General features: G+C 36.3%; 4 protein-coding genes across 6 annotated transcripts; 1 reads left to right on the plus strand and 3 right to left on the minus strand.

Moving 5' to 3' along the window:
- Positions 1-27,129: 27,129 nt before the first annotated feature.
- LOC113362129 lies at positions 27,130-28,856 on the minus strand. The gene is made up of 2 exons (XM_026605106.1): positions 28,320-28,856; positions 27,130-28,009 (listed from the first exon to the last, which is right to left on the minus strand). The coding sequence occupies exons 1-2, from the start codon at positions 28,368-28,370 to the stop codon at positions 27,350-27,352; spliced, it is 711 nt and encodes a 236-aa protein (XP_026460891.1). The 5' UTR covers positions 28,371-28,856; the 3' UTR covers positions 27,130-27,349.
- Positions 27,130-30,388, minus strand: LOC113360671 (F-box/LRR-repeat protein At3g58900-like). The gene is made up of 4 exons (XM_026604156.1): positions 30,269-30,388; positions 29,678-30,157; positions 29,002-29,338; positions 27,130-28,695 (listed from the first exon to the last, which is right to left on the minus strand). The coding sequence occupies exons 1-3, from the start codon at positions 30,386-30,388 to the stop codon at positions 29,018-29,020; spliced, it is 921 nt and encodes a 306-aa protein (XP_026459941.1). The 3' UTR covers positions 27,130-28,695; positions 29,002-29,017.
- A 397-nt stretch (positions 30,389-30,785) lies between these two features.
- LOC113358690 lies at positions 30,786-34,384 on the plus strand. Of its 2 annotated transcripts, XM_026602326.1 has the most exons (6): positions 30,815-30,881; positions 31,126-31,190; positions 32,143-32,263; positions 32,432-32,575; positions 32,968-33,155; positions 33,591-34,384. In XM_026602326.1, exons 3-6 carry the CDS (start codon positions 32,199-32,201, stop codon positions 33,803-33,805), a joined length of 612 nt encoding a protein of 203 aa, XP_026458111.1. In that variant the 5' UTR covers positions 30,815-30,881; positions 31,126-31,190; positions 32,143-32,198; the 3' UTR covers positions 33,806-34,384. The 2 variants fall into 2 exon arrangements, with proteins under 2 accessions (XP_026458110.1, XP_026458111.1); XM_026602325.1 differs by lacking the exon at positions 31,126-31,190 and having other exon boundaries at positions 30,786-30,881.
- Positions 34,385-34,586: 202 nt separating this feature from the next.
- LOC113358691 (mediator of RNA polymerase II transcription subunit 8-like) lies at positions 34,587-40,646 on the minus strand. Of its 2 annotated transcripts, XM_026602327.1 has the most exons (12): positions 40,377-40,646; positions 40,130-40,254; positions 39,422-39,546; positions 39,154-39,331; positions 38,692-38,799; positions 38,515-38,576; positions 37,780-38,109; positions 36,584-36,640; positions 36,304-36,492; positions 35,836-35,889; positions 35,442-35,499; positions 34,587-35,135 (listed from the first exon to the last, which is right to left on the minus strand). In XM_026602327.1, exons 1-12 carry the CDS (start codon positions 40,616-40,618, stop codon positions 34,894-34,896), a joined length of 1,770 nt encoding a protein of 589 aa, XP_026458112.1. In that variant the 5' UTR covers positions 40,619-40,646; the 3' UTR covers positions 34,587-34,893. The 2 variants fall into 2 exon arrangements, with proteins under 2 accessions (XP_026458112.1, XP_026458113.1); XM_026602328.1 differs by lacking the exon at positions 36,304-36,492.
- Between the last annotated feature and the right edge of the window lie 31,443 nt (positions 40,647-72,089).

Here is a 72,089-nt window from a genome sequence, read left to right on the forward strand (position 1 = left end):
TAAACCTTGAACGTCTTCAACTTAACTTCGAATTTGTGATGCTCCTCTTGTTGATGATGATGGTGTTTCTATGGACCTGTTGGTGTAGAGAGAGATAAAGTGGATGGTGCTAACCGCGAACAAGATTACAAGTGGTATGTAAGTTAGCAATTCGACGTCACCATCATGATTGATAAAATAGCACTCAAGAGATCAAAATAGTGCTTCTATTGGTGGGAGGTTGGGTAGCTCACCATTCTACCCGGAGTTTACGTACGGTGACACACACTCTAAAAGCACAAATTTAGACACGTACAAAGAAGTGAAGGTCAGTGCCTCTCATGATGTAACATGGGTAGTCTCCACTGTAGGGGATCACAAATCTAATACCGAATTCAGTCTGCACCTTATTTGCCACTGGCATGGTTAAATCCAACTTTAACTCTCATACAAGTAAGAAACCCGATCATGTTCTCTGTCATCTCTAAGTTCAGTCACTCCTGTGAGAATCTCGATGTAATCTTAGCGACATGTATACTATGTGACTCTAAACTAACCACAAGTTGGAGTTTTTTATTCACTATTTTACACAAAAGTTGAAAATTTCATGAAAAATTTATAATGCAAATGCTTAACCACTCCCCCACACTTAAACTTTACATTGTCCTCAATGTAAATTGAGTCATCCAAAGTAAGTCAAGGTGGGAAATCCTACATGATAATGTGACAAGAAATCAGAAAAAGTAAATGCAAGACAAGAAAAAGCTAAAAACAAGACAAGAAAATATAAATAAGACAAGAAATACTCATCCTTTGGGTTGCCTCCCATTTAGCGCTTGGTTTAAAGTCGTCAGCTCGACTATCTCCTTGCTTGCTAAGCCTCTTCCAGAGGGAGTACTTCCACAAAGTTAACTCCTTCCACCACTTTGGAAGTGAAATTCTCATAATATGGTTTCAACCGGTGCCCATTAACTTTAAGTTCCTTGCCTGTAGCTATGTTACGAATTTCTACTGCACCATGAGAAAACACGTTAGTAACAATAAAATGTCCAATCCTTCGTGACCTTAATTTACCCGGAAATAAATGCAAGCGAGAATTAAACAAAAGCACTTTCTGCCCAATGCAAAATTGTTTTCTAGAAATCATAGTATCATGAAATTCCTTCGTTTTCTCCTTGTAAATGCGCGAGCTTTCAAATGCATTATTGCGAAGCTCTTCTAGCTCTTGGAGTTGTAACTTCCTTTGCTTTCCAGCACCATCCATCTCCATACTGCATGGCTTAATAGCCCAAAACGCCTTATGCTCAATTTCAACGGGTAAATGACAAGGTTTACCATACACAAGTCTAAAGGAAGACATCCCGATAGGTGTCTTGTATGCGGTTCTATAAGCCCACAAAGCATCATTAAGTCGCATGCTCCAATCTTTCCTTGTTGGATTCACCGTCTTCTCTAGAATGGTTTTCACCTCTCGGTTAGAAACCTCGGCTTGTCCATTTGTTTGTGGATGATAAGGCGTTGCAATCTTGTGCGAAACATTGTACTTCTTCAACAAGCTTTGTAAGATCCTGTTTTTGAAGTGAGAACCCACATCGCTAATTATGGCTCTTGAAATTCCAAACCTTGCAAAAATATTAGCTTGCACAAAATCTGAAACCACTTTAGAATCATTAGTCGGGGTGGCCTTAGCTTCCACCCATTTGGAGACATAATCAACAACAAGTAGTATATAATAATTCCCATGGGAGTTGACAAAAGGACCCATAAAATCAATACCCCATACATCAAAAACTTCAATAAATTGAATAAAGGTTTGTGGCATTTGATTTCGAGCACCTAGATTGCCTGTTTTCTGGCACATATCACATGTTGTACAAAATGTATATGCATCTTTAAACAAGGTTGGCCAAAAGAAACCACTTTCAAGTACCTTGTAAGCGGTTCTCTTACTCCCAAAGTGCCCTCCGCAAGCATATGAGTGACAAAAAGACAAGATAGAATTAAATTCAGATTCGGGAACGCACCTTCGCAATACTTGGTCACTACCTTGTTTCCATAAGTATGGATCATCCCATATGTATTGGTTCCCTAACCTCTTAAGTTTGTCCCTCTCAGCACGAGACAAGTTCTTTGGGATTTGTTTAGACACCCAATAATTGACAATATCGGCATACCATGGTTCTCCAAAGGAAATTGAGAATAGTTGCTCATCCGGGAAACTTTCACGCAATGGGATAGCTTCCTTGTCCACGGAAATATGGCTCAAGTGATCCGCAACGGTGTTCTCAATTCCTTTCTTGTCATTGATTTCAATATCGAACTCTTGCAAGAGTAAAATCCATCGTATGAGCCTCTGTTTCGCCTCTTTTTTCATTAGCAAGTACCTAAGTGCTGCATGATCAGAAAAGAAAACAACTTTTGTACCAATTAGATAAGAGCGAAACTTTTCCAAAGCAAAAACAATAGCTAACAACTCCTTTTCAGTGGTTGTGTAGTTTTGTTGGGCCTCATTTAACGTTTTAGAAGCATAATAAATAGCATGAGGTATCTTCCCCACACATTGCCCAAGCACCGCACCAACCGCGTAGTCACTTGCATCACACATGAGATCAAAAGGCTTTCTCCAATCCGGTGGTTTAATAATATGGTCTGAGATCAAAAGTTCTTTCAAACGATTGAATGCCGCCATACACTTTCATCAAAGTTAAAAACCACATCTTTTTGCAATAAGTTGCAAACTGATGATGCTATCTTGGAAAAATCCTTGATAAATCTACGATAAAAACCTGCATGACCAAGAAAAGAGCGTATCTCCCTCACCGTAGTGGGAGGGGTTAAAGCACGAATAAGGTCTATTTTAGATTTATTGACTTCCAAGCCATTAGAAGATATTATATGGCCTAAAACTATGCCATGAGTTACCATAAAATGACACTTCTCCCAATTCAGCACAAGGTTTTTTTCAACATATCGTTCAAGGATTAATGATAAATTGTTCAAGCAAAGGTCAAATGAATCACCAAAGACACTAAAGTCGTCCATGAACACTTCAATTATGTTTTCAACATATTCTAAAAAGATACTTGCCATACACCTTTGAAAGGTAGCTGGAGCATTGCACAAGCCAAAAGGCATCCTTTTATAAGCAAAAGTACCGAAAGGACAAGTGAAAGTGGTTTTCTCTTGATCCTCCGGTGCTATCACAATCTGATTATACCCTGAATAACCATCAAGAAAACAAGAGTAAGAGTGTCCAGCTAAACGTTCAAGCATTTGATCAATAAAAGGCAATGGAAAATGATCCTTCCTAGTGGTGGTATTCAATTTTCTATAATCAATACAAACCCTCCAACCAGTTTGCACACGAGTTGGGACAAGTTCATGCTTATCATTCTCCACCACCGTCACACCTGATTTCTTTGGTATTACTTGTACCAGGCTCACCCGCTTGCTATCGGATATGGGATAGATAACACCCACTTCCAAAAGCTTGAGTATCTCCTTTTTCACAACTTGCATCATTGGGGGGTTCAAACGACGTTGCGCTTCCTTTATAGGCTTTGCATCATCCTCCAAATAGATCTTGTTCATACAAACGACAGGGCTTATACCCTTGATATCAGCAATTGTCCATCCTATGGCCGTCTTGTACTTCCTTAGCACCCTTAGAAGTTTTTGCTCCTGTAATTCACTAAGCTCGTTAGAAACAATCACAGGTAAATCTTCCTTGTCACCTAAGTACAAGTACTTTAAGTGATCGGGAAGAGGTTTCAATTCTAACGTTGGAGATTTAACAGTTGAAGGTACAAGCTTTTCATCACTGCATGGTAAAGAAATAAAAGAGATATTATGAATTTCCGTGCATCCTTGTAGTGAATTAAGATCACCAAGGGCTTCCTTGACTTCATTACCACACTCTACACCATTATCCATGGATGTTAACACGGTTTCCAAAGCATCGCCACCATTCAATTCAAACACTTATTGTGCCAACGTATCCATCACATCAATGGAGAAACAAGAGTGGACATCACTAGGATATCTCATCGTCTCGAAAATTTTGAAACGTATTGTTTCTCCATCAAACTCCATAGTTAGCGTTCCCTTGTCCACATCAATAATGGTTTTCGCCGTTTTCATGAAGGGATGCCCAAGTAGCAGTGGAAGAGATGAGTCTGGTGAACCTTCATTCATCTCTAACACACAAAAGTCAGCTGGAAATACAAGTTGATTAACCTGCACAAGAACATCCTCAACAATACCCATTGGGTAGACATTAGAGCGATCGGCTAATTGCAACACAATTCCAGAACTTTTAAGAGGACCAAGATCAAGTGAATTATACATTGATGCATGCATAACATTAATGGATGCACCTAAATCCAACATAGCTTTGTTAAATGTAGTGTTACCAATTGTGATGGGAATGTCAAAGCTACCCGGATCCTTGCATTTCATTGGAAGTTTGTGTTGTAAGATTGCCGAAGCATTCTCCCCCACACTTAGCACTTCATTGCCTTTGAGCCTTTGCTTATTGGTACACAAGTCCTTCAACACCTTTGCATACTTTGGCATTTGCTTAATAGCATATATGAGCGGTATGTTCACATGAATCTTCCTAAGAACGTCTAAAATCTCTTTTTCTAGTTCCTCCATCTTGGACTTTGTAAATCTGCGAGGGAAAGGTAAAGGAGGAACATAAGCAGGAATAGGAGTTTTAGAGTTAGGAATAAGTACCTCGGGTGTTTTGGGAATTTAATCCCTCTTTTCCTCCAAAACCGGCTTCATGGGGACTTCTTCTTTACCCAAATCAGTAACTTCGGGTTGCAAAAGTTGTGTACCACTTCTCAATGTAATAGCATTGACACCCTCTTTTAGGTTAATAGGTTGATAAGGGAGTTTCCCACTATTTTGTGCTTTCAATTTGTTTATCTCACTCGCCATGATACCCATTTGTGTTTGCAACTCATTGATAGCACTCTTGGTCTCTTGTTGACTTTCTTTAAACATGGTACTAATGCCTTGCATCATTGTTTGAAGCTTTGCATCGATATCGGAACCTTGATTTTGCATTGTTTGTTGTGGTTGCTGAAACTGTTGTTGTTGCGGCTGGAATTGCTATTGTTGTGGTTGAAATCCACTCGGACAGTTGAAAGTAGGTTGTTGAACCGCACCTTGCTTGTTGGCATAACTAAAGTTGGGGTGATCTCTCCATCCCGGATTGTAGGTATTAGAATAAGGATCATACCGTCTTTGCTGATTTGGAAAGACCGCACTAGCTTGCTCCAACTCTTCACCATATGAAGGTAAAATAACCGCAACCATCTTTTGCATCATTTGATCCATGTAGTCCATCCTTTAATCACGGTGTGATGATGAATCATTAACTTCATGCGCTCGCCTAACCATTGAGTCACCTCTTGTGTAGAATTGTTGCAAGTTTGCAGCTATGCTTTCAATCAACTCGGTAGCTTGAACCACCGGCTTGTTTACTAGAGCACCACCACCCGCAGCATCAAGAAGATATCGATCACTTGGTTGGAGACCTTCGTCGAAGTATTGTATTATCATCATGTCACTAAATTGATGGTGAGGGCAGCTTTCCACCAATCTCTTATATCGTTCCCAACATTCATACAATGACTCCCCGTCTGGGTTGCACCAATACGCCCATTGGGTCGCCGTATCGTGTGTCCGGCCGTATGGACACAGCCACATACGGCAATACTCCAAAAATACGGCAGGATCTATTTGTTGTAACGATCACCTACTTTCAAGGGAGGTAAAACTTGGTAAAACGTGTATGTTAGCCCATATTACAGCTATGTGGTTGTCATCGTCGGCACATATTAGCAATCGATGGTTCCAAAGATAATAAATATCTTTGACTGAGATGAAATCTGAAAAACCAGATCTATTTGTTGTGTTCCATAAAAAATCAATCTCTATTCTTCTTCTTCTTCTTCTTCTTCTTCACCATATTCCATCACTCATGAATCTGTACTAGCACCGGTAAACAAGCTAAGCTACTTAGTCTTTTGTTGTTGTAGTAAGTATAAGATCAAAACTGAAAATCTAATTGAACTTTTGTTATATATTTTGAATCGACATTGAAATTATGCCCTGTTTATATGTTTACATATCTTTAAAAATTAACGATATTTATGCCTACCGGTGTGGCGCCGTATCATGGTTTTTTAAATTTGCCGTATTGGACACACGGAAACACGGGTGTGGCGAACACCCGTGGCGGTATTGGTGCAACCCAGCTCCCCGTCCTTTTGTTGTATTCCACAAATCTCCTTGCGAATTTGAGTAGCTTTAGATGCAGGAAAATATCTCTCTAGGAAAAGTTTCTTCAACCCGTTCCATGTAGTGACACTCCCGGACGGTAAATAATACAACCATTCCTTAGCTTTGTCCGCCAAAGAGAATGGAAAAGCTTTCAACATCGCACCATCGGCATTAGTTTCCGGTGGTAGCATGGCCATGATAACGTTGTGGAAATCCATAAGATGCTTGTTTGGATCCTCATTTACCATGCCATGAAACTTCGGCAACTCTCTAATCAACCCCGGTTTGACCTCGAAGGTTGAATTTGTTTCAATACACCATCTTTGTGCATCAAGCCTATGAGAAGTCAAGTCCTTGAGTGTACGATTTGCTTCACCCATAGCTTCTTCTTCTTCAACTAGTGGTTCTTCTACGAATGGAACCCCTTGTTCTTCTTCTAGTTGTAACTCTTCTTCCACTTCTAACTCTTGTTCTTCCGTTGTGTCTTGACTTGGTTGGAGTATTGTGCCTCTTCGAGTAGCTATCCCGCACCTTGGGTAGTTCCAATCTTTAGAAGCCAGGGATTAGGTACCTGAAAACAATTCTCGCAAACAAGTGAGAAACAAGACAAGAAATAAAAAACAAATATGAAAGCAGAAATGATGATAAGAAACTAAAAACTTAATAACAAGCCGTGTGTCTCCCGGGCAGCCGCACCAAAATTTGATCGCTGTCGTATGCGTCAAAAAATAATTTCACTTACTCACTTCAACTAGATGTAAAGATAGTATGTGATAAAAAAGAGTTCGTTCCCACAGAGAGGCTTTTGTGGTTAAACAATTTCAGTTTCTTAGTAACCAAGGGGGTTTCTGATTTTATCAAAGCAATAAAAATGAATTGAAAGCAAATGAAATAAACGGAATAATCAATAAGGAGGAGATATTGATCATGGGATAGTATCATCCACAAACATGTATTTTCATCAATGACTAAAATTAATATTTTAATCTCACATTTATTAAAAGTCTTAGGATACCTTGATCGCAAGAATATCCCGCTAATTCCCTGATTTCATCACAACCAGATTAAAAGATGCATATGTGAATTCTACCTAGAAAGCAACCTAAAGTGTAAAAGCACAATTAGATTTAACTCCCTAAGAGCAATAAGTTTTATGGAATAAGACTAATCAAAGCAACCGAACGTGTAAAAACACTAATTTGATTTAACTAAGGTTATGATTCATATGTGACTAATAGGATATATCACTACAAGCACTACTCACATTTATGCTACTTGTAATCAGGAATTTATCACTTTTTCGTATAATAAAACCTAATCTAGCAATAGAAATGAAGACTAATCTAATTGATTCCGGACTCAATCAAACTAGCACTCAAATCATGCAACAATATTAACAATGAATCATAAACAATAAAGTTGTGACAAAACTAATTCATTGATTTAAATATCATGCTTGAGAAATCACTTTTATCCCATAACCAATAATTGTGTTTAGTTACTCATAATAATGGAGTTCATCATAACCATTTTCATAAAATAATGAAATGAAAAGAAAAAAGGAAAAGCAAACCCTAGTAGAATCGCCGCTCTCCTCCAAAACTCCAAGTAGAAAATTACGTCCTCCCTTTAGTTGTAGAAATCTTTCTCCTTTTTGTAGCTTTTTCTCCTTTCCAATATTAGGTCAAGTCTTCAAAAGCCCACATCCAAATAGTTCACCAAGCCCATATGTGAGGAAACGGGTCAGGTAGAGTCAGGATTCTAATCAGCTAAGTCAGATCTGAGTCAGTGCTAACTCAGCTGACTAGGTCTAATTCTGACCAAGGCCATTGCATAGACTGTTGCAAGCCATAACCTCTGTTGTGCCATTCTTCCTTCCCTTCTGTAGCTTCAATCAAACAACAAACGAACTGCATTACCAACTCATCTTGCAGCTTAACTTATCCCCTGCAAATCTGACCAGCAGAACCACCTCTTCACTTCTTCTTGTCTGTCACAGCTCAGCTCAAAGCATCACATCTTCCATTTCATTCTCTGGAATACAACCCCTGGCAGACCACCAACACCTGAATTGCATCTTCAATCACTAGTTCCAAGGTCTCCCACCAATTTCATTCACCACTGCCTTCAGATCGATCTCCTGCAGCTCACATCTTCACTGCTTCTTGTCATTCAACAGATTCAAATCATTCTGCACCTGCCAACAACCCATTCCAGCTTCCATGTAATATCAACTTCAGATGCAACCTGAACTTACTAGAAGCATCAACTGGAGTCCATAACTCAAGTCATACTACCATTTCCATTGCATCTCAGTATAGCCAACAACTCTGCACTAGCTGACCCATTGAATCTTCATCTCAGCCTACACTGCTTCAAATCATTTGCCTCACCATTCCCTGTGTCAGTCACCACCAGGATCAAGGCATCAACACTAGAACTCATTCCCAGTTCAGCCAATCAACAACACTGCGAGCAACTCCTTGCAACACTCAGCAACATAGCTAGACTGCAACTTCATAACCATCTGCTTCTGTTCAACACAGACTCCATATTTATCTCAGGCATCCAACCCTGCAGCTATATGTACCCCTTACTGAATTCAGTTCACACATCATCATTCCGCCAATGACACTGAACTCCATTTCTGAACTCCTCGGCGACAATTGAGTCTCAACTCCACCTGCAACATCTGTAGCACCAACACACTCTCCATTCCTCTATTTTGTAGCTTCAGCTACAACTCCACCAGTCCATCTCCAATTTCTGACAAACTGAAGCAATTCAGATCTTCTCAAGCAGCTAACAACTCCATGGCTTAACTAGCTACACCTGTAATGAACCTGTCCTAACATACATCTAAAGTCAGGACCATTAACCCAGGAACACACTTTAGCTCCTTGAAACTGCAACACCACATCTGTCGGGTTCAATATCAGACTCAACTGCAGCTGTTTAATTCAGTACATATCGAATCCAATCTTCTATTCCTTCATCATGAGTTCAAACTACCAGCAGCACCACCAGTCACTCACTAATGCGTTCATAGCAACAGCTTCATCTGCGTCTCAATTAAACCCTAACTGAGCTTCAAGTCTTCTTAGAAATTGAACCCAAAACTTCTCTTATTCTACTGGAACTTCAAATTCTAGTTGAACCCATTTTCTAATCGTTCTTCTTGTTACAGATTTCATCCCCAAATCAATAGCATCTCAGATACACCAACTCAAAATTCTTCTCCTTTGTAATCAAGAGCAACCCTAACTCCATACGAAATCGAACCCAAACTCAAATCTGAGCTTAACCCATCTTATGTGTTGTTCATTGCTTCAATTCCTCTCTACATTTCTTTTCAAATCACACAACTAAACCCATCTCAATCCCCTTCTCAGATCTACAAAAGCCGCTTCCATTCTCACAGCTTTACTGTGTCAGTTTCGATCATCAATTCTAGCTTAAAATCCTTCCCATCACCATATCTAGTTAACCACAACAATACTCATCGATTTCTTCTTTGACAACAGCCATTTTGCTCTCGTTTTCAGGTGGAGTAGGAAAGAGGGAAGTAATGATATTTCTTCTCTGAAATTTAGGGTTGATGTAAGAAAATAGTGGATACAACTACCCCGGTAAGCCACATAAGGGTACTTAGTGACTATAGGCACCCAATCATTAGATAAGGGTCACCAGTTACCGGTTGGCCTGTCAGTTCCAGAGAACTGAGTGCACATTCTGTTTTCCTGCTCAACTGTCAGTTGCAGGGAACTGACAGCTCATTCTTTGCCTGTGATTTTGACCTTTTTGTTCTTTACGTTCCAAATGGATGATTTCTCCTTCTTTTGCTCCAAATGACTCAAAAGTACCTAAACACTCAAAAGTGAACATAAGATACATATTTTACAAGAATAATAGCAAAGAAAGCATAAATACTAGATATGAAATTAGGTGTTTTACAACACCTATCAGTGAGTAATAGGTTTTTTTTTTTGACAAAGGAAAGGGAAAATTATATTAAGATGTGAAAGTCACCAAAAGTGACAAACACAAAGAAAAACAAGAAGAGCTAATGATTAACTTACTTCTTATCATTACCTCCCAAGTACAAATAAGTGTACTTAAAGAAATACCATCAAATATCTTTATATACAAACCCCCAATTAAAAAGAGTACAATTTATAACAATAATAAGTTGAGCGAAAGATCTTCCTCTCCTCTCGCCATATAATCTACCATACAGTAATCTTGTATTTTTCCTGCCATATTATCCACCAAACTGCAAAAGGAATATGACCCTAAAGTTTCTTTTTCATATCTTTACTTTTTTTGTTAGGCCATTCCCAAAGAGAAGCTTTAACATTCTCAGCAAAAAGCCAGTCGTAACCAAAAGAAGACAAGAAATAATTCCAGATCTTTGTTGTTTCTGCGCAATGAAGAAAAAGGTGCACGTTTGTCTCTTTTGCTACATTACAGAACAAGCAGCTATCTGAATCTGACTTACCCGCTTTAACTAAGTAATATCTAGTAGGAGCACCATTATAACAAAGGGTCCAAACCAAGAATGAGACTTTCAAAGAGATTTTAGGATTACATAGTTATTTATGTGGAAAAGAAAGATAACCCTCAACATCCAAAGAATCATAACAGTTAGACACATTGAAATCTCCTCCACCATCCCAAATTTTATTATCCTCTAAGTCAGAATCACCTACGATTGAATTAGGATCGTCAATCATTGAAAGAAAAGAGATAATTTCACCTAATTCATGCTCATTCAGATTCCGACTGAATTCTAAGTTCCAAGCAGAATCAACAGAAATGCAATCTCTAATGGAAGCACATTTTTTTCTGGACAATTTGAGTAGAGTATGGAAGGACGCTTGCAAAGTGTTGTTACCTATCCATATTTCCTTCCAAAATAAAACATTATTACCGCTGTTCAATTGAAACTTAGTATTCTGTATAATATGATCCTTGGATTTTAAGATGCCTGCCCATAAGCTATGACCCACTGATTTAGAAGTAGAATTAAGAAAAAAAGAATTAGGATTACCTCCAAACTTCTGATAGACAATCTTCCTCCATAAAGAGTTCTTCTCGGATCCATATCTCCATATCCACTTGCAATGCAGGGCATGAAGCCCAGCTTCTCTTCTTTGTTGTAGCGGACGAACCCTAAATAAAATTCTTCATAATCTCTTCAATATCTTTCCTAACAGAGACCCGAATTTGGAACAGGGAAAAATAGCAAATTTGCAGACTTGCCAAAACATTGTTAACTAACAATAATCTTTGTCCTTTTGAATGGTATCTCCTTTTCCAAGTTGACAATTTCTGATGGATTTGTTGAATGATTATGTCCCAAATAGGCTTACATTAGGACTTACTGACCAAAGGTATACCTAAATACTGTAAATGTAACTAAGCATGGTTACAACCAAAAGCTTGAGCACACAGAAAATCATTGTGATTTAAGCCAACACCCACAATTGCACTCTTACCAATATTAACTCTCAATCCAGAAAATAATTCAAAAGCAAGAAGAGTATTTTTAAGTAAGTTACTTGCTCCACGGAGTCATCTAAGAAAACCAGTAAGTCGTCGGCAAATTGGATATGATGAATGAAAGTGCCATCCGGTGCAACCTGAAAACTAGATATAAGGCCATTTGTTGCATCTTTTTTAGCATCAAAGAGAGGAATTCGGCCACTAGAATAAAAATAAATGGGGAGATAGGATCCCCTTGTCTAATTCCTTTTTGTGACTTGAACATGGTAGTAGCTTCACTGTTGATAAGAATGGAGAACCTTGTAAAAGAAATACCCCACTTAACCCAACTCCTCCACACATGGCCGAAACCACAACACTCTAGAACCTTTTCAATACAACCCCAATTGATGTTATCGAGATCTTTTTCGAAGTCCACGTTGCACAATATACCATCTTTATCTTCTCTCGTTCTCGAATCTATAAGTTCAGCGGTTATTAGGATGCCATCATTAATTTGTCTTTCATGGACAAACGCATCTTGACATTCCGAAATAATAGAACGCAGAACCATCTTCAATCTATCGTCCAACAACTTTGAAACTATTTTGTAAACTCCTCCAATCAAGCTTATTGGCCTGAAATTATGTAGACTCACTGCACCACTACATTTTGGAATCAGTTTCAGGTTAGTATAATTTATTCTCCAATCTAGAGAAAAAGTTGTCTCAAATTCCTTAATCACTTTCATAATATCAGGCTTGCTAACATCCTAAGTATGTTTAAATAACTCTATAGTAAAGCCGTCCGGACCCGGGGATTTGTTACTGCCAAATCGCCAAATGACATATTATTGACTTTTTGGGTCGTAGCAACTCTTAGTTGTGGGTGAGATCATCTAAGGGAATCAAGTGCGTAGTATCCTGCTGGGATCAGAGACATAAGGAGCGCAACTGTACCTTGAAACAGTGTGAGATTGATTAGGGTTCAAATACAGTCCAAACCGAAAATAGTTTGTAGTAGGCTAGTGTCTTTAGCGGCTTAATACAGTGTGGTGTTCAATCTGGACTAGGTCCCGGGTTTTTTTTGCATTTGTGGTTTCCTCGTTAACAAAACTTCTGGTGTCTGTATTGTTTCTATTTAGCATTATATTTTATTATATAATTGAAATATCAAAGGTTGTGGTTGTATCGATCGATTATGAAATCCAACCTTTGGTTGTTGATTGGAAATTGATTGATCCTCAGATATTGGTCTTTGGTACCATCTAAGTTTATATCTCTCGTATTTGATAAAGACTCGCAGATTTCTATTTGTTTGAGTATAGATCAAATCGAGAGATAGAGATATTAACTCCTTGATATACTTTTTATTAAGATCGTGTCTGACTGTCTAGTTGTTTCTCTTAAAAGTATATTAGAGTTAGTCCATACAGATTGCTAATCGAAATATTGGGTGAGGTTGTTGTAACCCAGCATTTTCACTAAGCAAAGGGGAACCGATCCTATGAAGAGGTGCAACTGATCATAAAAGGGGAATCGATCCTTGTAAGAGGTGCAACACAATTTTAGTAGATGGGGGAACCGATCCTATGAACATGTGCAACAAGTTTTTAGTGAAAAGGGAACCGATCCTATGGACATGTGCAACAAATACAAGTAGTTACCATAAGTATGTGGGGATCCGATCCTAGTACCTAGTCAACCGAATTTTTAGAAAGCTAGTGTGACTATGCACAGTACTCACATGGAGGTATAACCGAAACTTGTTTTTGTAGAACCGTGAAACCCATGATTTTTGATTGAGTGTTCTTAATCAATCACATAGTTCTTGAAAGTCAGATTAACCAATTCTAAACTCGTTTGGAAGTGTGGAAAATCGGGTTTCAAGATTGTAAGTATGAAAGAGGACTTACAAAGTAAAGATGTCAACATACTTTGAACATGTGCAGTAACGCTTATCTTTTATTGTTCAAATATATTCCTTAATAGCTAAAGGAAAAATCCTGGATCGAAAAATAAGTTGAGAATCTTTTGATTAAGGTTTTTAATTTTATTTTTGGAAAATGAAAAATGGTAATGTGCGTTGATTAATTGGAGATTTTCTAAGAGATTTTCGGTCAACGTTTGGACAAAGCATTTACAGGAATTATAGAAACCGAATCTGGAATATATTGCATATCTTGAGAATATTTTCGGTTTTGGAAATTCCTTGGTGTCCAAACTTTCTTGGTCTATAAATACCAAAGTTTGCATTTCAAGCAAACTAATCCACAGAGTCATCAAAACTACCTAGTTGTGTTGTTACTGGTGTATCCGCCTATTTGGAGAGGAAAGTAACCTAATTAGGAAAAATCTCTTACGACCGCTCAATTTAAAGACTTCTTTGGGATTGAGAAGCTCTATTAGTACCATTGGTGAGAAACTAGATAATTGTGGTTTATTATTAGTTTTCGATTGATTTGATTGACTAACGGTGGTTGAACTTTGATTGCACCTAGTTTTTTATGATTGAGAATCTTCTCTTCTGATATAAGATTCACTCAAGATAGATCGAAGTTTCGACGGGGATCTTTAGATTGTTTTTAGATCTAAAGACGTATTGTGATAATCCATTGTTAATAGACTCCGTTCTGTACGTGATTGATTACAAGAAACTCAAGTTGATTGTGTGCAGGTGTTTATTAAAGATACAAGAAGATTTGAAGACAAAGAAGACTTTGAAGATTTCTGATTTGGATTCATAATCTTTGGTGTGCACAATACTTGTTTCGGTTAAAGAGGATCCAACTATAATCGGTTTATCCTTGTGGTAGATTGGATTGATTAGTTGAGTAGATCGACATCAAAACGTTTCTTTGTGATTCAAAGTATTGATTACAAAATATAGATGATTACTTCGGTAATTGTTAGTAGATAGATCTAAGGACCTGACAAAGGAGTTTATTGGGATAAACGGAAGAGCCTTTTGTCGAACTCACATCACTTGGTTTAAAAGAGTTGATATCGAACATATTTGTTGTTCCTTTAATGTTTGGAATACGAACCAAAGGAATTTTTCCAAGTACGTGAATTATTTATAAGTTGGAGGCGTGGGAATACATACGGAACAAGGTGAACTATAGGTTTATTGCTTGGTCTCAACTATATGAAGTTGGTTTAATTTTTTATAGCGGATTAATCCTGAGAGTATTCAATTTTGGACAAGGTTCCGGATTTTTCTGCATTTGTTGTTTCCTCGTTAACAAAATCTTGCTGTGTCATTTACTTTTCTATTTCCGTAATTATAATTGTTTTTATTATAATTAGAAGTAAAATACACAAACGTTAATTCTTATTTACTTGATAGTAATCCTATTGTGTTTGGTTAAGTCTGAACCTCTTATCAAGTAAACATACTTTGTTGTTGTATTGTCTCAATCTCGTATCCATAGATGATCACACGAAGTGTGAACCGATTAGTTGTATTGTCTCGACTCAGTCCATAGACAATCATTTTCGGAGAAAGGACTTATAGGTGGAAATTTTTTAGATTAAGGTATATTTGGGTTCCCTCGTATTTTCACTTTTATTAGTGAAACCGATCTTAAGTAATCACCTGAGATGGTATGATCGATTTATTGTAATTGGTATGACCAACTCTAGGCAAAGGGGAAACGATCCTAGTAAGAGGGGCAACCAATCACAAAGGGGAATCGATCATTGTATGAGGTGCAACAAGTTTCTAGATATTGGGAACTGATCCTATGAACATGTGCAACACGTTTTTAGATATTTGGAATCGATCCTATGGACATGTGCAACAAATACAAGTTAGATACCATATATATGTGGGAATCGATCCTAGTACCTAGTCAACCGAATTTTTGGAAAGCTAGTGTGAATAAATCCAGTATTCACATGGTAGAACCGAAACTTGTTTTGCTAGAACCGTGAAACCCATGTTTGCTGATTGAGTGTTCTTGATCAATCACATAGTGCTTGAAAGTCAGATGAACCAATTCTAAACTTGTTTGGAAGTGTGGAAAATCGGTTTCAAGATTGTAAGTATGAAAGAGGACTTACAAAGTAAAGATGTCGACACTCTTTGAACATGTGCAGTAACGCTTATCTTTTATTGTTCAAAGATATTCCTTAATAGCTAAAGGAAAAAATCCCGGATCGAAAAATAAATTGAGAACCTTTTAATTAAGGTTTTTAATCTTATTTTTGGAAAATTAAAATTAGTAATGTGCATTTACTAGTTGGAGATTTTCTAAAAGATTTTCGTTCAATGTTTGGACAAAGCATTTCCAGGAGTTATGGAAACCGAATTTGGAATATATTTCATATCTTGAGAATATTTTCAGTTTTGGAAATTCCTTGTTGTCCAAACTTCCTTTGTCTATAAATATCAAAGTTTACATTTCGAGCAAACTAATCCTCAGAGCCAGTAAAATTACCTAGTTGTGTTGTTACTGGTAGAGCCGCCTATTCGAAGAGGAAAGTAACCTAATTAGGCGAAATCTCTTATGGCCGCTCGGTTTAAAGACTTCTTTGGGATTGAGAATCTCTATTAGTACCATTGGTGGGAAACTAGATAATTGCGGTTTATTATTATTTTTCGATTGATTTGATTGACTAACGGTTGTTGAACTTTGATTGCACCTAGTTTGTTTATGCTTGAGAATCTTCTCTTCTGATATAAGATTCACTCAAATTAGATCGAAGTTTCGACGGGGATCTTTAGACTGTTTGTAGATCTAAAGACGTCTTGTGATAATCCATTTTTAACAGAATCCGTTTTGTGCGTGATTGATCACAAGAGATTCAAGTTAATTGTGTGCAGGTGTTTATTGAAAATTTAAGAAGATTTGAAGACGAAGAAGATTTCTGATTTGGGTTCATAATCTTTGGTGTGCACAATACTTGTTTCGGTTAAAGAGGGTCCAACTATAATCAGTTTATCCTTGTGATAAATTGGATTGATTAGTTGAGTAGATCGGCATCAATACAATTCTTTGTGATTTAAAGTATTGATTGCAAAATCTTGACAATTACTTTGGTAGTTGTTATTAGATAGATCTAAGGACCTGATAAAGGAGTTTATTGGGATAAACGGAAGAGCCTTTTGTCGAACTCACATCACTTGGTTGAAAAGAGTTGTTACCAAAAAGATTCGTTAAACAGATTCGTTGTTCCTTTACTGTTTGGAATACGAATCAAAGGAATTGTTCCAAGTACGTGACTTATTACAAGTTGGAGGCGTGGGAATACAGACGGAACTAGGTGAACTATAGGTTTAGTTTCTTGGTGTCTACTATTCGAAGTTGGTTTGATTTTGTATAGCGGCTTAATCCTGAGAGTATTCAATTCTGGACAAGGTCCCGGGGTTTTTCTGCATTTGCGGTTTCCTCTTAACAAAATCTTGCCGTGTCTTTTACTTTTCTATTTTCGCAATTATAATTGTTTTTATTATAATTAGAAGTAAAATACACAAACTTTAATTCCTATTTACTTGATAGTAATCCTATTGTGTTTGGTTAAGTCCAAACCTTTTATCAAGTAAACATACTTCGTTGTTGTATTGTCTCGATCTTATATCCATAGTCAATCACACGAATTATATTGTTGTCGTATTGTCTCGATCTCGTATCCATAGAGGATCACACGAAGTGTGAACTGATTAGTTATATTGTCTCGACTCAGTCCATAGAAAATCACTTTCGGAGAAAGGACTTATAGGTGGAAAATTTTTAGATTGAGGTATATTTGGGTACCCTCATCTTTTCACTTTGATCTAGAAAAAATCATCAAAAATCTTTGTCGAGAATAACAAGGATTGATAAGGAAAATTGATGGTCTTCATTGCGAAATTTATATCAAAAACTCTGATCTTCGAGAACGTTCTGAAGAGCTAGTTAATCTCCAGAAGAAGTTGGATGAACAAATCCAGATCAAATCTGATCTTATTGCAGATATTTCAAATTATAAGGATTTGAAGTATGTCAAAGTCCTTTTGATGAATATGAAAAACTCATTTAATTCTTCATTGAAGAATTGTCGAAATTCAGGAGATAAGCGAGGTTTAGGCTTTGTGAAACCTGATGCGACTCAGAACTTCTCATATAAGTTTAAAGATGTTGGTTTATGTATGTTTTGCAGTTCTCATAATCATTTTCAACATACATGTACGTCCTTCAAGAAAAGTTTAAAGGTTTCTTTTAATCTTCACAAGAAAGCTGAACAACTATTTTCTTTTCTCAAAAGGTATACAAATCTAACAAGAAAACCCAATCGGGTTAGTAGCATTTGTATGAAAGCTTTTGCTCTGAAATCAACATCACCCTTTTAGTGGTTCCTTGATAGTGGATGTAGACGACACATAACTGGAGATCTTTCGTGGTTTGTGAATTCAAACGACTTTGAAGGAGGACCAGTAACATTCGGATATGGGAGTTGTTGTTACATAAGCAAGAAAGGGACTATCAAACTACCCGGCATTCCTGAGATCCATGATGTAGCATACGTTAAAGGTATGACTGTTAATCTGCTTTCTGTTAGTCAATAAATTTGTGACAAAGGCCATAAAGTTATATTCAATGCGAATGGATGTGACACTGTAGACAAAACCGAAAAAGTAATTTTTCAGGGAACTCGTGGTAAAAATAACTGTTATCTCTTAGATACTCAGTTTAGCAATTGTTGCAATTTGACTAAGGTGGAATCTACTCATATTCATAAACGTATTGATCACATAAATTATCGCCTTCTAACTAAGATCATCAATAAAGAACTTGTTAGAGGTGTTCCCAAAATCAATGCTAAGATTGAGGGTGTCTGCGGTGCCTGTCAAAAGGGTAAAAAAACGAAAGTTCCACATAAATCATCTCGAGATATTCTCACTAAAGCTCCACTTGATTTAATTCATATGGATCTCTTCGTACCTATTCAACAACCTACTGTTGCGGGTAAGAAGTATGCTTTAGTTATGGTAGATGATTACACCAGATTCACTTCAGTGGCATTTTTAGTTCATAAGAATGAAACCCATGGTGAATTCAAGATTATTATTAATGTAGTTGCATCTTTTCTGATGACTACACCCAAGTGGATCTAAAGGCTATAAACTACTCAAACATTCAAGATTCAAGATGAACAAGATGTAAAGAATATGAAAACTAAAGATTAACACAAGCATATAACGTGGTTCGTCCATGAAGACCTATGTCCACGGGAAAAAAGATGTGTTCTTTATTTATTATAAGGTCTTACCCTTGAAAGAACTACAAATGTCACTTAGACTTCTTATTCTCTCTATCTCTAGATCTCTCTCAATAATTCTCTGTAGAAAGACCATCTAAAATGTTACATAAATTGTCCATATCCTTCCATGGACTGGTATTTATAGGCAAATTAGACTCGTGAAGGCCTGGTCTCGCCGAGCGGGTGGAGCTATCATACATCGCCTTCGCTGCTTCATAATGGTTTTATACTATCCCTCGTGATCGCTTGCTTGGTTCTCCCTCCGAGTCGTCTCGCTCTACTCGTCATCGTATAGCTCTTGTCTGGAGAACCTCGTGCTTTATCACCTCTGGGTCATAGTATAGATCGCCCGAGCCTCCCATTGCGATGCAGATTCGTCCACGTCTGTTCTTATCCTTCATTAAATGCAGTCTTTATTTTTAGACTTGACCGTCTGAGCGGATTATACCACTCCTCACACGCGTCATTCATGTGGCGTTGTAGCAGGCGTCTCGATTCAGACGAACTCATCTTTTTAGAGTAGGACTCGGTGTTTCTATCTCATCATCTTATTATATATTCATCCCTTAGGATGTTGACACGTGACCATCGGGTAATTTACCCTCACATTTTGTTCCTTTTCTTTGAAACTTGCCAAGGGCATGATGGGAAGAAAACTTCGTAACGCCCCGTCTTTATCGCCAAGTCCGAGATTTCCGCCACGTCTGCACTTTTATTGCGCTTTTACCTGTTGAACTTGAGGCGCCGGTTGGTTATCCATTGGTTTCTTATAAAATATTTTGGGAGAAGAGAATGACGCCTTTATTATCTGTTTTCAGAGTTCAGAACTTTTTCATTCTTTCTCTTCTTTGTCTCTTGTTGTTTCTTCTTAACTTCTTGTCTCCTATAAATAAGTTCATTATGTCTGGGAGAAACTCTCCATCTCGACATCCAAGACAGTACGGTCCTCTTTCTTTGTTTTTACTTTTGTTTTCTCCGGTGGTTTACACCGTTATTTTGAACTGTGTGATTGTCATATTTGTTTGGATAAATGGTTCTTGCCATTGTTATTTTGGATTCCGTGATCATCATGATTACTTCAATCGATGATTCTCTCCATTGTTTTTCAACTGTGAAGTTTCTAAGAATCGCCATTATCGTCTCTGTCTTTTTGTTGTTTTCGCCGGTTTTTCACCGGTGTATATTCTGATTTATCTCTAATTTGTTCTTCTCAGTGCTGATAAGAGACCTGTGGATCCTTCCAATACTAATCGTGCTTCCGATCTTTCTGATGAAGCTTACCTGGAGATGGTAAAAGTTACTTATCGTCTGAGAAGATTTTAGGTTTCATTTGCCAGTCCGGCGGGTCAAACCGGCATCTTGACCAATAAGATCTTGATGGATAACCCTTGTGGTCCCAACGAGATCATCGTGACTGTAGGCCATCTAGAGGCGGGGCTTCATCTTCCTCTATATTGCCCGCTAGATCCATTCCAGTACGAGGTGCTTTCTAGGCTTACTCGCCAACGAGGTATTTTTCAACCCAATGGTAACTACTATAGGATTATGCGAGAGTGCAATCAGCAATGTAAGGGTAGAGTTACTATTCATGAGAAGAACGAGTTCGATTCTTATCAGAAGGAGTTGTACTCACCCGATACTTTTTTGGAGAACTATTGGTGTCACCAGGCGTCCGATGCATTTGAGGGATTTGGAGTTGGGATTTCTAGGTCTCGTAAACTTCCCAGGGGTCCTCGGCTCATGACCGATTTGGATCCCCCTTATCCCAGTAACATCATGCTCCGCAAGACTCATGATCCTAGATGGTTTTTGTTTCCTCTTCGCATCGTGGGGCCTTACATTTTTGGTTGGGATGAACTTGGCAATGTCCTTCCTGGGATTCCTGATATGGATAGTCATCTGCCTCCTTATAAGCCATGGGAGCTTAGATGGGTTCCACATCGTAGGCGTCCTTCACCGTCTCCCCGATCTATTGAGGATGTTAAGGTAGAAAATATTGTCTTAATGTTTTTACGAATATATACCTTGCCCTTGTTTGATGCCTTAGCATTCGATATTATTTTGTTTTGGGAAGAGGAGAAGGGATGCTGATGGTTCTGGGCCATCTAATGCTCCTGCGATTATGGAAGAGCATGCCATGGAAGTTGATATTGGTGTATTGTTCTGTGAGAATGAGATAGTGGACCTTGGTGATGCATTCTTTGATGATCTTGACCAATCCTTGTTGAATGATCCCGTCAATCCCAATAACGCTGTTATTGTATCGGATGTGAGTCTGCCCCAGGCGAGTAATCTCGCTGACAAGGGTGATGTTCCCGATACGAGTGCTCGGGTTGGAGGTGGTGTTAATGTTAATGGTATTCTTCCTGTGGTTCCGAGTGTTGGTGCTCATGGTGTACCAAGTACCTTTGCTGGTGGCTTTCCTCCTGCTCCGACGGTTCCGTCTAGTTCGTCTTCCGCTGTGTATTTGTTCAGTGGGGGGTTCGAGGCGATGAAAATACTATGCTCGGATCAGTATGCTCGGCTGAGTGAGGACGAGCAAGCTCGTATCTTAACTTCTTTCCTAAGTCCGCTCAACAACAGCTTGTGCACGCGGTATGTATTGAACACCTAACCTTGGTTTATTAGCTTTGAGTTTCTTAGTGCCTCAGTTTTGACTGCTATTGTTGTCTGATTCACTAGAGAAACAATTTGAGAACTGGCATGCTGTCTGAGACCCGTATCGCTAGGAAGCGAGCCAGGTCTGTCGAGCAAGAGGTCCAGCAACTTCGTGTTGTTGTGGAGATGGCTAAGCAGGAAGCCTTATCTTTTCGTCAGGATAAGAAAGAGTTGGAAGGTATTTATTTTGTCTATATTTTGCGCCTTCATGATAGGTTTTAGATTTCTGAATTAGTCCCTCTATTTGTAGCCACCGTCAAACAATTGGAGGATATGTTATATAATATTGGTCGTAAGCATGGAAGAGAACTTGCCAATTTGAATCTCGATGTGAGTTCTCGTCAATGCAACTTGATTGTGAACTCGATGTGAGGAGAGGCTAGATAATATTCACCACAACACAACTTGATTGTGTTGTCATGTGCATCTTGTCTCATGTGCCTGTTCAAAAGAGACAAGATCTTGCACACCAAAGGCTTTTAAAAATTTTGTTTTGACTTTTTTTTACCTTGTGTTGTTTGGTTTTTGGAATTCCTCCATATTTGATATTGGAAAGGACCGTTTTTCCAAAAGAAGAGGGTTATTATCGACAATTCTACTCTTTATAGGGTTGTGAGTTGGACGTGTACGAACCTGTTTAAAGGTTTCGAAACCCTACATTCCCTTTTCCTTCTCTGATACTCTTTACATATTAAGACTGCTTGTTGAGGTTTGATTGTGAACTCCTCCCACAAAACTGTGCTTTCGTGGATACTCCAAGCACCATGTCTTCTAAAGGAAAATATATCAATATGATTGTTAATCCATCAATCTCTAAGGAAAAACAGAAATCTCAATTGTCTCCAACTTTAAAAAGAAAAAGAAGGAATGTGAGGAAGCCAAGAGTTGTTCCTTCAAACTCTCAGAAGTTTTCTGATGTTCTTAAAGAGTTGAAGCTGGCAAGAAAGGAGATTCAGCAAATAAAGGCTTGAGTTCTAAGATCATTGGAAATTCAGAAGGCCCTGGTTCGACATCATCAGCTAAGAAGGTTCATTGGTATTGACTCCTTCCCTCATGAACCATATGTTCCAATGGCTGTTGACGACAAGGAGTTCGGGGACGACAAGGAATTTTTCAAAGATCTTAATGTCTAGGAAACTTCTTAAGATAATTTTTATTCTTGTTTTTGTTTAGAAGGATAACTAGGGTTTGGAATAGCCATTATAGTGAGTACACATAGCTATATCCAACGTTTTCATCTTCATGTTTTTAGATTTATTTATTTAAATTCTAAAGTTGTTTTGGGAAGATGATTTTTGCAGTATCAATCTTTATGGTTTTATATATTGCAATATGTAATAGGTTATGTGTGTTTGCGTCCGTGAACTATTATTGTCCCATAAAATGTCAAAATTTATCTCTTTCATATGTCGATATGCATGTATTGATACAAGATCGATGAACTTTTGACAAACAAAAGTTAAGCCTATTATGTCAATTCTTTGATGGAAGATAGGTTAAAATCTTTTGTTTACAAAGATTATGTCTATTATATGTCATTATGCAAATAGTGATGAAGATAGAATGAATCTTTGTATATTCCGCAATATTGATCTTCCCTGATCCATATTTTATGTATATATTGTGCGGCTCCATAAGTCTTCTTATGTGAGCATTTCCGACTAGACTAATCGTAGATTCGTTTGTGATTAATTTGGTTGTGTATTCCGATTAAATTAATCATGGGTTTTCTTGTGGTTAGTTTAATTGATATTTTTGGATACGAAATCATTTTGTGGTTTTTGGTGTCCAAATAAATCCTTATTTTATCCTGAAAGTAAGGTCTCTCTTGTTGTTCTTTCGGGAATGACATCAAATGGGGGAGAGTTCTTTTGAACCTGCGCTTAATTTCCATATCTTTGTGGGGAGTACGGCTGTGGAATATTTGAGGAGTTATCTTGTATCTTTATAAACTCCGTGATGAATGCTTCGGCTTTATGATTGCATCTAAACAAAGTTGATATGTACTTTTCTTTGGTCTTGAAGTGTCTCCATGAAAATTTCATTAGAATAGCGTTTTCCTACCTTTGCCAATTTTATTGACAAAAAGGGGGAGAATTAATATGTAGTTCACACTACAAATATATATGGTTTTCGGATCATTATGTAAAGGGGAGTGGTTTCGTGTTGAGACGAAGTATTTAATAAGGGGGAGTGATACATATCACCATAGTATTATTGTCAAGGTTGTGATATAAGAACTTTGATGCTGTGTGATAATACTATGACACTGTATAACAATGATCGAGAGCTTTTGTTTTCTCATTGTTATGGCTACGGAACTTCAACAACTATGATGCTGAACTGAACATCTATGGAATCATGGGAGTACTTGGAAAAGATGAAGTTTTCGAGTAATGTTGAAGCACCAAGGAGATCAAGCATGTGGACGAAAATCTACAAAGTTTTATCTATTTTGTAATCCATATGTATTGATAGTTTTGTTAGTAAAATTGACAAAGGGGGAGATTGTTAGAACATTGCTCGGTCGAACTCGCATGCGTTTCTATCTCAAGCATGTTTGTCAATATTAGTGATCACAACTATATGTCTTGATTTATATTTTACTTATGACTAAGTCTCGGTCTAGGATAGTTAAGTGTAGTTGAACTCCAGACTCCACGACGATAATCTTACGAAGACGAAGAAATACTCGAGGAACCAGTGGAACTTCATCCGACTAAAAAGGTATGTGGAGACTTGGACTTACCTATCAATCAAAGTTTACTCTATCCTCTACTCTTGAGACAATAGTCGTATACGTATGATAGTTTTCATACATACACATTTGCTATTTCAAGCCGAGTTTACTCGCCTATCTTTTTCTAGAAATATGTGTTAGTAAGCTTTTTCTTTAACCAAACTCATCTTTACCCGTGACGATAGTCATGATGATGTTTAAATCTTGAAAATAGCTTTGATGACGATAGTCGTGAATAACGATTGTTATAACATTATAGAAGAATGTTTCAATGATTGAAATGTAGAGTTGAGATTACCAACTATGGATATAAGCATATAGTGTATTCGCACATTAGTGTATAAATCCATGTGTCGAAAACCAAGTGTGTGCATATGTGTGCATACGGTATTGGTGAAGGAGACAGGTTGCGTACGCGTACCAGCGGAAGTTTTCAACCGAAAATTTCTGCTGAGTTTGTAGTTTTCAAACTAGTAAACCAGTCACCTTAGGTACGCATACCCGTACGCGTACCCACAGAATTTTTCGAACCAAAAATTTCTGCTGAGTTTGTAAACTCAAATCCGGTAGCTAAGGTACGCGTACCCAAGCTGGTTATTGCTCAATCGGTAGTTCATGAACTTAAAACAATAAATTATAAGGAATGCAATATTTGCAAACCGTGGGTATATTGTTCATGATTTGATTCAAATGGATCAAACCGATTTTGTTTCAATTGTGCCTATGAATAAAGACCTATGCAATTGAACAATTCTTCAACTAGTTCTTATGAGTCATTTGAACTAGTTATGTGAAGAAGATGAATACGGTTAATATGAAAGTGCTCATATGGATAGCCATTGGTTAACTATTTGTGAACCAACTAAGTGTACACGTTTAGGTACGGTTACTCATACCTAAATGAAATACATTTCATTTGTGTGTGACAAGCTAAGTTTCGATCTAACGGTTGAAAGATATTAGCTTGTATAAATCAGGTTTTTCATCTAACGGTGAATATTGAATGCTTTCTTACCAAGGTAACTTGGATTGCAAACCCTGATTTGAAAACTATATAAAGGAGACATCTAACAACTGGAAAAACTAGTCCCTAATTTTTCTACTAAAAACGGTCTCTTAACAAAGATTGTATCTTCAACTGAGATGGAAGGCATATTAAGATCCTGAAAAGAGAGTCCTGAAGCATGTTGTTTAGTGAAAAGGGAAGTATAAAAATCAACAACCTCATTAGCAATTTGTGCTTATCATAAGTGTCATCACCATCTATATTAAGACAATTAACACTGTTAACTTTATACTTCTAAGATGTTATTTGGTGAAGATATTTGGAATTTCTTTCACCATCCTTTAACCACCGCTCTTTAATTGTTGTCCCTATTTCCTTGCGAAGTCTAGAATTAGGGAAGCATGTTTAACCTTAGCATTTTCTCTAACCAAGGCATCATTATTATATAGTTACGAAATTTGTTCCACACTAAGCACATCAATTTCATCTTCTAAAGAGTTAATCTGAAGTTCTAGGTTGCCTAACGATTTTTTCCAAGATTTGATGAAAATTTTTAAGGCCCACAGCTTCTTCACAAAAACATAACTAGGCTTGCCAAAAAATGTCAGATTAGCCCACCATAGTTTAAAGTTTTCAATAAAAGAAGAAACCTGTTTTGAGGCATACTAAATGATGATGCCATCTAGGGTATCTTTATAAGGGGTATCTAAGCATACCAAAATTACTAGGTTACCCTTTAATTAGATTAAATTACTTAAATATCTTTCAATTTAATTAAGAACTTAAACTAAAATAAATTAAGTTACTGAAATGCGCTTAATTAAATTAAAAATCTAAACTAAAACTAATCAAAACCTAGAATTATTCAACACATTTCTTATTATTTCTTCTTTTTTCTTTTTCTTTTTCCATTTTCAGCAGCCAAACCCCCTCCATGAAACCCCCCGATAATGTATATTAGAAGGTATTTCACAAAAACCCATCTAGATTTTGACCATTATTGCTTAGTTTGATGGATAGAATAGGGTTTCTTTGATTATCAAAAGTTGGTCCCGCCCAAAAGTTTGCGACAAAAACAGACGAACTTAGGCCTTTTTGTTTTTTTTTTCTATGTGGAAGATCAGTTCGGCAGTAATTAGTAATTCAACTTTTAGCCGAACTCAGGCTACAACTTAGGGTTCAACGAAGTTCGGCTCATTTTACTTCTCAATGTTTTCAGCCGAACAGGTAAACTTGGCAGAGTTTTGTAATGCAATACAGTCCGGTTGATTTAACTCGCATAGGTTTTAAGCCGAACATCACTCTATATATTTTAATCTTTTTTAGTTATTGGCCGAATTATGTTCTTTATGACCGAACATAGTATATACTTTAGGCGAACGTTGAATTATTAGCCGAACCTTATATCGAACAAGCCGAACTGTTCTTCCCGTGAGAAGTTCGGCTCTTATATTTCGGCCTAACCAAGTATTGAACCCCGAAGAAGTTCGGAAAATTTTAATTTTTTTGGAGCTAAAAAAGAGAGATTAAATGTCGTATACGGGTATACATGTGTAATATTATCAGAAGGTTCTTCATTAATGTATCCGTCCTATGGATTTGGCTTCAAATCCCCAAATTTCAAAAACCCTAGTTTTTTTTCACTTCTTCCTCTCTCAAAAACCCCACTCTTACTTAAAACTCATATTTTTTTCGACTAACTAACAACTTAACTTAGTCAATCATTAACATTACTAATTAATCATTATTATTAAAACTAATTATAATCATTAACACTAATTGAATGAGGGTAGTTAGCCATTATCAAAACTAATTGGGAGGTGGATATCTCTTACGATGACGCCTTTGTGATGCTTACCATTGAATCTTCCAAAACTAATTGGGGGGTGGATATCGGGATCAGCAGTTGGGATGCTAGTACCTTCCAAAACCAGATGACCATTTTCAATAGTAGGAACCTGTAAGTGGTTTTTTTTCTTCTTTTTTTCCGACGTCTTTCTTTCTTTTATGAGAGACCCACTCGCCAAGGATCTTTTCTTGATCAATTAACCTCTCCCCATTCGTACACATCTCTGCACAAGGATCAACCACAGTAGACGATGCATTCGAAACAACACCCCCACCACATGCCATCCACTTTTCTGGTTGAGAAATCCCTGTCTCATCACTACTACTCCCACATCTATTAGCCTCTTTTAAAGACTGATTCACAAAATAAGCTTCCACATCAGATGTTGTGTTCTGCATTATTTCCTTAGGGTCAATGTTGTCACCTGCAACTAAAGAAGACTTCTTTGGAATCGAAACATCATTATTCTTTGGGGTTGGGTTGTAGATGCATTTTACACTTGAATGACCAAAGATCTTGCAATGAGAGCAAGCAATTGGCTTCCAAGGGTATTTTACTTTTACCGTAAGCTTTATATCATCAATTTTGACTGGAAGCTCAGTAGGGAAAGAACAATCAGCTGCAATTTCGACACAGACTCTAGCAAACGACATTCTAGTCTTCAATGTAGTTTGTGAGTCTGTCATGATCGGTTTACCCACTAAACTACCAATCCTAGCTAAACCAACATCATTCCAGAGATGAATTGGTACCCCCTGAGATTCATACACAGAGGCACAGTTTTAATGGAATCAATATGAGATTCTATGAAGGGTGACCAAGGTCTAATAAGAAATAACTTTTTTGCAATTTGTACTGAACCTAATTCCAAAATTCGAGCTCTATCTTCTTCTTGAATAAACTTGAAAAGGAAAGCATTTTCTCCATGAATGGTCATGGTAAAATCCCCTTTTGTCTTCCACTGGGAAGATAAACTATCTTTCACAAAAGGAAAAGCTAGCCTATTCCCTACAAAATAACCAACTACCAGAGATTCATAATATTCAATTTGAGATTTGAGTTCACCTGATGAAAAAATTGCCGTTGGTTGACCATCAACCGAGGTCGGTTCTTCATAACTAGGAAGCTTCATTGATGGAGCGGAAGTACTTTAGATGTTGTGACCATTCCCATTCCAGCAAGAGTTAGGGTTTGGTTTTGAAGCTCCATTAACTCCAAAGGATGAAGAAGGAACTGGTAACAGCGGAAAATCCTCTAACCCAAGGTTTAAATCATTACCAATTGCAGATTTAGATGCTGATTCACTCTGATTAGTGTTCGAAATCGGAGGAGGAGGAGGAAAATGGCTTCCAGCCATGGAGAAACGCAAGAGATTTGATGCCCTAGGAATCGCCTCTATTTCCCCTCTCTTGCTTAGTTTTTTGTGGTGTCTTTTTCCAACCTTCAAAGAAAGAAAAGAATACTCAATTCAAATGGGCTTAGCTTCAGTGTGCGATCTAAATACAGATCACTACTTAGTGACTTTGTATATTAATGTGTACATTCACAATAGTTGCTGCAATGTCAAATTGTCTCACCATAAGTTGATATGCAAACATAAAGTCCATCTAGAATGAGAATCACATTAAAAGTTGGGTTGCCAAAAAGATTAGTGCATATAAAAAGCAACTTTGAGTAGCAGGTAAACCAAAAAATTTGTTGAAACGATTGTCTAGATTAATTATGTTTGTTCTGCAATTTTGCTTACCAGCCGAAGAGGGAATTTAAACACGCAAATTGGTGAGGCTCTCGGAATATGTGGAAATAGACATTGTTTGCAAAGCTTTTGCATTCTTCAAAATTAGTTTCAACCATCTCATCTGCATTGGGTTACCAGTGAAGTCGAAAAAGTGAACCGATTTAAGGTGTAGAAATAAGCATTCAAGATCGTTCACCACATCGACTGTCCAATCATCATCTTCGCTGCAATGGTTGTCTTCTCCATCGGAAGCATCTGAGTCGCTGCCATCATCCTTGGCAGCATCAACATCAATGCCGCTGCCTGCAATGTCATATTCTTCTTCTTCGTCATCACTAGGCACCGACTAGATTGAAATTGAAAAAGATAAGACAAATATCAAAAGATAATTACCACGTACATAATTGGTTAACAAATCTTGTAAATTTTTTTTTGCAAAAAACTGAAATTTTTGTAGAACTTTCCTTGTTAAATACAAGGGACTCCAGATTGGGTGTTGCTTTCAGCAAAACAACTAGTGCTTTATCAGCGGTTAGTTTCTCATTAACTCCTTGGTATTATGAAATGTTGGAAACTTTTCTAATAGGTCGTCTGCAAAGGAGAGAGCCTATTCTTGACAGGGCAAGAACAAAAAAAAAAGTAAGTTTCATGGAGTTTGATTAAACATTGAACAGGGAAAGAATACCTGTAGGGTTTCATCAGAAACACTTAGGCGTTTTACATTCGCAAGGGCTCGAAGAAACTGACTTACAGCTGCACCATGACCAATCCTTTGCTCTCTTGTTGCATCATATGGGTTAAAGCAAAATTGGACCGCTGCTCTAACTAACGGCGGAAAGGTTGTCAGAACATACTCCTTGGCAATGCTAGCATCGTAATAAAAAAACTCCAGATTTGGTGCATCAACCTTGAGAGCACAACCCCGTAACCCTGAGTCCTCCCAAAGATCCATCTTAAAGTTTTTCAGTGCAGGGGCTGAAATACAGAAATTTGGAATATTGAACCAAGTGCAACGTTGTATCTTGAAATCTTCGAGGACCGGGCAGTTGGAAAAGAAATTCTCATTCCAGTATTCATCATCATCACTAAAGTCGACACCATCGAGTACAAGGCACTTGAGTTTTGGAAAAGAAATATGATTAGGAATGCGGACATTAGGTTCTATCTGTAGTTTCAAGGAAATCAGCGATTCACAAGTAAAAAGCGACCGTGTAATAATCATGGGATCTGATTTCTGATCTAAACATAGACTGAGTTGTTGAACGTTATGCCTTACAGCGCTAGTGATCCATGAATTGACTCGGTATTCATTCAAATGTTGCGACCAAGTGATAGCAAATCTTTGTATATTTGCCCCACTATGCCGACGATGCAATGTTCCATCCACAAAATCCATGAAGTCGTTGGTCTTGGATTCGGAAGAAGTATTGGTGTCGGAAGAAGTAGGTGTGAAGCACTCCAAGTCATCGGATTCGGAAGAAGTAGATGTGGAAGATTCCGATTCCGAGTCTTGAAAATCAAGGATGGGGTGAGTGATCCAAATGTAGCTCCATCTTGTAGATAACACGCTAGTTTGAGCAACATGCTTGATGTGCAGAGAAGAGAGGATGTGATGAATCAGTGAGTCGGCTAAGTTGCTGATCCTATCCTCCTCCTCCCTCTTAATCAAATCCTACTGTTCAAAAGAAAGCTTAGCAGAGATTATAACTTGCTCAAGAATAACTGGTTAAGGCAAGGAAGGGCAAATAGTGTCATTTTGTACCCGATTCATATGCCACGTCAGTCGTACTATTATAAGTAAGTTTTTAGAGTCGGTTCTTTCCGAGTTGTGGAAACTCTCTCTGGGTCTGGTTTGGGTCCTGGATTCTACTCTCGTTCTCTAATCATTTGTAAGTTCAATTTTGAATTTTAATTCCAGTTTTTTTCTTCAGATTATCGAGTTTAACTGTATATTTGGTTCGATTTTGATGTTGAATTCCCGCTTGCCCTTTCAAAATGAGAAAAAAAAGAAAGATTTTGAGGTTGAGTTAATGTTTGTTCTAGGGTTTTGAAAATTTTGAAGTAGAATGAGTGAGTGATCAAGTCCCTAGTCTACTGTTTGTTTCTGATATGCCTTAGTGTGGAATGTATTAGGTTTATATGCTTTCAGAGAGCTTCGGTTGAATGTTTGATTCGCAGTTGAAGTTGGGATATCAGAGGTGAGGATGAAGCCCGAGTAGCATTTTTGACTGGGAATTTGGGTTGCATAAGATCAATTTGATTTTTATTCTTTTTTGATGGGAGAATTAAATATTGATGGTAGCATGTCAAATGAGATTCACTGCCATAAACTAAGTTATTACATACAGTAGGCACGTAGTATAGCTGTAATGTAGTATGTTTGTTGGCCTCTTATAGTAGTTAACATGGAAGTTTTTGAGTTATTTGTTATCACAAACTTGGAACAGAGTCTTTTTAGAAAACTAATCCAGTTCTGGGGTATCTCATTAGAGTCTTATGACTCTTGTTGTCTAGCAGGTGTTAGAGTAGTCGTTCCTCTTTGTAGGGGATATTTAAGTTATATATCTATTTGGCATGATGGATTTGAGTGTCTATAGGCTATTGATGTGTAGAAGTTGGTGAGGCGTACCATTGTTGTTAGCTTCGAGATACATGTTAGTAAGCAATTCATTGTCAAATTTTTATTTATCTTCCAGATCTCTAATTCTCCTCATCTGGTCATGTATAAGGCTAAGCATGAAACTATGACAGAAATTATCTGAGGCTGCCTAGATACACAGTTGACAAAACAGTGGCGAAATTTGAATATATAATTAGCACATGTTAGCTGTAAGGTCTGTAAATGTAGGGTGTTATGATGTTATGACTGTTAAAACTCATGATTCCCATTTCGTTACTTCGGCTTAAGTTCGGTATGTGCCACGCAATAAATTGCGACCTGTCCGTATCATTCAGTAAATTATAACTTTGCATCATTGCTACTCTAGAATTGGATTCATGGAGAAATTCGGTGATGGTTGTTACCATCTGCCCGGATTATCTTCTTCCTAGCTATTTCAATTCCAGTATTGTATTCACCTGTCCATTCCAATATTGCTAAGATGGATCTTTTCTCTTACCAGTACTCATTCTTCTACCTTTGCTGTACAGAAGCAGGAACAAAGAAGATAAATATTCCCTCCCAAGTCCCAACCAGTTGTGCCAATATGCTAGGCCGAAAAAGATTGGTTGAATCCCTACTAAAGAATCCGTTGAAGAACCAATTTGCAGGGTAAATTTAACTCCATTCAAAAACCCTATAATTTTCATTCACTTTGACTTAATCTATGGAACCTGATTATTCCGAAGAATGAAATGATCTCATAGCTGCAGATTCTAAAAGTTAATAACTAAAACTGAGCGAGACTGCATTTTAAATTATCGAAATCAATGCTTGCAGTTTTTGTACTACTACTACTACTACTGAGAAAGGAAAGAGCAAAACATTCCGTCGAAGGGTAGTTCCCTTCTTGCTTTTTAGTCTTACTGGAGGTGTTGCATTAAGCGCCGTTAATGATCTTGCAATCTATGGCGGTTGCAGTAGGTAAGTTACTACGTACTTGAACAGATTCGTTTTTCTGAATTTTACGGAAACTCATGTTGGGACTTCAATTTGTTAGTGGTAAAGTTGCTGCTGTAGGTATACAAGAACTGTGACAAGTTATGATTTTAGGTTTTTTATTGTTTAATTTTGAGATTCAAGATACTGACAAGAACAACCATGGAATGCGTGTATATGTCATATTGGAGTTTTTAAGCAGTTTACTTTGATTCTGCAAGGCCTTTTTCTGTGGTACAGTTGAGATGGTTTGAGGTTATTTTGGTTTTAGGAAATTGAATCTCGTGTAAGGAAGGTGTGTGGTGCATATTGTAAATTGTATTGTCCATATGGAAGAAACCTTGTTTATATTTATTATGTGTTTTACTGTTTTTCAGTAAGGCCTTGGAGAAAGCAAGTCAGAGTCAGGCGGTTATAGATGCTTTAGGTGAACCTATTGAAAGGGGTCCCTGGTACAATGCTTCCCTTGCTGTAGCTCACAACAGGAGTTCAGTATCTTGCACATTTCCTGTTTCAGGGTCACGAGGAACTGGTATTTTTCAGTTAAAGGCTGTGCGACCAGGAGGTTTGTACAAAATTATTATATTATATCTGCAACAATTTTTAGCTCTTTCTTGCATTCATTATTATATTTCCTATTTGCTTCGATAACTCTCTTTCGCATGGTAAATTGCGATCCCTGGTGTCAACTGCGAACACAAAGACTGGGGAAACTGAAACTGTACTCTGACCCCCAAACGTACTACTAAGTATTCAGGTTATTAGGAATATCAGGTTGCTAGTGCTAGATAAATAGTGGGAATTGCGCATCTTGAAAATATTACAATTTCAAAATGTAATTTTCAAATATTTCTAGAATTATTATCAAGACTTCTATTCATGCAATTGCTACTTGTTTTTCTTCTTCTGCTCTTTTGAATATCACATACAGCCAAACACCTTATTCAGCCCTGAAATATTTACATGTTTCAGTTATCAATCCCTTTGTTCGTTTGTGTAGATGATGCATTGCTTCCAGCACTATTTCCATTTTTACGGCGTCAAAACTGGGAGATCCTTATGATGGAAGCACTTATACATATTCCTTCAAATGACGAGAAGAACCAGACACTGAGGATCAATCTCTCAGATGCTGCTGCTTCTGCCATACCATATCCGGGGAACAAACCCCCTAGTTGTACAAGGTCTCAAGATCCAAGTACTCAAGAAAGTTGATGCTTTTTCGTTCGGATGCGACAACCAGATGCTGTCTGCAAATTTTTTTGAAGCAGTTGTAGTTGTCTAGTACACATGCTTATAGGGATTTGGGTAAATAACATTTTTGTAAAACTGCGTTATTGAATTTATATGTAATGTTTGGTGAGAAATAATGCGGTGATTCTGTAAGCAATTTTCATGAGTTAGTAGCGGCTAGGGTCTGCCTTGGACGATTTCCTGGTGATGAGATGATGGGAATCATAAAGACATTTCTTACTCTTGAAGTCTGAATCTTTGAGCAGATCTCTTCCAGGTAGCGGAACACTCAGAAATTGAATAATCATTTTGTCTGAGCTACTAACTTATACATGATGAGAAATGAGTGTTTGGAATGAGAAGTGAATAGTGTCAAGAGTTACGACTTGATAGTAAAGAGATTACCGATAATACCCTCTCTATCCATTTGACTATTTGAGAAAAGTTGGGGTTATTGGTTATTGCTTGTTTTTGTTTCTGGTTTGATATATGCATTACTACTCTGTAATAAACTGAACTTGAAATCTCTGCCTTTGATTTCTATGTTAGCTTTGACATGGAGAGCTTTGTTTGTCATGAAAAATTATGTTGTTCCTTCAAACCAGAGCTTCCATAGGACAGCTGCAAATACCATGTCACAAAAGTTTCTTGTTGGACCATGAATCCTTCTTGACTATGTCCCTTTTTGCTGTTCTACATCAAAACTTTTCTTTCTTTTTTTGATAAACAAGATCAAAACATAGACAGTACCAAAACAGAAAAATAGCGTGTCAACAAGAAAATTTTACTTTCACTCTCGATGTTGATGCTTTACATTCTAACAACTAACTTCTTTAACCAAGAAGCACTGAAGCTTAAGGCAGCATACACAGTAATTGAAACTCGCTTTTCCAGACACAAATCAGAATTAGAATGTATAATCTATATACACTGGCTTGAGGGCAGATCCTTCCTCATCCTAACTACCTCTGCCAGCTAGACTGGCAATTAAACATTGATCAGACCGGGCCGACAAATGTATACTGAAAAGGGATAACATTGAGGTTACTGAGGTTATTGAGGTTATTGTGCTACTGCTGATTCTGTTGCTGGAAGTTTGGATTCTGTTGCAGCAAACCAGATTGTAGATTTTGCGTATTGCCCGATAGATTACCAAAGCCACCTTGTGCACCAAGTTGCTGCTGCTGCTGTTGCTGTTGTTGTTGCTGCTGCTGTTGCTGTTGCTGTTGTTGTTGCTGCTGCTGCTGCTGCTGTTGTTGTTTCTGCTGCATTGTCATCATATTACCAGGATTTACTGCTCCCATGTTGAACACTGCAATGAGAAATTGCAAGTCATTTAGCCTTCTGGTGATACCCTAATATAAAAGTATACCAAGTTACCGCAACCGTGTTTCCACAGATCCAAGACAATTGTGTGACAGCAATTGATATCGCCGAAACAGAAGATCCAACATGACTTATCATCCAACAATAGTCAGTAAGTTTCCCATCAACTTTAGAACTTATTGCACCAAGAGGTTTCGATGATGGTGGGTGGGTTGGCTTACAAATTGACTTCTCTATGTGTTCGAAATGTTATAAACAGATGGAAAGAACAAAAAAGGGACCAGATACATACTTTGATCATTTAAGAGTGACGAGGGGTTCCTTTGTTGATGTGCACCGGATAGTCCATACTGTTTCCAGGAAACACAGAAATAAGATATAGAATTAATGACAAATTAGTGAGTGTATAACATCACATCCTTAACAACGCTCTGTTGTTCATGAACAAAATTCAACGACAACAATCAGTTAAATATTATCACTATTCGCTTTTCAGCAAACTATTATCCAAAATTCAAAAATTATGTAATTGCCAAGGTAAATAACTATACATCAACACCTTATTATCACCTTCACCGACAATCATATTTAAAGGGTTATTTTCTTAAAGGGATTTGCTCGTATCGAAGTTAGAATAATAGATCATGTATCACTAAAAATAATATAGTGGGTAAAAAGTGACAAACCTGTGTCCTAGGCAACAGTGATTGTGATGCAATCGTAGATGACATGTTCGGAATCTGAAAGTAGAATACAAATGAGAAATTCATTGCAATGTTAGCACACCTCTTTAACTAACATCGCTCTATTGTGACTCATTTCTTTCTAAGCTTGCTAATGCAGAACAGATGCTGCAACTTAAGAACCAGACAACCAAGCGAGAAAGGGGAAAACATGCAGAAGTAATGATTAAAAAGACGGATCGACTCAAATGCCAATTAAGATGAGATATTTCCTTTTTTAGAAAGTATCCAAGATTTATTTGAACTAAAACAATACTCTGGAACTCTTACCCTCATCAGCAATACAAGGAACATTACCTTTATACCATCCCTAGAATGTGCTCTTAAAGAGCTGTATTTTATTGTGGAATCGTATTGCAGAAGCAATGAAATCGGGGAAAAACAAAACAAAAATGAAAAATGAAGTCGAACCATTTGAGAGTTCGGCGATGATTGAGCAGCGCTGAACAGTGCATTATTAGCAGTTCCAGCAAGCTGGCTTAAATGATTCCTTAAATTTCCTTGGTTGAGTTGGTTTTGCCCAACAGCGTGCTGCATTTGCCCAGATTGCAATTGCCTACCTTGGAATTGCTGGTTTCCTAATGGTTGAGAATATTGCATCTGGTGTTGCCCATGTACCAAAATTTGCTTCTCAGTAGAGAGAATCAACACAATATATTAAGAAAAAATAAAAATATATTTGTAGACTTACCGTTTGGAATTTCTGAGAAGTTCCTGACAAATCATGCATCTGTTGTGACAGCTGGGTCTGCCAACAAAAAGCAAAAGCAGGTAATGGTAGATGAGATAGAAGGATTTTGCTTTTATTATTAAGAAATGAGACTAAACCATAATGCAAGACTATTGAAAGCCATGGTTTACGAGAAATGAACTGGATTAATTGTGCAAACCCTAGAATGCTTGATTAGCAAATTAATTAATGAAGTTGGCGTGAATATAAAATTCTAACTGTTACTAGATTCTTAACCCCTGAACCCTTGGCTTGTTACTTTTTCCAGATTGTTTGAATAAAAAAGACTAGTCAAACTCAGAGTTGGGAATTTTATGGTTTGCGCAATAAATCTAAATTAGTCTAAGCTAATCTTCGATTAGAATAAGTTATGTCGGATAAGTAATCCGTATTAAGGCGTTTATGGCTTAAATTTAATCATGCACTGTGACTAGCTTAAGGTTAATGATAGATTAAAGCTAACTTGTGCGCTGTACCATGCCGCCATGTGGTGCGTCTCTCAACTTATGATGGAAAGGTTAGAGAGACATGTGGCAAGCATGACAAAGACTCTCGTCTAGCCTCTCGCAATAACGAAATCAGTTTTATACATCATTCAAGCATGAAGAAATAGAAGTAGAAGTTCAAGTCAAAAGACCAAATAAGTTAGCTTCTTTATCTTCTTCACGGTGTGTGTGGTTCATGAAGCTGTGTGTGCTGTTTGTGATACTGTTCAATTTAGTTGAAGTAAGAACTGAGAACACGGTATTCCCAAGTCTTCAGAGAATGAATACGTAAAAAAGTTATGATTATTAATAAATTCTATATAAAGGGTATAATTTGTTTTGATATGCACGGTGTCTGTACTATGCATGATACCAATATTTTGAGCCGCAGAACATGTTAATACCAGGGATAGATCTGTTATCTGCATATGGTTAAGTTGATCTCATGTTTAGGTCTAAATAATGATAAATAAAGAGGGAAACTGAACCCATTGCCATATCGATCAAACAAACAAAAAAAAAAGTGTGATACAATTAGGCAAGCTTTACTCTAACCTAGATTTGCAATTTATTTAGACAGGTGTGATGGTTTTGATGAGATGGGTTTATTTCATTTTTCTTCTTACAACTCTCGTTTGGCTTTACTTGAGTCATTGGTCATAAAATGCGTACCTGTCCCACTCCTCCTTGCCCCACATTCTGCCTAAGCGCCTGTTGGGCAAAAAGTTGCTGCTGGTGGGGAGGTAACTGCTGCATCATTTTCTGCCTTTGAAGTTGTTGCTGCTGCTGAAGTTGTTGTTGTTGCTGCTGCTGCTGAAGTTGTTGTTGATGCAGCTGTTGTTGTTGTGTTTGTTGCTGAGGAGAAGGTGCATTCATTATGTTTGTGCCAGACCTGGGTGAGTTCGCATATGGCAGAGGCGAAGTGGTTGTATTATCAAATGAAGCAGCTCCAGTCATACCAGGTGATGGAATTGATCTCCCTATAATTTGTGCTGCGGTAGACTGCAAAAGTATGCTCGATTAAGAACACTTGAGTAATGTATATTGAAACAACTTTACTTATTATAATAAATTTTAAGAAGCAGATAACACTTGAAAATAACTGTTCAAGAGTCGAGAAAAGATTGATGTGCTTCATGTGTACTGTTCCTTAACGGCGGAAATAACTATGTTAAAAAGCCAAGAAAGATTGATCTCGTCCATTTGTACCATTCATTAACGGCTTAAAGGAAAAAGTATCCCAACGTAAGCTTGATATAAAATTAGTAATAGCATGTGTAAAAACTAAGAACCATGTAAAGTATGAAAATGCTGTCTTTAGCTTAATTAATATCGAATAGTCAGCAAATGCATAGCTGAAACAGACAACATAGAAGCACTAGAAATGTCACATAGAAGTTATTTAACCTGTAGAAGTGCTCCTTGGCTGTTAACATTATTAGATGTTGGAGTGTTCTTTGAGTACATGCCTGAAAAGTTAAGAATTTGAGTGTCACCACAAAGTCATCGACTGTATGAATTTAACTATAATTCAGGCAAATTCTGACACTTCAGATTAACAATAAGGAGCAACAGAGCGTTTACCAGAAGCATCGGGAAAATTCTGTGGACCGTCTCCAACAGTAAGCACATCTATGAGATGCACTGGAAGGGAAGCTGGGAGTTGCCTTTGATCTACTTGCATTCGCGATCCTGAAAAGTATGGCAGTTGGCGAACTTACAAGAAAAGTAAAAAACACGGCCATACCTCCACAATGAAATTTTAGTTGATCAACGCCTTAAAAAACAGTGTATGTGCCTCATATCATCTCGAATCTTCTTACGAATAGTTTAGAAAATATTGATTTAGATAACAAATCAATATGTGAGGTTAGTCTTTTTCTTGCCTGCCTTTCCGATAAACTTTACTATTCTATACTACAGTTGTATAACACTAAAGTAAACTTTCTTTTTCTTCTCACGAGTCATGAAAATAACAAGCAACAGAGCATACAGAACACGTCTTTGAACAAAATTAGAAAATAAGGAGTTGTGAAAGGGTTTCACCAGAATTTACGGCCGCTCGGAGTAAATTCTCCTGCTCTTGGATTTTGGCAGCTTGAACTTTATCAATAGTTGGAACAACTGATTGTACCTGACGAGCTCCCAAACCATACGCCTTCCGGGTATCAGCTATGACCTTTTCAGCACTTTCGCATGCAGCTCCAATCATCTCAATTCTGGCCTGCACTATTGACGATAGCTTATTTCATGATGCAAGAAACCCCAAAAGGACACAGACAAAAGAATTTCAGAAAATAAAACTCCATCCCACCTTTATCTTTTCAATTTGTTTGAGTATAGGGAGATTCTGCATTCCAATCAATAACTGTTCTCTCTTAGAATTGTCCTCTACTTCCATCTCAGGCAACAGCTTTGATGATAGCATCACCGGTAGTACTGCCACCAATTTTTTTGTTAGAAACACAAAAGCAATTCATTATAAAAGTTAATATATGTGAAGAGGTTACACCAAGCAATTAAACCTCATTGTAAAAATGGTACTCTCTCCTCCACCCCACCCCCACCTCACCACCAAACTAAAATCTAAATGCTGCCAGCCATGTAGACTAAAAATAAAATCAGGCATTGGTTCATTGGGATTAATCAGTAAAGAACTTTTTGGGCCATGTAGACTCTATGAAGATAGTCTAAAGAAGAAGATAACAGTGGAAATTACTCAACCATTCTTCAGATCATCAAGGTTAATGAAGGGGATAGAACCATTCCGCCATTGTATAAAACCCCTTGACACCTCACTTTTCTTCTCAGCTAATCATAGTAAAAAAGACTACTCAACATTGAGAAACCAATACTATTCCCAACATTATGCATAACAAAGTCCTAACCGTGTAATTCGCAGCAACTTTTTGCCGCAAACAATAATCAAACCGTACAAAGTCAAGAAACTAGCCATTTCCAAAGTGCGGACACTAGATGCATAAACAAGTTCGAGCTATGAAGAAGATACTAAACCACTTACTTGTTGCATTCTCTGCATTAACATTCTTTGGATAAACAACAAATGCTTTAGAAACCTTCTTGATATCTTCCACAATATTGTATAGCTCCAAATTGACCATAGAAAATTGCCCCAACATATCTTGCCTATTATCAAAATCTCAGTTAGTCAATTCATCAAACACATATAAGACAACAAGTAAGAAGAAAAGAAAAAAAACCTAATTCCGAAATTGCAAGGAGATAATCGAGGTAGGAATGAACAGTACCATTTGGGAACAGAATTAGTACGAGCGATGACATCGAAATCTTCAAGGATACGAGAAATGGCTTTGAATAGACCAATTGCTCTTGTTTTAACTGATTCTAGATTTAGTTGTTGTTGTACTCCCTGACTTAATCTCTCTACTACCACTTTCTGTTGTTGTTGTTGAGTTTGATCTTGACCTGGTTGTGGTGGTGGTGGCTGTTGGGGTTGGGACATTACCCCTCTTCCTGCTCCTACGTCCATGGTGGCTTTCTGGTTACAGGGAAGGAGGTTCTGGTATCTGAGTCTGAGTAGTAAATAAAAGAGAACAACAAAAAGTAGGAATTACTGTTTAGTCCAAATTTTCATGATCCAGTTAATGGCTAGTCCACTCTTGAAAAACATTTACTCCCTTGGACTAGATTATTTACTTTCTAGTCCAAAAACTTTGTGGAGATTATAAAGTGTATTGTCTGAATGCCTAAAACATCCTTCCAGGTCTAATTAGTATCAACACATGTAAATATTACTAGTAGTATGTTGCTACATACTAGTAATATCAATATGGTGATACTACATATTAATACGTACTATACTAGTAGTAACAAAAATATCTTACTAATTTGTTACTAGTAAATTAAGTAACTACTTTACTAGTAGTAACTAGTATAGTAGTATACTAGTAGTATAGTACTCCCTCCGTTCCACTTTAAATGATGTTTTTGGAGTTTTCACACAGATTAAGAAATGTAGAAAGATATGAAGATTTTTCATCTATACCCTTAAGAAAAGTCTTCAAACATTAATTGCTATTAGTGCATTAACAAAAAAACTTATAGTTCCAAGAAAAAAAGTTAGGATGTTATTGGTAGTTTTGTGAAAAAATATGAAAACTTTCGATTAATGTGGAACAAAAAAATAACCATAAAACATCATCTAAAATGGAACGGAGGGAGTAATATACTAGTATACTAGTAGTATACTATAAACTAGTGTATCAGTATACCGGTAACTAGTACTAGTAGTAACATGTAGTATCAATACATAACAATTTTTTGATATGTAATATCAATACATAAGATACTACATATCAATATATAACATACTACATATCAATATGTAGTATCAATACATAACATAACAATATTGAACATAACATATTGATACTACATATTAATATGTAGTATCAATATTAATATGTAGTATCAATATATAACATATTGCTACTAGTACTAATTACTACTAGTATACTAGTTAATACATATTACTACTAATATACTACATATTACTACTAGTATACTAGTTACTACATATCAATATATAACATATTACTACTAGTATACTACATATAACATGTTACTACTAGTATAACATGTTACTACTAGTAATATGTAGTAACTAGTATACTAGTAGTAAGTATACTAGTACTAGTATACTAGTAGTAATATGTTATATATTGATATGTAGTAACTAGTATATTAGTAATATATACTAGTTACTACATATCAATATATAACATATTACTACTAGTATACTAGTACTAGTATAAATATTGCTAGTATACTAGTTACTACATATTACTACTAGTATACTACATACTACATATGTTATTACTACATACTACATATGTAGTAATATATGTATTAATATACATAATATTATATGTTAGGATTAGTAGAGTATTTTTACTCTTTTCAAAACTTTTTTGGACTAGCGAGTAAATATGTTTTCCCGCTGGACTAGCCATTAATCCGGATCGGGTTTACTGGACTAAACAAGAAAGTTCTCCAACAAAAAAGTATAAACGGGTCTACTAGGATGACTCGGATTTGATCTGAACAAAATTTACGAGTCACCTTTCAGACCGTTTGCTATTGAATCTGATTCGAAAGTTTTACAGGGGTGTATTGGATTAGGATTTACATGGATATTTAATAATCCTAAAAATTCCTAGGTATTCAATTAGGATATGTAAGGAATCATTAAATATCGAGCTAAGGGAATCAATGAAAAATTGAACAAATCGGACTGAGCCAAGCTATGCAAATCGGGCGACTGACTCAGTTCCAAAAGTTCTCGATCTTCATCTCTCTTCGTTAATTTTCAGGTGAATCAGTTGAATCAGGTGTTTTCTAACAGTTAACTGGTAATAATGAGTTCCTTCTGGTAGTGTTGAATCTAAAGATGGCGAGTGAAATATTTCATGAAGTTTCTGCAAGTGGTTCTAAGGTGGTTAATATTTCAGATCCATCTAAAAAATTTCCTTTGATTACCTTAATTGATGAGGAAGGTGATAGCAGGTATGATTCATGGAAATTTTTGTTAATAGGTAGATTGGATTTTCTTCGAATTAAGTTTGTTGATGCAATGGGTATTCTGAGAAATCAGTGGAAATTATCAGGTGAATGTCACTTAATTCCTTTAAGAAAAGGTTTTTTCATAATTAAACTTTCAAATAAAGAAGATAAAAATTACATCAAAAATTATAGCTGGGATGTTCAGGATCAGGTTTTAAGAACTAAAAATTGGATTCCTAATTCCAGGCCTGAAATCAAAGGACTTCTCATGCTTTGGTTTGAGTTTAGAATATTGGGATGAGAAAACTTTATTTAAAATCTGTGATGCGATTGGTAATCCTGTCAAAGTAGATGAAGCTACTCTCAAGTATTCAAGTGGATATGCTGCAAAAGTATTGGTTGAATTGGATCTTGCTACACCAATTCCAAACAAGTTATGGATTATCACAAAATTTGGTAGTTTCTCACAAGGTATTGTTCTTCATAATCTACCAAAATTTTGCTCACACTATAAAATTGTTGGGCATTCATTATCTGAGTGTAGATTTAAGAAGAATCCACCTATGGAGAATTCAACTGAGGTTTCTAAAGGAAAAAGTGAAACTGTTGATCCTCATAAAAGAAGAAGTGAAACTGTTGATCCTCAGGTAACTAAAGTACAAGAACCATTTGATATGTGTCCACCTCCAATGGTACCTGATGTTGTTTTTCCTCAACTCTTTACAATAAGATGAAATGGTTATAGAAGAAAAAGATGTAGGGGAGCAATCACAGGAAATTCTTACTCCTACAAGAATTCTTCAAATGGTTGAAGATAATTCTATAGAAAAAAAGTGTTGTTAAATTCATTAATGGCAAGGATGGTATTATGTCTACTGAAAGAGTCCCTGTTACTTCTTGGTCCAGAGTGGTTCAAAAACCTTCAACTGCAAATACTTATACCTCTGAAATAAAGGAGCTCACAATTAATCAGGTATCTAATACTCAAGTTCCATCTAGTACTCAACTTCCTAGCAAGTATAATTTTAGAAAGAATCAAGGAAAATGAGGCATTAAAGGCCTCCAATCCAAACCATGAAAGTCCTATTTTGGAATTTAAGAGGCCTTAGAAGAGCCATGTCTCAAAATAAATTATGGGATCTAATAAATCAGTTTAATCCTTTAGTAGTATGGGTTGCAGAACCTAAAGTAGTTTGTTCTTCTTCATTTTGCAATAATTAAATTTACCTGGTATGCAAAGCATGGTAATTCACAATTCAGTTTCAAATAAAAAGGGAAATATTTGGTTATTTTGGAATAAAAATGTGCCTACTCCTACAATAGTGTCAATGTCAATTCAGATGATTACAATTGATATTGCTGGTGTTCTTATTTATGGTATTCATGCTCATGTGGGTGTGGTTCAAAGAAGGTTTTTATGGGCAGAGATGGAAGTTATAAGTGGTTTAAATAAGCCTTGGTTAGTCATTGGAGATTTTAATGCCATTACTTCAGTTGAGGAGAAAATTGGTGGTAAGACTCCAAATAGAAGTGCAATGATGGACTTTAATAATTGCTTAAATACTTGTAAATTGATTCAAGCACCTCAAACTGGTCTTCGACATTCATGGTCTAATTGTCAGCATGGTAGCAGAAGGATATTGTGTAATCTTGACAGAGTTGTTTTCAATCAATTATGGTTACAAAAATTTGAAGGTTAGGGTTATAAAGTAGGTCGCAGGGTGGCATCTGATCATGATCCTTTACTTGGTGGATGTGCTCATATTCTCAAGCCACAAAATGCTCCTATGAGATTCCAAAAGATGTGGTTATCACGTCCAAATTTTATGGAGGTAGTACAAAAAAGTTGGTCTGAAAAAGTGGAAGGTGATCCTGCTTTTGTCTTTCAGCAAAAATTAAAAAACCTAAAAAATATTCTTAGATAATGGAATTGGAATGTGTTTGGCAACATAAATGTACAATTTAAGGAAGCTAAAGTGCAAGAAGCTATGATCAATTATGATAGTAATCCATTTGACGAAGAAGCACTTAATACTCTGGTGGAAGCTCAAAATCTGTATAATTCTAAAGAAGTACAACTACATACTTTTATGAAACAAAAATCAAGAACAAAGTGGATTAAAGATGGTGCAACAAATACTGGATTTCTACGTGCAAATCTCAAAATTAGACAAGCAAGAAATACTATTAGTGAGTTGGAAGATGCTAATGGAGAAATTATGTCTGATCAGAAGAAGATAGCAGATGAATTGGTAAACCATTTTGAACGGAAGTTTAAGAATCAGGAAGTTGAAAAGGTAGATGTATTCAAGATCAGATTTTACTAGCTTCTGAATTGGTAAATGAAATGTCAAAGAAAAGAAGATGTGGAAATGTAGCTTTCAAGTTAGACATTTCTCAAGCTTATGATTATGTCAGCTGGGAGTTTTTATTTCAAGTCCTGCAAAAATTTGGTTTATCCAAGGATTGGTGTGACTGGCTTCATATCTTATTTAAATCTGCAAAAAATTTAGATATGGTAAATGGTGGTCCTTGTGGCTTCTTTTCAGTTGGAAGAGGCCTAAGACAGGGTGATCCCCTGTCTCCCATTCTTTTTGTGCTTATGGAAGAAGTTTTGAGCAGAAAATTAACTCAAATGGTGAATGAAGGCTTAATTTATCCAATGGTTGAAAGGAAAGCTATACATCCAACTCACTTATTCTTTGTTGATGATGTTTTCATTTTTTGCAATGGAGATAAAAAGAGCATTTTAAATCTCATGAAGTTACTTGACGATTATCAGAAATGTTCAGGGCAAACTATTAATAAACACAAAAGTAAAATGTTCATTGATGGCGCTTCTGAGTTGAGGAAAAATCAAATTAAAGATATGATTCAAATGGAAAGAAGTAGTTTTCCTGATAAATATCTTGGAGTGATTCTTATTGAAGGCAGAGTGAAAGTATCCATAGTATGGCCTATGGTTGAGATGATGCAAAAGAAGCTTGCTACTTGAAAAGGCAAGTTACTATCTTTTCAAGAAAGATTATTACTAATCAAATCTGTTTTATGTAGCATCCCAGATTACAACATGGCAGTTTACACATTTTAATTGAGTTTGTTATTTTTATTTATAAAAATTAAATCTAAATAATCTTCTTTCACAAGTCTTGAACGAACCACTTTCTTACCACTGTATAAAATACCATCAGGTACGTGAACCGAAGAAGTTATGTCAACTCCGAAACTCGATTTTTCTCATAAGTTTTCAAACCGGTCCGCATATCATGGCTCAGCCGACTCATGAACGCTCATGTGTTTGTACTTTGTGCATTTACAAACTATGTCAATTGTGTTCAAATGCGATTAAATTATTTATACAAGATGATTTGCATTTGATCAATTCTCTAAAAACACTAGACTCAATTGCTTACATGATTGTGACTCAAGATTAATGTCTTTGTGTTCATGGAAATGAGTATTAAGCTGTTAAGTTCAAATCAGCTAGTTTTGGATAACCATGTTGAACATAGTCTTTGTACATGGTTCGGTTACGGTTTACCTAACCAGAGTGTATATCTTGTTTATGTGAATAATATTCAAAGTTTTCATCTAACGGCGAATATTGTTTGCTTGGTTCCAAAGCTATCTTAGCTTAAACCTAAAGCAACCTATGCTTTGAAGTCTATATAAGGGTCTTGGTAACTGAGATCTTTGAATCCTGACACTACTTTTTGGTGTGTCCTAGTTGTATCTAGAGTCATCCTCTCCAGAAACCTTTTCAGGGTTTGGTGACTATTAAAGACTTCATTGGAATTCGTGAAGCCAGGTCCAGTTATCTTTTATCTTGATAACTTGAGTATCCTGATCTCGTTCGACTGTTGATTCATCATTTGAACAAGATAGATAGAAATCACAAAGTTCTTTTCGTCTCAACTTTGTGATTCCGCAAGTTTTATAATTGTGAGTTGAATAATAATCTAGGCTGGACTTCGGGTTGCATAAGTCCGGATTTTGAGGATCGCTAGACTTATGTCAAATTGTTATAGATTTCCATCACCTTGATCCTACGTTTGACCTGATTATCTGTTTCGATCGTAAATCAAGAGATCAATTATATAAGCTTAATATGTGGGAGGTAGATTTGGTTTAAAGTCTTCAATTGAGTTGAAGCAACTCTTAGTTTGTGTGACGTCATCTAAGGGAATCAAATGCGCGGGGTCCTGCTGGGATTCAAGAGGCGTAAGGAGCGCGACTGTACCTGAATCAGTGGGAGACTGAGTTCGGGCTCAGCTACATTCCAGAATGAAGTTAATTGGTAGTAGGCTAGTGTTTGTAGCGGCTTAATATAGTTTGGTGTTCAATCTGGACTAAGTCTCGGGGTTTTTCTGCATTTGCGGTTTCCCCGTTAACAAAATTTCTGTTGTCTGTGTTTTTCTTCTTCTCATTATATTATTTATATTTATAATTGAAATATCATAGGTTGTGTGTTGATCAATCAAAGTAGATACGTCCGACCTAAGTTGTTGGTGAAAAACTGGGGGTATAACAACCGCACCCAAGGATTCGTTCGACAATCTGTATGGACTAACTTCAATATAATTCCGAGAGCACCAACTTAAAAAGCGATTTCAATCAAGAAATATACCAAAGATTTATATCTCAATTTCTCCATACAATCTGCAATCGAACATATAGAAATTTGTGAGCCCGATTGATATGAGAAATAACTTGGACGGTACGAAAGACCAATGTCCAAGTGCCAATTGATTACTATCCAACAATCATGGTCATATTTACAAATTGATTGAATTATGCACAACCTGTGATAAACAATTATATAAACAGGAATATAGGGTTACATAACCTATATACAGAGTAAGTAGGATTCACGTACGAACAACTCTCAACCCTAAAAAAGGTAGAATTGTCGATTTTAACCCTCTTTTACTAATCAAACAGGGTAAACCTTTTCAATACCATTTGAGGATATGAAAAGATCAACAAAATTCCATAGAAAACAAAAATAAAAAAATAAAAAAATTCTTTTCCTAAAACCCGATTGTGCGTAACTCTTGTCTCTTTGAATTCGGGCGCATGAGACAAGATGTACTTTCAACACAATTAGGCTGTGTTGGGGTAAACAATAACATGTTCACCATGTGATTCTTGCATGGAATTCTCAGTTCCATTTTTCATAGAACGTTTTGACCTAGTTCTTTTCTGTAGAGGTCTAACTTTTTCTTTAGAATTTGACTTCTTCGGAGATGATTTAAGTTTACATACCTCAGATGTATTCGACTTCGGAACAAGTTTAAGTATTTTTGCTAATCGTCTTGCTCTCTGTTGAAGTTTGTTGACATATCTTATTTTATGTTTGTACTTGAAACAATTTGAGAGTTCACGACCCTTAAAAGTACATAAGAACATGTCAATGTGAAGGACGGTCCAGGTACCATAGCCGAGCATACTGCTAAACAAATTGAAGTACCTTTGTTTCCAGTGTTTTTTCTACGATTTGGACACTCATTAGCAAATGACCAAAACCTTCACACTTGAAGCACTGTGGCATATCCTCATCATAAGTGTAGACAGTGTCCCTGTTTTTAGGAGGGGCACGATCATGAGGTTTAAATGATGATCTGGGTTTATCTTTGGTAAACCATTTACTTCTCTTCAAAAGAAGTTTTCAACGTTTGTTCATGAACTAATACATTTATATAATAAGGAATGCAATCTTTTGCAAACCATGGCTATAATGTTCATGAATTGATTCGAGTGAATCAAAATCGATTTTGCTTCGATTGTGTCTTGTATACTTCTACGAGAATATAAACAATTGGACAACTCTAGAACTAGTTTTATTTGAGTCATTTGAACTAGTTATGGTTAAGATGAATATGGTTGATATGAAAATGTTCATATGGCTATCTTCGGTTAACCATTGTTGAGCCAACAAAGGTGTACACGTTTATGTACGGCTACTCATATCTGAATGAAGTCACTTTTCATTTGTGTGTAACAAGCTAAGTTCGATCTAAAGGTTGAAAGATATTAGCTTGAGTCTAATCAGGTTTTCATCTAACGGGGAATATTGAATGCTTTGTTACCAAGGTAACATTGATTGCAAACCCTGATTTGAAGACTATATAAGGGATAACTCTAGCAACTGGGAAACCTAATCCGCACACCTCTTGTGTGATACTAGTTGCGACTAGAGTCGATTCTACTTTAACCTTAGGTTTTTATAAAACCATGTAGGTTAATGACTTGAATACTTCATTGGGATTGTGAAGCCAGACCCAACTATTTTCTCTGTAGTTGCTTGTTCTGATCTTGCTGTTTTCTATCGTGATTGAGTACTATCTTCTCTCATATTTGCTTGAGATTAAAATCCGATAGACAAGATAAAAAGTAGTCACAAACATCTTCGTCTCATCGTTTGTGATTCCACAATATCTTGTTTCTCTACACTAGTGGAGAATGGGCTTTTCTTGACCCACAACTGTGACCCTTAATGTCGGTCAATGGACCATGGACAGGTCAAGACGGTCATAGATATAATAAATTTTTGGAGCACAGAATAGTGCGTTAAAAACGATTGTTCTACAAGTTTTTTAATACCGGTTATGTCCCCGAGTCATCAACTCATAAAACGACCGCTAGACTCAGCTGAATCAGTGCTGGCGGGAAATCTAACTCAGTTCCCCCATTTTTCCACCTCGTTATCAACGATGTTATATATATATATATATATATATATATATATATATATATATCTCCTCCACCTCCCCTCTCTCTCCTTCATTCCATTTACAGAGAAACTCTCTCTCCATAACCAGGCCTCTCTCCCCTCTCACTGAGTGGATTTGAGAACCAATTAACCTAAACATCACTAAGATTTACCTTTTACATCTGTTAATTAGCAAAATCATCAGGTACATGTACAGTTAGAGTTTTTGATTTAAGTTCTCTATTTCTTGTCTTTTTCTTTTACTCGATTTTCTTCATGGGGTTTTAATGATTATTGATTTGTTTGTTGATTTCAGGTAAATCTCAAGAGCTTTAGTTGTTTGATTAGAAAAATCATCAAGAACAGGTACAGTTAGGGTTTTAGATTGAAGTTTTATTTTTTCTCTTTCTTGTACTGATCGATTATCTTCATGGGGTTTTAATGATTGTTTATTGATTTCAGGTAAATCTCAAGATCTTTAGTTGTTTGATTAGCAAAATCATCAAAAACAGGTACAGTTACGGTTTTGGATTTAAGTTTTATTCTCTTTTTTTTTTCTGGTCGATTTTGTTCATGGGTTTTAACGATTATTGTTTTGTTTGTTGATTTCAGGTAAATCTCAAGATCTTTAGTTGTTTGATTAGCAAAATCATCAAGAACAGGTACAATTAGGGTTTTGGATTTAAGTTTTCTTTTCTTTTTTTTTACTGGTCGATTTTGTTCATGGGTTTTAAAGATTATTGTTTTGTTTGTTGATTTCAGGTAAATTTCTAGAGCTTTAGTTGTTTGATTACCAAAATCATCTCTGATTTGATTTGATTTGGATGATAGTTCTTTAGTTTATGAGTTTCAATCTAGTTTGTGGATCATATATTAGGGTTAGTTAAGTTATGTTGTTGATTTGGCTTGTGGGTTATGTTCTATTTATTTTTTTTGCTCAAAATAATCATGTTTAGGGTTTTATAAGCATGCGGATTTATGACTTGAATGATTTCTGATTGGGATATTTTTATGTACAAGCATGTGGTTAGGTTTTATAATTTGATTTATGTGTTTAGTTAATGAAATTGATTAAGTAATCGATTGTATTATTGATCACAACATGATTTAGAATCCAGCAAGTATACCACTGGATTTAGAATGATATATAGTTAGGTTTTGTATTGTAGTTAATTTTTCATATTGATTTTATTTTAGGAAACTATGCCGAGAATTCTATTCCAAGTAGAAGCCAATCTCGATGTGCAAGTACCAGGTCGGCAAGTACTAGGTCTGCAAGTACTACTCCTAGGTTAAGTGCAGCTACCTGGCCGAGGGTTTTGCTCAATTCACAAGGTTATCCATCAACTGATGGTAGTCACGCTGCTGCAAGTCCAAGTGAAGGGAGTCCCCGCGTATCTTCGTCAGATGGTGATAATTCTCCAGGCCATGTTAATGGGAATCGGGATGGGGGAGATGGATTGCATGAGGCTTTTTATCAAGCAAACAGTGAAGCTGACAATACCGAGGAAAGTGGGATTAATGGTAACACACAACATTGTATTTTCTTTGTCATATATATATATATATATATATATATATATATATATATATATGTATATGTGCTATCAAGTTACCTTTTAATTTGTTTTAGTTTTATGCAGATGATCACCTTTTAGAAATAAAATTCAATTCAATGGGACAACCAATTGAAGATGGTTCTAAGAAATATGCTACCAGAGTTGGAGTGATAGCCAGGAATATTTTCCCACCATGTATTGAGGATTGGAGGTCTGTTAACTGGTTCTTAAGGAAGAAATATGGAGAGCCATCAAGAATGAGTACATGGTACCTGAAGTTATCAAGTCCAAGGCTCTAAGGATGGGAAATAAATCTTGGAAGAACAGGAAGACTATTTTAAGGAAATGGTGTGACCAATTTGACACTATTGCTGAGAGATTGAACAATAGACCACAAGGTGTGAAGAGAGAGGATTGGGAGAAATTTGTGAAACTGCATGATTCAGAAGTTGATCAGAAACTAAGGGAGATAGGTAAGGAATCAAGGAAGCTTCCGAAAGCTTTGCATACTACTGGGAGGGACAACATTGCATGTCGTCGACATGTCATGGAACAGCAAAGTCCTACCGGTAGTGTGACGAGAACTGTTGTATACCTTGCAACACATGTTTACCAAGATATTTCTGAAGAACACCTTGAGTTAATGGACCCTAATTGTTATGAAATAAAGTGCTGAGAATATGTTGTGAGTTCATATTTCACTGTTGGTTTTAGATTGGCTAGCATATATTTTTGTCTTTGTTGCTTTTCTTGATAATTTGTTTTCTACTTATACATATAATCTTGTGTACATTGCAGGCACAAGTAAGAGAGTTGAATGAAATTGAGCAGTATAGAGAGGAAACCCATTTGGACAGATATGCAGTTGCCATGGTGGGTGCACATGAACTTGTATTGTTGTTTGCAACAAAAGAAAACCTTGTTAGTTACTAGCTAACTGATTTTGATTGCTTCTTCGTAGGTGTTTGGAGTTGATGATAGGGGTTGTGTTCGAGGAATGGGAGGTGGGATATCAAAAACTGAACTGCTTGCTTCTGCAATTCCAAGGGAGCAGCTACAGAAGCAAGTTCTGAAGACTGGAGTTGTGAAAGATCGTGTCCGTAGCCTTGAGGTAACTGTTGAGACACTAATGGCTGGTTTGAGTTGCAATCCTAACACCAGCAATGCTAATGCTCAGGTAACATTTTATAACTAGTTTTTAGTTTGTAACTCATTCAATAACTAGTTTTCAGTTTGTAACACCAGCAATGTGTCTGATAGCCCTTTATCTGAGTTCAATTGAATTTATCTATTCCTATTTTCTTGCATTGTTTTTCTTATGAACATCGGTAATTCTTATTTCCATATTCAATGGGATTATGATCCGCAGGGAATGAATGGTGGTGGTTGTCAACCTAGCAGAACTCAGAGAGTAATTGTAAGAAATATGAGAAAGAACCGTGTTTCCTTGGGATGTATAAATATGAGTAGGCCTCCACATACTGATGAATTTCATTTGGTCCGCATTGATGAAATTTTTCTATCTTCTGAGAGTCTCTGTGATGGCAAAGGAACTTTTGGTGATGTTGTCTTAGGCAGCAATATTTTGATGCCGGTTTTTAGTGAATTTGGAGTTCTGTTGTTTGTGGAGGTGGAGATGAACTAACTTTTTGGGACTTTTTTGTGGACTTTTTTTTGGCATATACATGGTTGGTATACATGTAAGTTTTTCAGATATATATCTACATACTTGTGGTTTATATATGTAACTATTTTGGGAAGCTTAGTTTTCAGATGTAAGTATTTTGGGGTTTAGTCGATCTTGCAAGTTTGTATAGTTTTGAGTCTCATCTCTTTTTTATGTAAAGAAGAAGACACTCAAAACATGTAAAGAAGTGTATTGCAACTTATGTGGATCTGTAGCTTCAGCCAGTTTCAGAGCCTTGCTTTTATGTAATGAAATATATATTAGTATCAGCAACTTGTTCACTTTTATACATTGATTTGATTGCCAGTCTTTGTGAATTGTTCACTGTTTATCAAGGCATTGTAGCAGGATTAGAATGGATGTGTTAGAACTGTGAAGTAACCTGTTAATGCTCTGCAGTTTCTTTTTTACTCATATACAGGCATGGAGCATTGATGATATCTATTTCTGCAGCATTAGAGAATACAATTGTTGCAGTCTTAGTTTCTGCACTGCAAACTGCTCCAGTCACTTTGTTTGATCTACAGTCTCAGCAGTCTACTAGATTATTGCCCTGTAAACTAGTTTTTGCATTTGTAGTACGTTTCAGTCTACCTGAAATGGTTGTAGAGAGGTGTATTATGCAGAATCATTCCTTGTCTTTGAGACTTTTGGATATGTATCAGTTGTAATAATCTTGGGATTGGCTTGGCCATTTTCATTTAAATTTAACCTTTGGATACACATATGTTGAACTAAACTTCATGTGTGGAAAAATTTTAGTTGTAAAAATGTTGGTTGTAAAATTTTTAGAAATTGCAGATACACATATCTGTTGAACTAAACTTCAATTTGTCTAAACAATAAACATTCACTTGGAGGCGATTCAGCCCATTAAGGTGTTGCTGACTCAGTTGTTGCTGACTCGGGTAAAAATATGATTCAGATTAGGTCTATACTTTCCCATCGAGAAAAAGGAAATACATTCTCGTCTCTATCTTTCTCTTTCTTATTCTGAGAGGCATCTCTCTCAGACAGATTTATAACTCCTCTCAATTAAATTCATCACTGCGCTCAAGCAAATTTATTACTCTCTTAGACAAACTAAATCAGCGACATGTACTTGCGACAAATTTATGATGGTTGGTGTATTAACTAGTTAGAGTTTAAATCATCAACGTATTTATCAGGGTTCAACAACTTTCAGAGGATTTATTAATGCTAGCTGCATTCTGATTTGAGGTTTCAATCAAATCTTCAACTCACATACTACTGGAAGGGTAATAAACAAATTTTAACTTCTATTTCATATTGAATTACAATTTGTTAGGGTAATAAACAAAAAAAATTAATAAAAATCGGGGGTTTTGTTTAATTAGGTCATTTAAATATTTCATCTTGAGTTACAAATAAGAAATTTCAATAAAATTTGGGATTTTGTTTAATTAGGTCATTTAAGTATTCCATCTTGAATACAAATTGGGGGCTAAATTGTATCATTGCAGATAACAAGAATTTCTGCACTCACATACTCTAGATAACAGTTGTGGGTTTTGGTATTTTTGTTCTCTTAATTTTAGAATTTAGGATTGAACAACTTGCTTTTTGTTTCTTTTTATAATTTGTGTCTTTGGAGTTTCAGCAGAGATCCCTCTTTTAAGTTGATGATTTTAGTTTCAAGTTACTGAAAGTTTTGCACAGGAGGATCTAGACTTTAATATTATCTGAACTTTGGGATATAAAACGTACCGAAATTTAGTGGGTGTGCTCTGATTATGCAGGTTGACACAATTATAAGGGAATGCAATTATAACTTGTAGTTAAAGACCTGTTCTGGATATGTGATGTGTGTATTTGCTTTTGCATATGTCTCAATGCCGAATAGTTGTTCCATGTAAAAAATGGATAATTGCACCGAAGGGTTCATATCCATGGGTTGTAGATGTTCAATCTTTCATCCAATTTACAACAGAGAGTCTTGGTGAAGGTATCAAAGAATTTCGATGTCCTTGCATGAAATGTAAGAATTACAGGTGTTTACCAAAATCATTAGATGAAGTACATAAGGATATTCATGATCGTGGGTTTGATATGTCGTACCGAACGTGGATCCATCATGGTGAGCAACCTCGTGTGGATAATGTTAATGCTCGTACCTTACCTGCAAATAATGTTGTGAATTATGATATTGCATCTCATTCGAGAATATATGACTTGTTCAATGAGGCACATGGGCGTCTGGATGGTCTTGATAACCATGAAGAATGCCTTACTAATCCTGATCACCTGCCGGATGCTGCTGTTGAAGATGGTTCTGGTGGTAGTGTTCAAGATAGGGATGCTGCTGTTGAATATGGTTCAAGTGGTAATGTTCAAGATAAGGATACTGTCGATTGCATCAAGAGGTTGTAGGATGGACTGTTACCCTTTATATCCAGGTTGCAATGATGAACATACAAAACTATCAACAACAGTGGAGTTACTAAGTATGCAAGCAAGGTATCAATGTTCTGATGTTTTCATGACCGAGTTGTTGGGATATATGAAAACTATTCTACCGAAAGGGAACACGTTACCATCTACTTGTAGTAAAGCTAAAGATATGCTTAAGCCATTTCAGTTGCCGGTGCAAATTATTCATGCTTGTATTAACGATTGTATTCTCTATCGCAAAGATTATGCTAATGAAGATAAGTGTCCTAAATATGGTGAAAGTGGATGGCAGAAACCACCATAAGGGAGTACTACAACTACTAACAAGGTCCCGGTGAAGCGACTAAGGTATTTTCCAGTCACAGAAAGGTTGCAACGTATGTATGGCACAGCGTGGATTGTTGATTTGATGACGTGGTATGCTAAGGTTGAAGAAAGTGCTACACACATGAGACATCCGGTGGATTCTGCACAGTGGAAGTCGATTGATATGAAATGGCCTGAGTTTGCTTCAGAAAATAGAAACATGCGTCTAGGACTAGCAACATATGGTTTTAATCCTTTCGGAATGATGAGCACGCACAGTACTTGGCTCGTTATGCTTGTTTGTTACAACCTTCCACCATCTGAATGCACGACAAAAGATTTAACGATGTTAACGCTGCTGATTCCTGGTCCTCTTGGTCTCAACCATAACATTGATGTTTATTTGTAGCCATTGATCGACGAGTTAAATGAGTTATGGTCACTCAGAAAGGTAACGTACGATGCACATACAAAGACTATCTTTACAATGAAAACAATGTTGTTATGGTGTATACATGACTTCCCTGCATATGCCCATGTTTCGGGTTTGCGAACTTCTGGAAGATATGGTTGTCCTGTGTGTGGAGAAAATACAGAGGCATTGAGGCTAAAATGCGGTTCAAAGTTCGCTTATGTGGGTCATAGAAAGTTTTAAGAGATCGGTTTCACCCTTATAGACAGAAAACATCCCAATTTAACGGATCAGAGGATTTAAGAGTTGCACCAAGACGTTTGAGTGGCGTCGAATTGTTCAACAAGACTGCAACTGCAGATAAAGAATTTGGGAAGTTGGTAAAGCGGCCGACCATTGATTCTCCTTGGTCGAAGAGGTTAATCTTATTTTGTCTCCCATATTGGAAGGTAAATTTAGCTTGGCCTAATCCCTTGCAGTTACTTTAGTTTAATATATTTTGTTGTTTGTTATTCTTTTCTAACTTAAATCTTATTAGTTTCTACAAATCCGGCACAGTGTGGATGTCATGCATGTAGAAAAGAATTTTGCATAGAACTTGTTTGGGACTTTTATGTGCCACAAAGATAAGTCCAAGGATGGGCCTCCAGCGCGGATAGATTTGAAACTGCTAAACTTAAAACCTAGCTTGTGGTTGAAGGAAAGGAATGGAAGAGAGATACTCCCTCCCGCACCTTATTGGATGTCTAAGAAAGAAAGGGAAATTATCTGTAAAACTTTGAGCACACTTAAGGTTCCAATTGGTTATAGTAGTAATTTGGAAAAAAAAAGTATTCACGAAAGAGTTCCAATTGAAGGGTCTTAAGTCGTACGACTATCACATTCTTATGCAGGTTTTCATGCCATTTTTTATAATGCATTGTTTCAAAAAACATACGCCTTTGCGTGAGGCAGTTGGACACTTATCGTTGTTTTTTAAAGTCCTGACATCTAAGGTTATTGATCGTGCTGAGATTCGTGTAGCGCATGATCGTGTCGTGGAGTCGATATGCGTGTTCGAAATGTACTTCCCTCCTGCATTTTTTGTTAGTATGACTCATGTTGTTGTACACTTGACAGAAGAGGCACATCAATTGGGGCATGTCCAATTTAGGTGGATGTACCCTTTTGAGAGGTAAAATCCTTTAGTCACTAGTAACCTTTTGGTTTATTCTTTTATGAACTCAGTAAACTTACAAATCTTTGTTTACTTATCATATGTGCAGGATGATGAGACTCTACAAGGTTCTTGGTCGCAATAAAAATTATATAGAAGGGTCTATTACAAAAAAATATACGGTCAATGAAGGAGCGCGCCATTGTGCTGAGATCCTTCCCGAGGGTAAATGGAAGTCTTTTAAGTGTCATGGAAAGATAAAAATGGCCGGTGATGCTTACGAAGGTCCGTACCTAGTTCATTCGAAAGGAAAACCATGTTCATTAACCAACACACAGTATGAACAAGTTCGCTTGTGGATATTGAGACATTCAGATGAAAATACTGAATGGGAAGCGTAAGTAAATCCTAAGTTGATTTATCTTTCAATCGTTTCACATTATGAAAAGTAACCTTCTCACTTGTCGCTTTCTTTCTTTCTTTCTTTTTTGGACAAGAAATATGATACATATGTTCGTAATATTAACTGAACTCGTACGGGGAGGATGAAGCGTTTAAACTACGTTTCATGGCTACAGGACCAGCTTGAACAACTTGAAGGCACTTCCATGTCTGATTTCTGTAGGCTGGCAATTGGTCCTTCCTTCTCGGCAGTTTCGTATAATGCATATTTTGTTAATGGTTATCTTTTCTATACTGTCGATGCTGGAAAAAACTTTGTTACAAAAAATAGTGGAGTTACCATGGATGCTTCTACCAGCTTTAGAGCAAGTTCCAGATATACTAACCTAGTCGATGACGATACTACGTACTACGACATTCTGCAAGATATATTTGAAGTGGACTGTGGAGTTTTCAGAGAATTTATTTTTAACTATGATTTGGTGCGAATGGCAGACAAACTAAACGGATCATATGTGGACTGAGATACAAAGTTAAGGTTTGTCATCTTCAAAATGTTTATGAAGAACTCAAGAGAAGTTGACGAACCAATCATCCATGCTTCTCAAGCTAGACGAGTTTTTTATTGCCGCGATGTGACAAGGCTACATTAGAATTTGGTTTTGGAGTCTCCAATGAGATCAGACCCCAACAAGAATGCTTTTGAAGATCCATTTGTCTTTACTCGAGCCGCACGTGAAGTTCCAATTTCTGCAACTGTTGGATATGATGAGTATTGGAATGAAGATGCTCAAGTAAATGATGAGTATATGGATTTTCAGGTAAATATTGATATCCAGTACTCGTGTAGTTTTTTTTTCCTTCTTTATATACATGGATATTTGACCATTCATTCAACTCTTATGCCGTCAGGGAGCTACCTGAATGTGGATTGTGGATGCAATCATAATGCCTTAACTATTGAGGTATGTATCTTCGCAATTCTCTTTATTGTTTAATCCAGTATGCAATCCCTCATCATATCATATCCTGTAATGGTTACGGCTAGTATTTAATAGTTCATATATTACTTGGAACGTGGCATTGACATCAATTAGGTGATGTAAGTATGCACATCTAAATCTGAGCCTCCACCATCTAGGACAGAACATGAAACACTTAGTTTGTTAGCAAAACTAGAGGAAAAGTCTATCATTTACAAGTTGTGATTATAATAAGCTGCTTGTTGCTTGTCGTTTGACTGCAGGAATTTAGTGTTGTGAATCCTACTGTTTTAGAACATTGTATCATGCTATGCAGTTGTTTCTAGGACACTTTTCCTCCTCTCCTAGCCTTTTCTCTTCCATTTGAATTATACTGTTTGGTGTACATTTGATTGACCCTCAACAAACATGAATGTATTCTGGGCTTATATTCAAATATTGATTGTAATTATCCCGCATATTTTTAGATAAGAAATTAATGAAGATGCCATGATAAAGTTAAAAGCACTCATCGCCCTTTTTTTTTTTAGAACAAAGAAATTGACTTTCTTCAGCTAAAATCAAGAATGACGCTGCAGCACTATAACTTTGTTGTTTGGTGAATTGGTATAAATTCAAATGTCTGCCATACTGTGTTGCATCATATTGTATGTTTTGCTGCCATTAAGGTTTGCTATGATGCATCTTCTATTTGGGTACATTTAGGTTTTACATTGTTTAGTTTCTCTAGACATCTTGGGGTTATTTCTTATGTTAGTGCAGTGTTTGATCTTAACTGTTGGTGCATAATCTAAGTTTTGATATTTGTTTGTGAACTGTAAAATGATTTATTAATTTTTGTTGTTTGTTTTTATTTGCAGTTACTGGTGGCTTTACCTAGGCTGCCACACATGAAGATTACTTCACAATTGGAGTATGTCTTTCTATCTTTTCCATAAATGTGATTCACTGATGTTTCAGATTATAAGTTGATAAATGATAAGACAAAAGTTGCTTGAATTATTCTGTTGAGTATTATGACCTATCCACATTAATCAGCTGATTGGGGGACTTATTTTTTCATTGCAAGTATACCATTATGAAATATAGGTTAAGTTCATCATCAACGGAGTTCATCGTTTTGATGTTTAGTCGATCGTTTATTAGTTTATCATTTTGTAACTGAATCTTAGAACTTAAGTACTTTTCTGGTTTGAACTTAAGAATTTATACTTTTCTGTGTAATTTGAACCTAATGAATGTTGAATTGGAATACTACATGTGTGCAACTTTTCTGTATAATTTGAACCTAATGAATGTTCAATTGGAAGACTATTTGTGTGCAAGTTTAATTTGATTCTCATTTGATTTGTATTTGGTTATCATTTGAGTTTGATTTGATTCTCATTTGAGTTTGATTTGATTCTCATTTGAATTCTCATTTGAGTTTAATTTGGTTTCATTTGAGTTGCATTTGAAGAGTAGTCAGATTCAGTCAGGCCAGACAGATTCAGTCAGACAATCTGAATCTATTTTTTTTTTAATTTTAAAATCTATATCTACGATTGATTGGGGTCAGTCTTAACACCTTGACCGTTAGTGTCGGTCGTTGATATGAATTGAACCGCGACCCGCACATCCATGTCATAGATGAAAAAGACGCTCGGACAGCGACCACTTCCACGACCGTTAAAATAGGTCATTTTACTCGTTTATATGACTTGACCTGACGGTCGCGAAACTGCCATTCTACACTAGTGCTACCATACGATTAATATTATTGTGAGGTGATTGATATTTCTAGACTGTTCTTCGGGAATATAAGTCTGGTATATCAATTGGTTCATGTTCACCTTGATTTATCAAACGACATAACAAAACTCATAGGTATATCTGTGGGAGACAGATTTATCTATTCAATTGACTTTTCCATGTGAGAAAGATTGGTTTATCAAGTCTTCGACTTTGGGTCGTAGCAACTCTTAGTTGTGGGTGAGATCAACTAAGGGAATCAAGTGCGCAGAGTCCTGCTGGGATTCAGAGGCGTAAGGAATGCGACTGTACCTTGATCAATATGAGATTGGTTAGGGATCAACTACATTCCAGTCCGAAGTTAACTTGGAGTAGGCTAGTGTATGTAGCGGCTTAATATAGTGTGGTATTCAAATCTGGACTAGGTCCCGAGGTTTTTCTGAATTTGCGGTTTCCTCGTTAACAAAACTTCTGGTGTATGTGTTATTTATTTTTCGCATTATATTTTCAATATAATTGAAATATCACAGGTTGTGCGTAAGTTCAATCAATTGTGCATCCAACCTTTGGTTGTTGATTAAGTTGATTGACACTTGGATATTGTCCAAGTTATTTCTTGTATTTAATCGGGCTCGCAAATTCCTATTTGTTTGATTGCAGATTGAATTGAGATATAACTCTTTGATATACGTTTCTTAAGATTGAGTCTGACTGTCTAGTTGATTCTCTTGAAAGTATATTGGAGTTAGTCCATACAGATTTCTACGCGAAATATTGGGTGTGTTTATTATACCTACGCTTTTTCAATTGGTATCAGAGCAGGCAAACACGTTTAAGACCTCATAAGTCTGTGTTTGTGGAAATCTTATTTGTGTGGATAGTTTTTGTCCCAAACTCGTGCATATAAAAATGAGTTTCAAAAATTTCTTGGGTTTACCTCTAAGGATAACTCCTGTGTTGATTCTTCCGAATCCCGAGGCAAGAATTTGTTAATATCAGATTCTGATAACATTCCCTCTGATATGACATTTAACACTATCTCTAAAGCTGAAATGGAACTCACCAGAACTCGAAGAAAATCTGCTAAGATTTTTGATTTTCAAGGAGCTAAGATAAAGTCTCTTGAAGAAAAACATGATCAGCTCATTGATGATCTTGAGAAGTCTCTTGGTCGAGAACGGGAACTCTATGACATAATTGAGTCCTTCTCTAACAATATCGAAAAACTTTTTCAAGAAACTTCTCTACAGCGTGAAAAGATTAGTTCTCTTGAGAATATTGTTAAAGAAGACTCACTCAAATAAAAACGTTTTCATCTTCCAAATAACCTTTAGAATTTAAATAAATATATCTAAGAACATTGCAAGATGAAAACCGTTGGAAATATCTATGTGTACTCACAATAATTTCTATTCCAAACCCTAGTTATCCTTCTTAAAACATAAGAATAAATTCTCATAAGAAGTTTCCTAGACAAAATAAAACATCAAGTTTCTTTGATAACATCATACCTTTGAAAGGGTCCGTCATAAAAGGTATCACTGATATCCTTGATTCTTTTGACCGTAGAGACACCATGTTCATGAGTGAGAACATTAACTTTCCGATCAACAATGCGGGCAAGATACCTAGCTTTGACACAGTCCATGATGAGTTTCTTCTGAATCCTGATCAAGGTGTTTTGATTATCAAGGATTTTGTCCTGACCATCAATAAGTTGATTTATTTGCAGTTGAAGGTTTGCAATTTCGACCCTAGAGTTATTCTGAAAAAGAGTTAAATCCTTGAAAAATTCTCCAACCCAAAATTTGTACTATTTCCTTTCAATCATCCTTTTCAAGACAAGTTCTTGAACAAAATCGCATCCTTTAGCGTCTTCTTCCATCTCAAGATTCACAACTTCTTGAAGTTTTGAGGAGTTTTCCATGCCCCTTTTTTTTAATAGAGAAGGAAAAACAATATATATATATATATATATATATATATATATATGTTTTTCAATCAAGAGAAGGACACCCTTGTTGTGGAAACCCTAAAACTCCCGAGAGAGACATGGACCTTCATGGACTAATTGAAAATAACATATCAAAAGAGATCCAAGAAGAACAAGATACTCCCTGTTTTCATATATCCCTCATCATCATGACAATAATTAAAAAATTTAATCAAAGTATAAGAAAGAGATACATAGCAACAAGGAGTCAAGAAGTGACTCTACTTTCACAACAAAGAAAACAACATAGTCAAACACAACACAAATGGAAAACTACAGTAGACTTGAGTATCTCCCAAATCTCATTCTTGCATCTCTCAAGTTAGACACAAGAATGAAGTTGCCTACGATTAGGTAGACAAGTGAGATGTAATCCCACTATGAGTATTGAGAGATGACTTGTAAATTCCATCTGAAATTTTGACCCTGGTATTCCTTACCTTCTTTCGGTTATTTCTTATTCCAGAAGAATTCAACATAACCTTGTTAGGTTATCCATCAGAGAATTTTTTCTGAGGTTTAAGTCTATGACCTACAGAAATTGGTTCCAGAGGATTAGAAGAGACATGTCTCCACATCTAGACTTAGATTTACCAGACTTATTCTCATAAATACTAGGAATGTATTTTCGTGGTGTAAGAATTAGCACCATACGGAGGGACACGATTCCTGTGGAGATTTCGAGATGAGTGACATTTGAAATCCATTTTATGAGAGTCATGTTTTTATGCAGGAATGAAATCCATTTTAGTGGTCATTAGAGAGTTTACTCTATCGACAGTGAAAACAGGTAGATTTTGAAGATCACTAATCTGTTTGTTTCTAGCAAAACAATGTAAAACATGATGATTCTTTTTCCCACGGAAGGAACAAGTTCGTGGAAGAGAGACATTGGTAGGAATCTGTTTTAAGTTCACAACCCTACTAGAAGACTGCAGGTTATGTAAACACTTCTTAACATGAACTTCATTTGGAGAACATTTCTTCATGTACTATAATTCTGTCTGAGAATTAGTGACCGGTACAGAAGAATTTCTCGTTAAAACAGAGTTTTCCTTTTTTAAGGATTTGCACTTTTCCTGGGGTAGAATAAGGGATGCACCCAGTTTCTCTTTTTCAACACGAAGTTTGTTATATCAGATGAATGCGTCTCGATCAAAAGTTTTTCTCTAATTGAGTCTTCTTTAACAATATTCTCATGAACACTAATCTTTTCACGCTGTAGGTTAGTTTCTTGAATTAGTTTTTCGATATTGTTGGAGAATGACTCAACGATACTAGAGTTCCCGTTCTCGACCAAAAGACTTTTCAAATTCATTAATGAGCTGAGCATGATTTTGAAAATCAATAGACTCAGTAGATTTTTTTGAGATTCTATTGAGTTCCATTTCAGCTTCTGTCAAAGTGTCAAATGTCTCATTTGAGGGAATGTTATCAGAATCTAATAAGACAACCTTTCTACCTCGGGATTCGGAAGAATCAGCTAAGGAGTTATCCTCTGAGGCAATCCCAAGGCATTTGGCATAATTAAAAGATTTGGAAGACATTTTGGTATGTGTAAATGCAGGAGATAAAATTCTGTCCACAGAGTCAGATCGTTACAAACACAGACTTATGAGGTCTTAAACGTGTTTGCCTTCTCTGATACCAATTGAAAAAACGGGGGTCTAACAACCTCACCCAATATTTCGCTTAGCAATCTGTATGGACTAACTCCAATGTACTTTCAAGAGAATCAACTAGACAATCAGACTCAATCTTAAGAAAAGTATATTAAAGAGTTATATCTCAATTTCTCAATTCAATCCGCAATCAAACAAATAGGAATTTGCTAGCCTGATTGAATACAAGAGAAATAACTTGAACGGTATCAAAGACCAATGTTCAAGGATCAATAAATTTCAATCAACAACCAAAGGTTGGATTTACCAATTGATCGATTCAACGCACAACCTGTGATATTTCAATTATATAAAAAAATATAATGCGGAAAAGAAATAACACAGCCACCAGAAGTTTTGTTAACGAGGAAACCGCACATGCAGAAAAACACTGGGACCTAGTCCATATTTGAACACCAAACTGTATTAAGCCGCTACAAACACTAACCTACTACAAAGTTAACTTCTGTCTGGAATGTAGTTGAGCGCTAATCAATCTCACATTGATCAAGGTACAATCCCGTTCCTTACGCCTCTTGAACCACGCCGGATTCTGTGCACTTGATTCCCTTAGCTGATCTCACCCACAACTAAGAGTTGATACGAACCAAAGTCGAAGACTTGATAAACAAATCTATATCATACAGAAAAGTCTATATACATCTGTCTCCCACCGATATACCTACGAGGTTTTGTTCCGTATTTTGATAAATCAAGGTGAACATGAACGAATTGATAACCCGGACTTATATTCCCGAAGAACAGCCTAGAATTATCAATCACCTCATAATAATATTAATCGATTAACGAAATAATATATTTTGGAATCAAAAACGACGAGGCGAAGGTGTTTGTAACTACTTTTCAATCTTGCCTATTGGAGATATAAATCTCAAACAAATCTTACGATTGTACTTGATCATGAAAGAAAACAGCAAGATCAGATCACGCAACTACATAGAAAATAGTTGGGTCTGGCTTCACAATCCCAATTAAGTCTTTAAGTCGTTAACCTACAGGGTTTCGTGAAAAACCTAAGGTTAAAGGAGAATCGACTCTAGCTTATACAACTAGTATCACACATGAGTTGTGGGGATTAGGTTTCCCAGTTTCTAGAGTTCTCCTTTATATAGATTTCAAATCAGGGTTTGCAATCTAAGTTACCTTGGTAACAAAGCATTCACTATTCACTGTGAGATGAAAACCTAATTAGATTCAAGCTAATATATTTCAACCATTAGATCGAACTTAGCTTGTTATACACAAATGAAGTGTACTTTCATTTAGGTTTGAGTAACCGTACCTAAACGTGTACACTTAGTCGGTTCAACAATAGTTAACCAATGGTTAGCCATATGAACACTTTCATATCGACCTTATTCATCTTTACCATCACTAGTTCAAATGACTCAAATGAAACTAGTTAGAGAGTTGTTCAATTGCTTGAATTTCATAGAAGTGTACAAGACACAATTGAAACAAAATCGATTTTGATTCAATCGAATCAATTCATGAACATTATAGCACGGTTTGCAAAGATTGAATTCCTTATTATATAAATGTTTTAGTTCATGAACAAACCGATTTTAGAAAGTAACCTGCTTAATTATGCAAACGGGTACGCCGGTTTGAGTTTGTTTTTAACTTCCAAATTCCAGCAGAGATTCACGTGCGTAAAACTTCCGCCAGTATGCGTACGGGTACGCATACTTACTCGGATTTCCATCAACCGCCGATACGCGTACGGGTACGCATACTTTAGGTTCCCAGTTTTGGACTTTTACACAAATGCGAAAACACACTATGTTTATATCCGAACATGGTTACTTGTTCTAAACTCTCATTTCAATCATTAAAACATTCTCAGAGGATGTTAAAATAGTTTTTATTCACAAACTATTAGCATCAAAGCGATTTTCAAGTTATTGAAAATCAACATGACTTTCGTCACGAGTAAAGATGAACTTGGTATTAGAGCACTGCTCGGTCGAACTCGCAAGCATTGCTATCTCAAGCTTGTTTGTCAAGTTTAATTTACAAAACTATAAGTCTTGATTTCTAGTCTACTTATAGCTAAGTCTCGGACTACTATAGTAAGTGTAGTTGATCTCCAGACTCCACGACGTTCATCATGCAAATACGAAGAACTACTCAAGGAACTGGTGGATCTTTATCGACAAAAAGGCATGTGGAGACTTGAACTTATCTATCACTCAAAAATTTATCTATTATATCTCCTATATTGAGACAAAAATCGTATTGCTATATAGACTTTGATTATACACATTTGCTATTTCGAGCCGAGTTTATCTATTTCTCGAAATATATGTTGACAAGCTTTCACTTTGTCCAAGTTCACTTTACTCGTGACAAAAGTCATGTTGATTATTTCAATCTCTTGAAAATCGCTTTGATGAAAAATAGTGTGTGAATAACCTCTATATAACATCCTTTAAGAATGTTTCAATGATTGAAATGAGAGTTTAAAATATATAACGTTGAATGGATATAAACACTGTATGTGAACTCATGCTTGTGTAAGTCCAAAATCGTATAACCAAAGTATGCGTACTTTACTGGTTTAGGATGTCCGGAGCTAAGTCCGCGTACTCGTACGCGTACTGCCGGAAGTTCACATCCCGTGAATTTTTGTCGGAGTTTGTGAACTAAAAACAAGCTCAATTCGGGTACTTAAGTATGCATACCGGTATGCATACTTAAGTGGGTTATTTTCTAAAAACGATTTATTCGTGAACTAAGACATTTATAAATTAAGGAATGCAACCTTTGCAAACCGTGGGTATAATGTTCATGAATCGATTCAAGTGAATCAAAATCGTTTTTGTTTCGATTGTGTCTTATATACTTCTATGAGATCTAAGCAATTGAAGAACTCTCTAACTAGTTCATTTGAGTCATTTGAACTAGTTATGATGAAGATGAATAAGGTTGATATGAAAGTGCTCATATGGCTAACTATTGGTTAACTATTGTTGAACCAACTAGGTGTACACGTTTAGGTACGATTACTCAAACCTAAATGAATTTACATTTCATTTGTGTATAACAAGCTAAGTTCGATCTAACGGTTGAAATATGTTAGCTTGAATCTAATCAGGTTTTCATCTAACGGTGAATATTGAATGTTTTGTTACCAATATAACTTAGATTGCAAAGCCTGATTGAGAGACTATATAAAGGAGAACTCTAGCAACTTGGAAACCTAATCCCCACACCTCCTGTGTGATACTAGTTGTATAAGCTAGAGTCAATTCTCCTTTCACCTTAGGTTTCTATCGAGACCCCGTAGGTTAACGACTTGAAGACTTCATTGGGATTGTGAAGCCAGACCCAACTATTTTCTCTGTAGTTGCGTGATCTGATCTTGTTGTTTCTATCGTATTTGAGTACAATCGTAAGATTGGATTGAGATTAATTTCTCCGATAGGCAAGATAGAAAAGTAGTCACAAACACCTTCGTCTCATCGTTTGTGATTCCACAATATCTTGTTTCGCTAGTCGATTAAGATTATTATGAGGTGATTGATATTTCTAGGCTTTTTTTCGAGAATATAAGTCTGGTATATCAATTGGTTCATGTTCACCTTGATTTATCAAAAGACGGAACAAAACTCATAGGTATTTCTTTGGGAGACAGATTTATCTATTCCTGCAAACTTTTCTTATACATATTTGTTTATTAAATTCTTCGACTTTGGGTCGTAGCAACTCTTAGTTGTGGGTGAGATCAGCTAAGGGAATCAAGTGCGTAGTATCCTGCTGGGATCAAAGACGTAGGGAGCGCAACTGTATCTTGGATCAGTGTGAGATTGATTGGGGTTCAACTACAGTCCAGACCGAAGTTAATTTGTAGTAGGCTAGTGTCTATAGCGGCTTAATACAATGTGTGTTCAATCTGGACTAGGTCCCGGGGTTTTTCTGCATTTGCGGTTTTCTCGTGAAGAAAACTTCTGGTATCTGTGTTATTTTTTTCTGTATTATATTTTGTTATATAATTGAAATATCACATGTTGTGCGTTGAATTGATCCTTGAACATTGGTCTTTGGTACCATTCAAGTTATTTCTCTTGTATTCAATCAGACTTACAGATTTATATTTGTTTGGGTAAGGATTGAATCAAGAAATTGAGATATAACTCTTTGATATACTCTTCATAAGATTGAGTCTGACTGTCTAGTTTATTCTCTTGAAAGTATATTTGAGTTAGTCCATACAAATTGCTAAGCGAAATATTGGGTGAGGTTTTTAGACCCCCTCTTTTTCACTTGGCTAAAGCGAAAGCTTACCAACACATATTTCGAGAAATAGATAATCGAGATAAACTCGGCTCGAAATAGCAAATGTGTATAATTGAAATCTATATAGCAATACGAATTTTGTCTCAAATAAGAGATAGAGTAGATAGATTTTTGAGTGATAGATAAGTTCAAGTCTCCATGTACCTTTTGTTGATGAAGTTCCACAAGTTCCCTTGAGTAGTTCTTCGTCTTCATTCGATGAATGTCGTGGAGTCTAAAGCTAAATTGCACTTACTATCCTAATCTGAGACTTAGCTATAAGTAGACTAGAAATCAATACTTATAGTTTTGGCAACTAAACTTGACAAACAAGCTTGAGATAGCATCGCTTGCGAGTTCGACTGATCAATGCTCTAACAGAATCTTTTAATATTCCTTGGTCTTTCCCTGATCCACTTATATGTGAAAGTACTGTGTGGCTCCATAAGTTCTCTTATGTAATTAGTCATGGGTTCTCTTGTGGTTAATTTAATTAAATATTTTGGATAAAAATTCATGTTTCATGTGAGTTGTTAATATCCAAATAAATCCTTCTTTTCTTGTGAAAGTAAGGTCGCTCTTGTTGTTCTTTCGGGAATGACATTTTATGGGGGAGAGTTCTTAATTGAACTTGTGCTTAATTTCCAAATCTTTGTGGGGAGTGCGGCTGTGGAATATTGAAGGAGTTTTCTTGTATCTATGTAAACTCCTTGACGAATAACTGAGTTTCGACTATGTGAAATCATCGAAACAAAGCTGATATGTTCTCTTTTAGTCATAAAGTATCTCTATGAGAATTTCATTATGATCCCACTAATTTTCATACTTTTGCCAATTTATATTGACAAAAAGGGGGAGAATTAATGTGTAGTTCACACTACAAATACATATGGTTTACGGATCATTATGTAAGGGGGGATGGTTTTTATGTGAGATGAAGTATTGACTAAGTGGGAGTGATCCATATCACCATAGTATTGTTGTCAAAGTTGTGATACAATTGAACTTTGATGTTGTGTGATAATATTATGACATTGTATAACAATGATTGAGAGCTATTGTTTTCTCATTGTTATAGCTATGAATCTTCAACAACTATGATGCTGAGTTGAACACATTCAGAATCACTGGATTACTTGGAAGTTACGAAGATTTCGATTTATGTTGAAGAACCGAGGAAATCAAGCATTTGTATTGAGAGCTACAAAGTTTATTTATTTTATATTCCATATGTATTGATAGTTTTGTCATAAAAATTGACAAAGGGGGGGATTGTTATAGCACTTCTCGGTTGAAATCACAAGCGTTGCTATCTCAATTAGATAATCCAACCTTTGGTTGTTGATATAAATTGATTGCCACTTGAATATTTGTCTTTGGTACCGTTCAAGTTGTTTCTCATAATAATCAGCTCGTGGATTTTTATCTGTTTGATTTGCTGATTACGTTGAGAAACAGAGATATAACTATTGGATGTATTTTCCTTGATTGAGTCTGACTATCTAGTTGATTCTCTTGGAATTATAGTTAGTCCATACAGATTTACGAAACAAAATATTGGGTTTGGTTGTTAGACCCCCTCCTTTTCAATTCGTATCAAAGCAGGCAATCACGTTTAAGACCTCATAAGTTTGTGTTTGTAGCAATCTGACTCTATGGAAAGTAGTGCTATCTCTGACAAACGCATCACCAGAGAAAAAAGTTTTGTTTATATGAAATCTATTAATGAGAAAGACTTGTAAAACTCACATATATATGAACATTCTTTTCCTATGAAACATACAAGTATTGATATGTGTTACCCTGATTATCTTACTGACGAATCTGATTCTGAAGTAGAAAGGAAAGCAGCCTAAGAGAGTGCAGCGATTCTAAAACTTGTTAGAATCCGGGCATTTGAAATCAATAGGTTGAAACACTAGGTCAGTATAATGGTTGGTATGGTAAAATATCGTGATTCTGAATTAAGGGTTCTTCGTGGGGAAAATGTTGTAGTTTGTTCATCCCGAACCTTACTCGAGGCTAAACTCAAGGAAGTTGCCCGTGAAATTGAACGACTATTAAGTAATCTCTCTATTCAAGATAAAGATCGTTATGTGGAGTCAGTCATACCAATTACTTCTGATTCAGCTATGATTTTAGAAAACATTGTTAGTTCTAATCATGTTTCTCTAATGAAACCAGCTTCAGAAGCTAAACTACAAACTCTTCCTATCGCTAAATAGGTTCTTGGTTCTTCCACTGATCATGGATTTAGCACATCTCATGAAAGGAAGAAATCTTCTAATGATGTTACTAATGCTACACACTTTAATCAATCCGGCGATCCGAAAGTATGTCTTTTTTGTGATTCAAAAGGACATGTTCAACGGAAGAGCAAATTGAAGCTGAATGACAATTACTTTGGTCGACTTCAGCACACCTTAGATTTAATACTCAAAGGTGTAGCTGACATTCGGATGTCTAAACCTATCGGTTTTGTGCCCAACCAGTGAATTCTTCTAGGAAAGTCATTTCAATATGCTCATCGAACGCTCGAACTAATTGTAGTATTAATACAAATTGGTCAAAGAGAATTCAGAAAAGTTGTCAACCTAAAGTGAAGGATGATGGTCAAGATGTTAGAAAGGTGCCACTAAGCGGAAACAACAATGAAGATATGAAGGACAACCTTAATCTGATAATTGAACGATACAAGGATCTTATCAACATGCTGTCAAAATCCTCCATACAAACTTTCTCTGGTAAGGATTCAAACTTAGTCTTTTACTTTGACGACAGTAAGTTTTATGATATGTTTTCACAACAAAAAGGGTTTCCTCGTAAAATTATAAGGAAAAAGAGGATTAACCATGAAGAATATTCATTTGATGAGCATAAAGCTCATACTTGTGCTAATTAATCACAAGGATTGAATTCTTACTCATAAAAATCATGTTGAGTAAGATTTCAATAATAATCAGGTATACTTATTGGTAAAATGCTTTTTGATTAGTTGAGCTATTTTCTTATTGTCCATAGCTAAATTATTGTCTACAGATAGCTTTGCCTAAGCATTGTTTTGAGTGTTTACTTTTTAATCTTGGAATAGTACTTTTACATCTTGTGAGCTACTTTTGTGCTCTAAATTTTTTCTCTTGTGAGGATATAAAAGTTATTGAGCCAAAAAAATGTGAAAGAAAATTTTCTTGTAGCAAAATTTTTGTTGTATTACTTTATCTTGTAAAGAAGTACTTTATAATTCTTAAGTCTTTGGGACTATATTGGTTTTTGTACGGGTATCCATATTGACTTCACGAACCAATTATTAGAAACCCTAAAGTCCTTCTATAAGAAACCATTTAAATACCAATCCTATTGAGTCACGTACGCGTACTATAGGTTATTTTCTTCTTGTCAAGAATGTCTTCACCTTCTCGTACTTGTGATTTTGCAAGAGGTTTTCTTGATAAAGGTATTGGTTTCGACTCCAAAGGGAAGAATAAAATAACCCTAGTAGATGTTGATGATATCAAATATAAAAATCCTAAGGATTATTCTGATGTCTCATGCTATTATGCTTATACTCATTGATAAGCATGTAAATGCTACATTTTATACCCATATCTATATTAGCTAGGACTCGATATTTGGACTAATAACGATGTTTTGAGCTACTTGTAGGAAACTCAAACAAATTGGATCATCCAAGGATAATTGGCTTAATAAGAGCTAAAATGGTGTTTCCAATAGAAAGCACCAATGGGATGCTCATGGCACCAATGAACTAAATGAGACAGCCACTGAACCACCTCAGTTACTACTCACGGCCCAGATACAAAAGAAGTCAAGTTCAACACACCTGAAGACCAATAAAGCAAAGAAACTACAGTTCTCAAATCAAAGACGGATTGAATGGAGAGAGTTATGTGTTGGCATGGGTTTGGATGGTTAGTATATGAATTCTCTGTCTCGATAGAGAACTATATTGGCAGCAGTAGTTGGAGACCTGGTAGAAGGTGTTGCTGATTTACATCACGAAAATACCAGGGAATGGAGATGAGAAGTGACGGAAGTTGGTGCATGCTGGTGTTGGTCAATCGCAACAACATCAAAGATTAGGGAGATAGGTTGGTTCGAGTTGAG

The sequence above is a fragment of the Papaver somniferum genome, chromosome 3, assembly GCF_003573695.1.
Source record: "Papaver somniferum cultivar HN1 chromosome 3, ASM357369v1, whole genome shotgun sequence".
Classification (NCBI taxonomy): domain Eukaryota; kingdom Viridiplantae; phylum Streptophyta; class Magnoliopsida; order Ranunculales; family Papaveraceae; genus Papaver; species Papaver somniferum.

Excerpts from the sequence above, each read along its gene's own strand:
- LOC113358690 (XM_026602325.1), top strand. The coding sequence starts at position 32,199 with ATGCTAGGCCGAAAAAGATTGGTTGAATCCCTACTAAAGAATCCGTTG. Across the intron at positions 32,576-32,967 it reads ATCTATGGCGGTTGCAGTAG|TAAGGCCTTGGAGAAAGCAA; the intron begins GTAAGTTACTAC and ends ACTGTTTTTCAG. Across the intron at positions 33,156-33,590 it reads AAAGGCTGTGCGACCAGGAG|ATGATGCATTGCTTCCAGCA; the intron begins GTTTGTACAAAA and ends TCGTTTGTGTAG.
- LOC113360671 (XM_026604156.1), bottom strand. The coding sequence starts at position 30,388 with ATGGATTTTGTGGATGGAACATTGCATCGTCGGCATAGTGGGGCAAAT. Across the intron at positions 30,158-30,268 it reads ATTCATGGATCACTAGCGCT|ATAGAACCTAATGTCCGCAT; the intron begins GTAAGGCATAAC and ends TTGAAACTACAG. Across the intron at positions 29,339-29,677 it reads TTTCTGATGAAACCCTACAG|TCGGTGCCTAGTGATGACGA; the intron begins GTATTCTTTCCC and ends ATTTCAATCTAG.
- LOC113362129 (XM_026605106.1), bottom strand. The coding sequence starts at position 28,370 with ATGAAGAACCGACCTCGGTTGATGGTCAACCAACGGCAATTTTTTCAT. Across the intron at positions 28,010-28,319 it reads AACGGCAATTTTTTCATCAG|GGGGTACCAATTCATCTCTG; the intron begins GTGAACTCAAAT and ends TATGAATCTCAG.
- LOC113358691 (XM_026602327.1), bottom strand. The coding sequence starts at position 40,618 with ATGGACGTAGGAGCAGGAAGAGGGGTAATGTCCCAACCCCAACAGCCA. Across the intron at positions 38,110-38,514 it reads GCCAAGGAGCACTTCTACAG|TCTACCGCAGCACAAATTAT; the intron begins GTTAAATAACTT and ends ATACTTTTGCAG. Across the intron at positions 36,493-36,583 it reads CTTCTCAGAAATTCCAAACG|ATGCAATATTCTCAACCATT; the intron begins GTAAGTCTACAA and ends GGGCAACACCAG.